At 32.0% G+C, this 60,948-nt stretch overlaps 3 protein-coding genes and 1 pseudogene across 3 annotated transcripts; 2 read left to right on the top strand and 2 right to left on the bottom strand.

Moving 5' to 3' along the window:
* The first annotated feature begins 9,295 nt into the window (after window positions 1–9,295).
* LOC132724726 (G-protein coupled receptor 157-like) lies at window positions 9,296–16,881 on the top strand. Its single transcript, XM_060709672.1, has 4 exons — window positions 9,296–10,626; window positions 15,250–15,455; window positions 16,314–16,402; window positions 16,497–16,881. Exons 1-4 carry the CDS (start codon window positions 10,143–10,145, stop codon window positions 16,669–16,671), a joined length of 954 nt encoding a protein of 317 aa, XP_060565655.1. The 5' UTR covers window positions 9,296–10,142; the 3' UTR covers window positions 16,672–16,881.
* A 4,566-nt stretch (window positions 16,882–21,447) lies between these two features.
* LOC132724870 (28S rRNA (cytosine-C(5))-methyltransferase-like) lies at window positions 21,448–31,126 on the bottom strand. Its single transcript, XM_060709831.1, has 8 exons — window positions 30,994–31,126; window positions 29,189–29,365; window positions 28,338–28,455; window positions 27,726–27,828; window positions 26,925–27,066; window positions 25,775–25,890; window positions 23,222–23,400; window positions 21,448–22,142 (listed from the first exon to the last, which is right to left on the bottom strand). The coding sequence occupies exons 1-8, from the start codon at window positions 31,078–31,080 to the stop codon at window positions 21,535–21,537; spliced, it is 1,530 nt and encodes a 509-aa protein (XP_060565814.1). The 5' UTR covers window positions 31,081–31,126; the 3' UTR covers window positions 21,448–21,534.
* A 1,361-nt stretch (window positions 31,127–32,487) lies between these two features.
* LOC132724860 (cytochrome P450 4F12-like) lies at window positions 32,488–39,501 on the top strand (annotated as a pseudogene).
* Window positions 39,502–40,908: 1,407 nt separating this feature from the next.
* Window positions 40,909–46,628, bottom strand: LOC132724717 (uncharacterized). Its single transcript, XM_060709660.1, has 8 exons — window positions 46,399–46,628; window positions 45,492–45,619; window positions 45,079–45,184; window positions 43,055–43,177; window positions 42,256–42,333; window positions 41,841–41,901; window positions 41,451–41,566; window positions 40,909–41,067 (listed from the first exon to the last, which is right to left on the bottom strand). Exons 2-8 carry the CDS (start codon window positions 45,602–45,604, stop codon window positions 40,909–40,911), a joined length of 756 nt encoding a protein of 251 aa, XP_060565643.1. The 5' UTR covers window positions 45,605–45,619; window positions 46,399–46,628.
* Between the last annotated feature and the right edge of the window lie 14,320 nt (window positions 46,629–60,948).

Here is a 60,948-nt window from a genome sequence, read left to right as displayed (position 1 = left end):
CCATGTTATTTCTAGTCGACAAATATATTAACGTATGAAAGTCGGGATACCGTATCGCGACATGATGACATATATTTTGTCAAAATGACATGGTATATGTAAACTTGTCGTCGTAATTTTGACGACTTGTTGTTTTCTATAAGTCGAGGGAGACGACTTCATGTCTTCATAGCGGGGGTACATACAAGCTTCCGTAATAACATGTGCAAACAACATGCTAACTTGTCCAAGTATCATGATGACTTGTGAAAGCAACATGTTAACTTGTCAAAATTTCATGATGACATGTGCGAACAGCATGTTAACTTGTCAAGGTATCGTGATGACTTGTGCAAACTACATTCTAACTTGTCAATGTATCATGATGACTTGTGCAAATGCCATGTTAACTTGTCAATATATCATGATGACTTGTGCAGACAACATGTTAATTTGTCAAAGAATCGTAATGACTTGTGCAAAACACATGTTAACTTGTTAAGGTATTATGAGCATGTCATCACGATAATTCGACAAGTTAACATGCTGTTTGCACATGTCATCATGAAGTCTTGACAAGTTAGCATGTCGTTTGCACAAGTCATCATGATATTTTGACAAGTTAACATGTCGTTTGCACAAGTCATCATGATACTTTGACAAGTTAACATGTTGTCTGCACATGTCATAATGATTATTTGACAAGTTAACATGCTGTTTTAACAAGTCAGCATTGTCTTTAGACAAGATATGATGTAAATTGCACATGTTTATATGCTTAAATGACAAAATAATATCATCATTTCACAAGATAGCAAAAACATTGATAGCATAAGACAGTCACGGCGTTCCATAGAGGTACATCAAACGATTTGCTGTAATCTTTGTTTAATGAATCTCATAGCATTACATAATAAATATTATTTGTGTTCCTTCATTTGACAAATACTCACTTACAGAAAAGATTTAGATATAGTACTTGTATATTGTCCTGGTGAAGTATTAGTTATGTTGCTTTTTAAAACATGATTTTGATTTCTTTTGTCGAACACGTGCTTTTGTTGGCCTGTGATTTTTACTTTCATGTAGGCATTCATGTATATGTATAAAGTTGTTCAGGGATCATTTAATTTATTGAAATACCATTCTCTTTTATACCAAGACGCCTTGTTATCAAGTGACTTTGTTTATTCAGGTAATAAAGATATTTTTGAAATAGTAGGCATTTAAAATGGGGCAATTCATAAAATGGAGACCTTTTTATAAGATATTTAATTTTCCATCTGTCATTGCATCAGTATTTAGATATATATAAAATCAGCATTAGGGATATAAAACGAGAGTGAACTATATTCAGATATAACCCTTTGTAAAGTAATTAAACAGCATTTTTCCCATATCAATATATTTGTTTAAATATATCATACAAACATTGCATATCAATTTTTTTTGCTTTTAAGAAGGAATATGGAAGAAACGCATATATTTACTTTTGCTGCTGATCTATATAAGTAATGAGTACATTTTTTGTGTATGTTAGTTCGAAATATGTACACTAAGTGCAGAACACGAACAGTTAGTGCATAATATGTACAGTTAGTGCAGAACACGCACAGTTAGTGCAGAATATGTACAGTTAGTGCAGAACACGGACAGTTAGTGCAGAAAATGTATAGTTAGTGCAGAATATGAACAGTTAGTGCAGAATATTTACAGTTAGTGTAAAACACGTACAGTTAGTGCAGAATATGTACAGTTAGTGCAGAATATGTACAGTTAGTGCGGAATATGCATAGTTAGTGCAAATATGTACAGTTAGTGCAGAACACGTCTAGTTAGTGCAAAACACGTACAGTTAGTGCAGAATATGTACAGTTAGTGCAGAATATACATAGTTAGTGCAGAATATGTACAGTTAGTGCAAAACACGTATAGTTAGTGCAGAACACGTACAGTTAGTGCAGAACACGTACAGTTAGTGCAGAACACGTAAAGTTAGTGCAGAACATATGCAGTTAGTACAGAACACGTACAGTAAGTACAGAACACGTACAGTTAGTGCAGAACACGTACAGTTAGTGCAGAATATGTACAGTTGGTACAGGTTGGTGCAGAACATCTACAGTTAGTGCAGAATATTTATAGTTAGTGCAGAACACGTATAGTTAGTGCAGAATATGTACAGTTAGTGCAGAATTGGTACATATAGTGCAAAACACATACCGTTAGTGCGAATATGACATTAGTCAGAATACTAAGTTTGTGTAAATATGTAGGTTAGTGAGAACACGCACTTTTGTGCAGAAAATGAAAATGCAAAACCCTCAATTGTGCAGAACAGTACGTTAGTGCATAAACACGTAAAAGTTAGAGCAGAATATATACAGTAAGTGCAGACTTTGTACATATAGTGCAAAACAGATACAGTTAGTGCAGAATATGTACATATAGTGCAGAATACATACAGTTAGTGAGGAATATGTAAAGTTAGAGCAGAACACGTACAGTTAGTGCAGAATACATACCGTTAGTGTAAAATATGTACAGTTAGTGCAGAACACGTACATAAAGTGCAGAATTTGTACATATAGTGCAGAACACGTACAGTTAGTGCAGAATTTGTACATATAGTGCATTACACGTACAGATAGTGCAGAATACATACCGTTAGTGTAGAACATGTACAGTTAGTGCAGAACACGTACAGTTAGTGCAGAATTTGTACATATAGTGTAGAACACGTACAGTTAGTGCAGAATACATACCGTTAGTGTAGAATATGTATATATAGTGCAGAACACGTACAGTTAGTGCAGAATTTGTACATATAGTGCAAAACACGTACAGTTAATGCAGAACACGTACAGTTAGTGCAGAATATATACCGTTAGTATAGAACATGTACAGTTAGTGCAGAACACGTACAGTAAGAGCAGAATTTGTACATATAGTGAAGAACACGTACAGTTAGTGCAGAACACGTACAGTTAGTACAGAATACATACCGTTAGTGCAGAATATGTACAGTTAGTGCAGATCACGTACAGTTTGTCCAGAATATGTACAGTTAGTGCAAAACACGTACAGTTAGTGCAGAACACGTACAGTTAGTGCAGAATACATACCGTTAGTGTAGACTATGTACAGTTAGTGCAGAACACGTACAATTAGTGCAGAATTTGTACATATAGTGCAGAACACGTACAGTTAGTGCAAAATTTGTACATATAGTGCAGAACACGTACAGTTAGTGCATAATTTGTACATATAGTGCAGAACACGTACAGTTAGTGCATAATTTGTACATATAGTGCAGAACACGTACAGTTAGAGCAGAATATGTACAGATGTGAAAGATGTGTAGTTAGTGCAGAACATGTCCAGTCATGATGGAACATGTCCAGTCAGTGCGAAGCCTATCCAATTACAGCAAACATGTTCAGTTAGTACGGACCATTTGTTGAAGAGCTGAACATGCCAATTAAAGTTTCTTATATAAAAATGCTTTATTAGTCATCATTCCATTTCTTTCATTCCATATGCTGTATTTTGTTGTTTGTTGTTGCTTTATTGTAAACTACTTTAAATTAAAATACACATCACCTCAATTATAATTATAATACCTCAATTTATTAATGGTAATTATTTAAAAAAAAAAAAACGAATGGCAATGACTGTGTTTAAAGTGTATGTTAAAAAGTGTTCCCTTTCGATGAAATTAAAACCTCTAATATTTGGAATTTCTCTTTCTGATTTTTTCAAATCATGTTGTGTTTATTGCAAAAGGCTACCTCGTTTAATTAGATCGATACATTAAGGCACATTGATCTAAAAAGTTAAATAATGGCGTTCTCTTTTTTTTTATGATTTAATTCACGACTTACCAAACACCATTTTGTAAAAAATAATTTAAAAAATCAGTTGTTTGTGTAATTTTTACTATAAAAGAAGTAAAACAATGTTGCTGTCTGTTGTAAATGTCTTCAAGGACGCCCTGTTTACATCTTGTAAAATTGTGTTTGGTCAATATCCTACATAAATGAATATACGAATTTTTTAAAATGTATAATCTACAAACTTTGTTGTTTTCATAATTGAAGGAAAAGTTATTTAAAGGAGAATATCACGATTATATACATACAGACTTATAGCAGAATGAACTTTACTTAATATGATTCATTTAAATAATGCTTGAATTTAGAATGTGATAACAGAAACATTTTAAGTGATACAAAGGAGGTCACCACCCTCGTTTTGTTTTCGAGAAAAATGTCATATTTTTCTCCTTTAAGTGTTTCTGTATTTTATTTACTAGTGTTTATTTATTTATTTTTAGCTCATCTGTCACAAAGTGACAGGGTGAGCTTTTGTGATCGCTTTTCGTCCGGCGTCCGTCCGTCCGTCCGTCGTCCGTCGTTCGTCCGTTAACTTTTGCTTTAAATGACATCTCCTCATAAACCACTGAGCCAATTTCATCCAAACTTCACAGGAATGTTCCTTTGGTGGTCACCTTTGAAAATTGTTCAAAGAATTTAATTCCATGCAGAACTCTGGTTGCCATGGCAACCGAAAGAAAAATCTTTAAATATCTTCTTTTAAACAACCCTAAGAGCTAGAGCTTAGATATTTGGCATGAAACATCTTCTAATGAGTGTCTACCAAGTTTGTTCAAATAAAAGCCCTGGGGTCGAAATTGGCCCCGCCCCAGGGGGTCATTGATTTTCCCTATATGCATATAGTAAAAACTTAAAAAATCTTCTTTTAAAGAACTGTAAGAGCTAGAGCTTAGATATTTGGCATGAAACATCTTCTAGTGAATGTCTACCAAGTTTGTTCAAATAAAAGCCCTGGGGTCAAATTGGCCCCGCCCGAGGGGGTCATTGATTTTCCCTATATGCATATAGTAAAAACTTAAGAAATCTTCTTTTAAAGAACCCAAAGAGCTAGAGCTAAGATATTTAGCATGAAACATCTTCTAATGAGTGTCTACCAAGTTTGTTCAAATAAAAGCCCTGGGGTCAAAATTGGCCCCGCCCCGGGGGGTCATTGATTTTCCCTATATGCATATAGTAAAAACTTAAAAAATCTTCTTTTAAAGAACCGTAAGAGCTAGAGCTTAGATATTTGGCATGAAACATCTTCTGGTGAATGTCTACCAAGTTTGTTCAAATAAAAGCCCTGGGGTCAAAATTGGCCCCGCCCCGGGGGGTCATTGATTTTCCCTATATGCATATAGTAAAAACTTAAAAAAATCTTCTTTTAAAGAACCCAAAGAGCTAGAGCTAAGATATTTAGCATGAGACATGTTCTAATGGGTGTCTACCAAGTATGTTCAAATAAAAGCCCTGGGGTCAAAACTGGCCCCGCCCCGGGGGGTCATTGATTTTCCTTATATGTGTATAGCAAAAACTTCAAAATCTTCTTTGAAAAAACCCAAATAGCGAGAGTTTAGATATTAAGCATGAAACATCATTAAGGAAATATCTACAAAGTTTGTTCAAATAAAAGCCCTGGGGTCAAAACTGGCCCTGTCCCAGGGGTGTCATTGTTTTTAACTATATGTGTATAGTAAAAACTTAAAAAATCTTCTTTTAAAAAACCCAATGAGCTAGAACTTAGATGTTTAGCATGAAACATCTTCTTATGGGTGTCTACCTAGTCGTCTGTTCAAATAAACAAATAAAAGCCCTTGGGTAAAAATTGGCACGGGGGGGGGAGCTATATACAGGTGAGCGACCTCAGGGTTATCATGGCCCTCTTGTTTATTATTGCGTCGTGAATTACCTCTAATTTGAAGATTGTGATGTTAAAGTTATTTCCATGTTATAAATCGATTTCTAAAATAGATAAGTGTTTATAAATTTCTTTGTAACTTGAGAAATAAAAGTTTTACCGAAGCCCTTAAGTTTGTTTATTTTAAACATTTTTATATTTCCCTTTAATCAAGTTTTTTTCGCTTTTATGTCCAAATCGCGAAAAATAACGCTAAACTATTTCATGTTTGGAAGATGAAAGTTTATTTATAATTCATATCGTCCTTATGTGTTTCGGATGATGCACTGGTTGGATAAATTAATTGAAAAAAAATGATTGTACGTCTATAATAATATGTGTGTGTGCGTGCGTGCGTGCGTGTGTATTTGGATTTTAGTTTTAGGGTGTTTCGGGTGCTATACTCCAAGTTCAGGGCTGGGAATCAAAACTGCGTCGTATCCTACAAAATGTAAACAAACGCCGCCATCTTGGAACGAAAAACGTATGTTTTTGTTTATAACTTTTTTTGTTGGAAATGACTGAAAACCAGATATATGTATTAACACGCTACACTATTTTCCGCTTCGTTCGGTATATGTTGCTTGCACAACTATTTTGTAAAACAAAAGTTATAGCGAACTTGCATCTCGAAGCGGGGCAGAATTTTTATGAAAATGTGTGGATACGACGCAGTTCATATTGCTTTATCTATCGTTTTTTCCCTCAAATCAATTATATATTTGTTTCAGAGTTCACCATAAACTTCGAAATATAATTTTGCATCATTTACTAAAATTTCATTAAAAAGAGATGTTTATTTTCCAAGAAAATAATGATTTTTACGAAATGATACGACGCAGTTGAAAATAAAATATGATACGACGCAGTTGCATTTTTTTTGGCAGTCTTTTCAACAGGGATAATTTTGGCACAAAATATTTCTATTTTATGGAATAATCACTTGCGCTAGATAAAAAACCCAGATCATTTGCGGTGTATAGCAATGTTTCTGTTGCTTTTGATTATTTTGAATACATTGTGTCATGTCCAATATTACATTTAATTTGAAAGTTTACATGTACATTGCGGAAGCTACTTTTCAGTTAAACATGTTACCTAATTGTTCATAATATCTGAAATGATTTCTTATATTTTCCTGAATGCTTAATATTATCCCTATTTTTTTTCGCAAAAAAATATAGAAATCTTTTAACTTGAATTCATGTTGGCTAGCTACGCTCTAAGTTAACTGTGGTTCTGCATGTTCTGGGTAATGACTGCTTTTTTTGTGGTTTGTTTTCAAACTTTCACTCTACACATTAGCTTTACTAGGGGCGAGGACCTCAGGTACGCCTTTGTGCATTATTTCAGGCTAAACGGTGCACCTGCAGAGAACCATCCACATTTTGAAACTAGCTTGATAGGTTTTCCACACGAAAGAATAAAAAGTCCCTGGTGGTTTTCGAATTCATTGCAGTTCAGTTCAAGTGATTGAATTCAGTAAACATAAACAGCTCCGCCACGGTCGGACACACCTGTCTGATTTGTTTTTTCAACAAAATTTGTTAACGTCAGCTGTACAAATAAGCAGCTTTTTTATTAACTTCGGGCATGAAGTTATAAGATTATAAATATTTGAATTATTTTAAAGAGAATAACATTTAAATTTCTTATTTCGGTATGACTAGCAGAGAAATTTTCAATGTAAACAGGGGGTAATCCTCTGTGAAGTCATTTTTCTGAAAACCTTTGTTTAAGTTTTCAGGCAATTCATTATCAAATAATCACACTTTAGTATGAAGGTATGTTAAGATGCCATGTCTCTAGTCTGTTGAAAATTCGATGCGATAATCTGACCTTAATTTTCTGTTCAATCACAGGAGCTTGAAATTCTATCAATAATTGCCCTAAAGTCAAATTCACCAAAAAAAAATCCATACCTATATATAAAAAAGTGTTTTTTTATATATAGGTATGGATTTTTTGGGGAATTTGACTTAAGGGCAATTATTGATAGAATTTCAAGCTCCTGTGGTTCAATATTGTGAAAACTTCTTCAATATTGTTGAAAGATCATGTCTGCCTATATCTGTATCAAATTTATCGGTGCACAGCGTAAAATACCTTTGCAAAACGGACACCTTCTTTACAAAATAATCTGAAGTTGTATGATATGTAACTCGATTTTGAAAATATAAAGTGTTTTTTTTAATGGAGAAGAATGATACTTAAGTGCAAATATAGAAAATACATTCCGTAGACCTTTCCTCATCGGCGATAAAGAAATGCAATACGACAACATCAGAGGTAAAGTTCCGCGGCGCTGAACATAAAATGACTAAACGGAATGCATAACCTACTTGCAAAAATATATTGTAGCTTAACCATTTAAAATATAATTTTAAAAAATTTAATGTTCAGTTTCAAAATAATAAAGCTTGTTGTTCTCACCGATTATTAAGAAAATGAAATACAATAAAATTGGCACGTAAAAGACATAAAGTAATAACGGAATTGACGGAAATTATTGCTAATTTACAAGTAACAAAGGTAGGCATGCAATTTGCGCATAGCTCTTTTCCGATAGCAAGAGACATTTTCAAAAAATTTGTAATTTCTTTCTCTCTTTTTTTTAAAAAAAATGTCATTTCTGATTAATACTAGTACAGGGTTTCAGGAGAGGTTACACTGGAATATTGAATTTTGTATCAAAAATAGTAATCACTCCATTTTGAACTCACGGAACAATTTTAGAAAGCATGCTAAGGCAAACACTGGAACACGTTGTCATATGGTTGTGCGATCACGTGTTTATTTGCACAATGTATATTGCATTTAATACAGTTTTTCGGAAATTTGTAGAAGCTCAATATGATAGGAACTTAAATGCGACCGAAAAAAATGCAGCCTTAATAGAATTGTATTACATTTCCATTTTTATGGAAACCAATGAGTGACCTCTGCTTTTGACTTAAGTTTTAAACAAGAAAATGTTGTTGGACGTTATTAGCCATACCTAGCACATAATTGTAAATAGTTTAAAAACCAATATGCAGCCTGCAATGAAAATACAACTGCGTCGTATCATATTTTATTTTCAACTGCGTCGTATCATTTTTTCGTAAAAATCATTATTTTCATGGAAAATAAACATCTCTTTTTAATGAAAATTTAGTAAATGATGCAAAATTATGTTTTTGAAGTTTATGGTGAACTCTGAAAACGAGTATATAATTGATTTGAAGAAGAAACGATAGATAAAGCAATATGAACTGCGTCGTATCCACACAATTTCATAAAAATTCTGCTCCGCTTCGAGTTGCAAGTTCGCTATAACTTTTGTTTTACAAAATAGTTGTCTAAGCAACATATACCGAACGAAGCGGAAAATAGTGTAGCGTTGTTAATACATATTATCTGGTTTTCAGTCATTTCCAACAAAAAAAGTTATAAACAAAAACATACGTTTTTCGTTCCAAGATGGCGGCGTTTGTTTACATTTTGTAGGATACGACGCAGTTTTGATTCCCAGCCCTGAAGTTGCTGTGTAGCAACAGTTAAAGCCGTGTATCTGTTTATTACAGAATTTAATAATTTAATAAAATTGCTATGCATTTTATGTAGTTCGCTTACACACTACGCCTTCTGTAGTTATTATAAACACATGTCTCCATTATAATGTGAAACCGCGTTTTATCAATTATGTTTCCGAAATATGATATTTTCGATGTCCTCGCTGTGTTTTATGACAAAATTTAAATAACTTTGTTGCGCCGTACTTACACACTACCTTTATCTTAAAGAATCGATCAAGTAACGCGTGTATGTCATAATTATGTAGGCGTTTTAAAGTTATTATTATTCAGTTTGTGGATATTTTGCGAAATAGATACCAGACATGGACTTAGACTTTAATTAAACGATATATGTTTGGAAAATATTAACTGTGTTTAGTTGTTAAGTAATTTTGTAAAGTGTTAAGCAATCGGTACTTAAGTAATCCGCGCGCTTTTAACACACTTCTATTTATAAACCATTATAGTTATATTCAAGTTGACGGGCGGTTGAACTTTGTGTAATTGAGTTTATTTGTAAAGTAAAACTGAGAATTGAAATTGATGTTATATGAGCGGATGACTAACTATGATTTACTCCTTGTGAATACTTGTATATGTGATAAACTTACACATAACATGTGTGTTTTCAAACGACAGGATGTTGATTGAAGGATATAAAAAACTTCCAAGTGATTTCCGGATTATAAATGTTATAATTAATAAGATGTTGCTTTGAGTGTATGTCAATGCATGTTACGAGGAATCCCGAATTTGTGTTTTCGTCGGTTTAGAGTGAATATATAGAAGTCTGATGATAAACGAGTGCTTAGATTGAATTTATTTGCTGTCAAAATGAATACAACACTAACTACGTTATATCCGAACATTACAACAGCCGCTAACACGACCCATGCGATATGTCGAACTATGGTGCCGACCTATACAATATTATTTACTCTTTTAAGTTGCTTTCTCTCCATATTTGGATCATTTGTGATCATAATCACGTATATAAATCTTCCAGTGATACAGAATTTTGCAAGAAAGCTTCTACTGAGTCTGACTGTGGCTGATTTACTCACCGCGTTCGGGAATACTATTGGCAGTATACGGTACTTAGTGTTGAAGTCAAAGGGCGGGGATTGCGATTTACTGTTGGCATCAGACAGCGTATGTGTTGTACAAAGTTTCATCACAACCTATTCCAGCATGGCATCGTTCTTCTGGACTTCCATTATCGCTTTCCATATATACATGCAAATCATTCATAGGTCATCGGGCATGCGCACGGGACTTATGTTGATAGGTTACCAGGTTCTGTGCTGGGCAGTTCCAGGTAAATAGATTTTTTAGATTACAATAAAAACAACCACCATAATACAAGTAAAGAAAACAAAAAACGAAGATTCTTCGGAAGCAATGTAGAAAAACCAACAAAACATGTATGAAAAAAAGCCGTGTCATGTTCGTGCGTCCGTCTGTCTGTCTGTCCATTCAGTTTTCTTAAAGCGATACGTACACCCCATATGAGAAAGAAAAATCTTTGAAAAAAAAAACATACTTAAGAATAGTATATTTGTATTAAGTTTTAGAATTATTTCAATATTTACAATGTGGATAAAACTAAAAATGTTTCCTCCAAAAAAATGACAAAATTCAATATCTTCATAACCAAAATAACAATAATAATAACACAAATCAGGGATTTTCTACTCTCCTAACCATATCATATACATGTTTACTTTCTACGACATTTAAACTTTTAACACTGTATGTGTACATTCATTTTAAGGATAAAGTTACAAAAAGGAAGTGAAATCGGTACGTGGAGAACAAAACACAATTGATGCAAACACAATATATTGTTCTTATTTGTATATTGTAATTTTCTTTATTGATTGTATATAGTAATTGGGAGCTCAATGTTCTTTTACTGTATTCGGTTCACATATTAAGTAAGTATCTGGCTTGATGTCTGCTATGGCTGTCATTGAATATCGCGATATCGATACACCATCCGATACAATATCGATACACATTTTCAAATATCAATACAAGCTAAAATTTATTTATTTCTGTTAGTAAATATATACTTCTCAATTTATGCCTAATAAGAGAAGTCACTTTTTTTCCAGTTTTCTAGGCTAACTTGAACTTTAAAATCTATTTTCAAATGTCAGTGACAAAAATAACAGAAAAAGGAAACTTTGTTAGTTTGTAGTATTTGTAGTCTAATACAAGCATGCATAAGACCATGATCCCAATTTATAACACACATTTAAATGTTTTTCATTCTATCTACTGTTAAAGTCGATATATCAATATATCGTCGATATTTTTCTCTCGATATATCGATACAAAATTGTCCATCAATGGCAGCCCTAAATTGTCTGCACATATGTTTGATACATGTATAAGGGAGGTGAACGACATTGATATTTAGTGATTGAAATATTTAACGTGAGCAGGGGAGGCGTACTGGTTGTTATCTTGACATATCGGATGCTCCCAGTTCTTGTGTCAGTGTTTTTGTATAATGAAATATAGTATTTACAAATCACATCCTTACATACATTGATGTAAAGATACATGGTAGTTGCCGGATATCGAGCTTTTCGTTTGCGTTACCATAATGTACTAACTCTGTGATTTGACCTCCGTTCAAAAGCTTCATAAATAATGTGTCCATCCATCTTTGTAATATGTGGCTTAATGTTTATTAATCACCCAAAATCAAGCTTTATCAATTGACACCACCTTACTTAAATAAACCATAAATAAAATGTCCTAATAATCCATAAACTAAATGTCCTAAACTCTTTATTCATTGATAAACCAAGCAAAGTGCTTAACTAAATCGTAAATTAAATGTCGCAATAAACCCAATAAATCAAAAGGTTCAGAGTAATTTAAAATCGTTCCAAAAAAATTTATTCTCAACTTCAAGATCGACTTAAGTTCAGCTACAGAAGGCTAAAAATTTGATTTTTACATTCATGATTCGTTTGGTAAATTATTATAACGCGATTTTTATATTCATTCTCAAATAATGAATAACTTAACCCGCGGTCCTGCTGGAGACCACTGACCAGTGCAGAAGAAGATTGTGGCCGTCTGGCCATTGGTCTGGCATGGTTAAAAACTATTGAATATTTCTCCTATTTCTGACATTTCATTTGAATATTTGAATAGACTTAACCACAAAACATTTGACATGTGCTGTTATGTTTATGAAATATGTTTGGTGAAATTTGTACTGTATCCACTAATCTAATAATTTAGAATTAGACAGGTCTGTGGATGGTATGCATTGAGACCGGTAAAACAGATTTTAAAAATTTTCCCTTTTAAATTTAGCCCAAATTTAACATTGATTTTCTTATTGCTTTCCAGAAACTTACGTTTAAATTGGAACTTTCAAAAAATTTTCAAAACCCAAAGGGTTCCCCTGTTAAACTTTAAAGTTGCTAAAAATACAAATTTCTTGGTATAATTTTTTTAAATTGCCCAAATTGCGCTTTCCCTTCTTTTTGCACAAAGTTTAACCCCCAACTTTACGGAAGTTTTTAATTTAAAACAACAGCAATTTGCGCGCTAGGCTGAAAAAAAATTTTCCCTTTAATTTGGTTTTATGGTTTGAAAATTCTTTTAAAAAATATTTTTTTTTCATTTTAATTAAAGCATTCGTCAGTTGGGGCCATATAAAAAATAATGCCGATTTATTTTGGGGGCCGAAAAAAAATCCCGGGGTTTTTTCGGGCGAGCTCGGCCCTACCATGTCAAACTTCTCCATAAAAGCTTTAACTGGCAACCATTGAATAAAGTTATGGTGATATATTTAGCCTTTATAATGGATAAATTATTAAACAAAAAATAAACTTAATAAAATCTACCTAACTTTTTCTTACTGTGGCCCTAAACACGGATTTATTTGTTTTATCTCTCATTTTACATGGGGTTTCGTTTTATTTAATCTTCAATACCAACTGATTTAAAAACAATTTTATTCCGTCTTCGAACCAATGTTCATTCAAATCGTTGCAAGTGGTTGTTAAATTATGGTCGATAAGCTACAAGTGGCAATGTTTATTTTATGCTTTTTATTGAATTATACAAATTTATTAGTGAATTAAAATTCATAATTCGTTGTTAATTACCTTTTTGTCATTTTTTCACTGCTTTACGGAACTACTTTTTTCAATTTATTAATTTTCTTTAATATTCATTAAAAAGCTAAAAAATAATAATAATATGTGATATAAATTGATACATTCAAAATTGTTAGAATTAGAAATCCTAGTTAGTTGTAACTGGGGATAACAAAGTTCTAATTAGGGTTTTTATTTCCCCCAATTTAGGAGTAATAAAGTCCAATTAGGTTCATAATTACAAACGACAAAGTCCTTATTTGGCCCAGTTTTGCCAAATTACGCATTTAATACTTGTAAAAGAAAGGGTAATATGAAGGCTGCAAGAAAATATAGATTAAACTTGAGTAGCCCATCAGTTGTATCACTCACTGTTCAATTCATAGACATTGAGTTATTTTTAGCTTCCGAAGAAAAAAAAAGTAGAAGAATTGTTACAATCATAGGACCATTAAGCCGTTGCTGACCTTGAGATTATAGTGTATTGCCTCCATACTTGACCTCATCAACCATTGGGGCAGACCAGATTAAACTTGACCTTCATTCATAAATGACCATCAAGGTCAAATGTCTGAATTGTCCTAGATTTTTGCTGGTTTTGCTATTAGTTAACTTTGTTATTTCTAAACGGATTGTCTTCAAACTTGAACTGTACAGCAATCTTTTATGATAGACCTTCAAAATAACTAAACAGACCTTGTTATTTCTCCATATAATGTAAAATCTTATTGATTTATTGACTTCGTTTGATTTTAAATTGTACTTAAACTGTGTGTCATTAAAATTATGTTTACATATCGCATTGGTAAATATCCATCTTGAGAAAATTTTACAAATGAAAGTTATACGTTTTATTGACTTCGTTTGATTTTAAATTACTTAAACTGTGTGTCATTAAAATTATCTTTACATATCGCATTGGTAAATATCAGTCTTGAGAAAGTTTTACAAATGAAAGTTATACGTTTTATTCTACAGTAATACGGAATGAAAGATTGTCAATGCGACAGGGGCATCGGATGTTTGTATATTTGTTTTGCTCAAGTTTTTTGTAAATCATACACACTGTAAATGTTATTTAAAATCAAATGCATTCCATCATTTCAATGCAATTTGTACGTGACACGGAAATATAAAGTGTAACTCTATGTATATGAACTCAACAATGAGTGACGCTTACTTACATATATAGGGAAATAAAAGTTTTCATATTAATTGATCTATTTAAAGCAATCCTGCAAATATGTGTCATTGAAGCTTTTTCAATGCACAAACCGCATTAATATATTTTCTGTCCTGTGAAAAAAAATATTATACCAAATATATTTTCAAGTCTCAATTGTGGATAAAGGTAAGGGTCGAAAAAAAAAATGAATAAACGAGTGATCATGACTTTATGTCAGAATGTAAGCCACTTTCAGAGCTTTTCTGTCATGATCGGTAACCTCTGCCTTTTTTCACCGATCGAACGGGCTAGTCCGGACGACTGTAACATTCTTAAGAAAAGACACACTGTGTGCGTGGTCCAAACACGTAATCACTTCTTTTATGTCAAACTAGAGATATTTTGAACAAAAGAAAAACCAACAATTTGCACGGGTTTTTCCGGAACTGTCAGTTTTAACCCGCTCAAAATGTTTTTATGATAATGGGGGAAAACTTAAACAAAGATTTACTGTATTTAGTATCGGTTTAGTCCATGGGCAGTAAGTCAATAGCAATGAAATTGACCTTTTTGCGGTAAAAACAATATACCAAACAAGTTTATTACTATCAATGCATTAAAATAATTTCATGTATTTCATTCACAGGAATCATAACGATCACAGCTTCCGGTTTAGATGTACTTGGGAACGATAAATCTGTTGGTACCGGAAGTTGGTGTTGGATCAAAACTCAGCTTGCTGACCATGTGCAGATTGCTTGGATGATTATTGCTGGAAAGGGCTGGGAAATACTGTGTTATATTGTTACAGCTGGGCTTTATATGATGTCCAAAATAGCCATGTGGTCACAGGTTAGAATCATTTACGCATATTCCGCCTTTTTTACGTAACTTGCCGCAGACTATCTAAAGGAAGTTAATGTTTTGTTTTAGAACACATCAATACTCAGTATTCCATTTTCTACCAATTAACATGTAACGTTTTGAATATATCAAAAAACAGCTATACATATATAGCTTTTAATAAATCATAAAAATGAGGGGGGGAAATGAGAGCACTTGCTATAAACGGTGTACATGTTCTTTTTTTTTATTATACATGTAAGTGTTTTCCGTTTTTGTTATTCAAGGTTCCGTTTTTTTGTTATTCAAGGAAGTTAAAAGAACTGTACTCGATTGACTTCATACACTTTTATTTTAATTTTGTGTTTCACTGTCTTTGCTTGTGTAATGACGGGTAGGTATTTTGCGATTTATCTCGTCAAAATCAGTTTTGTCATAGTAAAGGTATTAGGAAGAGCTCAAAGTACAATATTCGTTACATTGTTACATTGTTTGGCGGCACATATTGTAACAATAAACGGGTATACGTGTATGAATGAAATATAAATAATATCTAATGGTGTATGTGTGGTGCGTGCATGCGTGTCTTTATATTAAAAGGAAAGTCACTTCATTGCAGATCAAGTGTTGTTGTTGTTCGTTTTTTGTTTTGTTTTGTTTTTTTTTGTCTACCAGAAATTTGGTGCTTAAATGGGTATTTGACTATTTGTTGTATTTTTTTTGTTCTTCTGCGAGTAAATTCAGCAAGGTTGAGAAAATATTAGCATCTTCTAGATTTTCACCTCTTGATGATACTCATTTTCTAATATATTTTGTTGCATGAGAAAATATTTTTGTTTTATTTCTTCCAATATTTAATAATTTCAGAGACGCGAAAATACACGGCGGCGATTTGGTATGCAAGATATAGATGGCATGCGCAGTGAGGATGGAAATTTCCTTTATGTAACCCCTGAGTTTTAATATGTTAGTCAGAAAGGTATGGGGTACTTGCACGGTTTTTTCCTCGCAATATCTAAACCACAATGTGAATAATAACATTACACCAAGAGCGCAGAAGTTGCTGTTATTTTTCCAAAGCATTGGCGACAGTTCGCAAGCTTTCTTTAACTGTATTTTGTTCTGCTTTTGTGATGCAACTGTAAGACATTATTTGTATAGAGTGTTGTCACGGCAACAGAGGGTGCTTGATGAAGATGACGAGAGAACTCCAATACAAACATAACAATCACCATGTGTTGTTTGTTTTTATTTATTTTTGTGACGCAATTAGTTAAAGCATTTTGTTATCGTGCAATCAGCCGCAATCGACGCAAGAATACATGTTCAATTTATTTTTTTCTTACTGATTTTGTCATTCTGATTTTGTCAGGAAACAAGTCAAAATTATTTTTGTGTATATTGTATATTTTAAAATAAATAGCATGAAACAATGTTTTAATGAATATTTCTATATACCATTGCATTGCATAGACAAAGTTGATTTAGCAGAATTGACTATTAATAAAAATTAAAATATAAAAATGCACATTCGTTAATTCCGTAAACGTTTCTTTTACTATGTCGCCCATATTTCATTTATATATATATATATTTGCACAATACCTATATTGAATTTGACTGCAATACATAAAAGTTTGAACATATAAGAATGCATGATATAAATATTTACTTAACAGTTCGAACAGATACAGAGTTTAGAATAGTAGGCTATTTTTTTTAAAAAATGGGAAAACGGCTTTTTGAAATCCAAAAAGAAATTTCAATATAGTTTTTTGTTTTTTTTGTAATATGCAAAAAAGGGGTATTTTATATTTAATAAAAATTTAAAAATTTGCTTTTATTTCTAAAATTGTTTGTACTGTATTTATATATTTTAAACTCCCGGGTATCGTGTTCATTTTCATTAATTTCAATTATTATTTTAAGTTTTTTTGTAGATTATAATTTCACGTACTTTTGATTATATTTAAAGCGGGTTAAATTTTTCACGGACACTTGTCCCTAAAGGCTTTGGGTTTCCCAGCTTTTTCCCGGTGAAGGGGATCTCAGCTGGTTTCCCCCTTCGAGCATTATATCAGGCCGGGGGGCCCCGGGGAAACCCGGGGAAAACCCCCGACTTTCTGTTTACGCTGACTAAAAGGCAATAGCTAGTATATTAAAGCCATATCACAAAGCAAAGGATAATGCAGCATGCTTCCAGATTCCTGCACATTTTTAAGAAAGTTTTGAAAATGTATCTTAAAGAAATATTGTGAAGTGAACAGAGAAAGTAATTTTCACATTGCCAACGACAATTACAACCCACGTAAATTACTTAAAAGGAGACAAAATATGCAAAAATAGTTCATATTGCGTTAGTCACGCAGTAGAAATATGGTGAGATATATCGCAAAATCATTCACTCATCGCACTTATTATATGATCTAAATATAGCTGCAATCTCATTGGTCCTAACAGTAGTGAAAAGACCTTTTTTGAAGAATCATATTATTATATTCACTGGCTTAATTGAATTTTCCCAGTCTAAAATAGATTGCGACTCATATTCAATGATTATATATCGTAAACTGTTTAATTACGCGATGTTATTTTAAAACATAATTGTTGCGTTTTGTTCTTTATAGCAAATTTCTCGATTGAAATGTCATTACTTTACTATTATAGTTAAAGATTACATAATGATGAGTATAAACTTGGATAACTTTTGTATTCCCAGCATTCGCGTAGTTGTTCCATGCCTGACACGTGCGTCTTTTTTCCGCAATCAACGAAACGGGTTGTACTCTCTGTAATCTTTTCTTAAAACCTTTCTTTAATACATTTTTCTCATCTGGAGGTTTACAGTTTTAACTAATTCTGTTCTTGTGCCCAATGATCGTGGGCGTGCAAATATTTTTTCGTGAAATCATATGCATGTACGAGTATATGCATGCGTTATGCAAACATAATGTCAGGCTAAATGTTAGCGTTGTCGTATTTGCGCATCAATAAAATAAAGATTATTTTTATACCGTGAACTGTTCTTATTTTGAGTATGCAATAAATAGAAATATTATATCCGAATAGCTTTAGTTATAAACTTATTCAACTAGTTAAATAAATATAATGCTGGGGGAGGGGCGCTCAAGAATGATAACATACCCTGTATTATTTTTCAGTTATTGCCCTTTGTTATTTTCAGCCATCAGTATTCACATAGGTTTCAAGTCTGTAATCACTTCAGCCATCAGTTTTCATTACCAAAAGACCTCTTAAAATTGAATTATTCTGCTCTACTACACATTCTTCCAATGAGCAAACACATTTGGCGGGGGATGGCGATGTTAATATGGCTCCTGATTGAATTTTAGATGGTCTCAACATGTTACGCCATTGGAATAGTTTGTATTGTTACAGTATTCCATGCATATTTCTCTTTTAAGTCGATATCTGTAAATGCAAACTCGGACGCAGTTGTCGCCACAAAAGCGCAAGCGTATCAGGATGATGTCGCATCAATCAGAACGCCTCGATGATAATTCATAATATCCATAGACCAAACAGTTGCGTTTGATGTCGCGGTTTAGTCATTCAGTTATGCTTTTCCGCAAAAAATCTTACATCGGCCAATATCGTAAACAAGAGGGCCATGATGGCCCTAGATCGAACTCATCCCAACAATTACCTAGACAAGCATTTTGACCAAGTTTCATGACAGGTGAGTCAAACATATGACCACTAGAGTTAACTAGGATTATCCATATTTGAGCAAAGCGACCTAGTTTTTTACCCAGGTGACCCATATTCGAACTTGACCTAGAAATCATCAAAACAAACTTTCAGACCAATTTCCAGGATTCTTGGATCAAAACAGTAGCCACTAGTGTTAACAAGATTTTTCTATTTTTAGCTCCGGTGACCTAGTTTTCATGCGAGATGACCCATCTTCAAACTCATTCAAGCAATGAACTAGACAAGCATCCTGACCAAGTTTGATGATAATTGAGTCAAAAATGTGACCACTAGAGTGTTAACCCATTACGCGATATACACGCCTTTTTCACCCCCCCCCCCTTTTATTGTCTCAAATGCTGAAAAAATGCCTTATTTAGGCCCCCCACCACTTGTTTTTGTTTGAGAAATGTTGTAAAAAAAGTGACCACTTTTTCGGCGCGGCCCATCAACCAAAAGATACATCATGGGGTTGCCAGAAGGGGGATGTGCTCCCTTCTGAAGGGGGGCGGAGTCCCCCTCATCGCCAAGAAAATTTTGGACTTGTGAGAGGCTATAAATGACCCCAGATTGATCATAAGGTAACGTGTAACCAACGCTGAAAAGCATTTCACTCTATCTCAATCCATTGAGAAGTTGCAACACTTTGAAATCAATTTTGATGGAAAAAATCAACGCAAAATAGTGATTTTTGGCAATTTTGAGACGTCCCCTCATTGCCATGGTAACAGAAAATTTAAGTCTGAGCATGTTGTTGCAAGGGCAATGGTCCAGTCAACATTTGTGCCAAGTTTGATTAGTGTTGAAGCAGTTTTTATAGTATTATAGCAATTTGAACTTGTAACGGGAGACTTTTCAATGAAAACAGCCATTTTCACAAAATGCTCATGAAGTAATGGGTTAACAAGGTTTTTCCATATTTGGGCGGCGTGGCCTAGTTTTTCATCCGAGATGATCCATGTTCGAACTTCACCTAGAAATCATCAAAACAAACTTTCAGACCAATTTCCAGGATACTTGGATACTAGTGTTAACAAGATTTTTCTATTTTTAGCTCCGGTGACCTAGTTTTTCATCCGAGATGACCCATCTTCGAACTCATTCAAGCAATGAACTAGACAAGCATCCTGACCAAGTTTGATGATAATTGAGTCAAAAAAGTGACCACTAGAATGTTAACAAGGTTTTTCTATATTTGGGCAGTGTGACCTAGTTTTTGACCCCAGGTGACCCATATTCAAACTTGACCTAGAAATCATCAAAACAAACTTTCAGACCAATTTACAGGATATTTTTATCAAAACAGTAGCTACTAGAGTGTTAACAAGATTTTTCTATTTTTAGCTCCTGTGGCCTAGTTTTTCATCCAAGATGACCCATGATCGAACTTATCCCAGCAATTACCTAGACAAGCATCCTGACCAAGTTTGATGACAATTGAGTCAAAAATGTGACCACTAGAGTATTAATAAGATTTTTCTATTTTTAGCTCCTGTGACCTAGTTTTTCATCCCAGATGACCCATGTTCAAACTCATCCGTGAAAAAGAAATTTTACTAAACTGTTTAGTAGAACCGAAGTTTGCAATATCAAGGTTCAAAGGCTGGATTTTTGGCAACAAATAGCCCCCATAATCTCAAAGTGGCTTATGTTTTTTATGCAATAAGGGATTACTTTGTCTTACTTCCTTATTGCATATATATATAAAGTATCTAAGAGTTTAAATTCTTTTCTGCAACATAGGCAAAATTATATTAAATGATTAATCACAGTGATGTCATAAAAGTGCAAAAAGATATCATTGTCTCTTTGTAACAATATCAGATCTACTTTAAGTATATAATAATGTCCATGAAACAAGACATGCTAAAGTAATATATTAAAGTTAAATCAATTTCAAATGCATTTTCTCTTCCTTCTTGTTAAAAAAAATTGCACAGTCATGCAAGCTAGAACAAACTGCATCATTTAAACCTCATTGGTTTTTTTTAACTGATACCATATTATCTGCTGCTAAAACTTTTATTTTACATATATTTAATTTAAGTTAAATGTATACAACTGTTGGAGAGAAAATGAATGGAAACTGAAAATTTCTCCTTTTTTTCAAAGTTAAAGGGGAATAACTCTACCAAAACTCATCAAACCATGACCAAATTCAACTTGACCTGTGTATTCCTTTGACTTACTCAAATGTAAAATTTGAGTAAATATAAAATAATCTTTATAATGTACATGATAAATAAATCTTATAAGAGATATAACCACCAAACAACAAGAGAATACCCCTATTTTAATCTACCATTATTTTATTCAATTGTATCAATATACATTGCACAAGAAAGAATTTAGAATTAAGAACCAGATAATTAAATTAAACACCCTGTTTTATCACAGTCCATGTAGACGTTGCTTTTAACAACATTTTATTTTTCTTGGCTACAGAAAGTTTTTTCTCACCATTACTTTTACATACACCATAAACCTTCTTGTTATTTTTCTTCATTTTCTTTTTCCTAGAACCAAAATCTTTAGTTCTTACACATAAATGATCTTCGCTATTATCCAGTCTTTTAAGTTCATCACTAGTTTCAGATTTAACCTTATCCAATTGTTCGATATCAGACGGTTCGGTATTTTTGCTAATGAAACTTCCTACAAAGAATCCGTTTGTCTGGCAATCCTCGTAAGACATTCTTAAACAGCAAGCACCGTGTTCATATATCTCCTTCCCTCTATATCTCCATTCTGGCATTATATTTTCTATATTAAACCTGTCACTACATTGTGAATAAACTTCTTCAACAACTTGTTCGTTTTCTTCATCATGAACTGAACAAGTTGAATAGACTACTTTTTTAACATGTGGGAAACTAAGGGCATGTTTGAGGATAGAGATTTGGAACTTGGATAATTGTTGTAATCTCTCTGTGGTACCAGAATCTTCCTCATCCGTAAACTGTTGTTGTCTGTTTACCATACCTGTATACAAGAAACAAATGTTAACCATACAAGAATAAATATTTGAACCATACCTGTATACAAGAAAAAATATTTGTATCATACTTGTATACTAGAAATACATATAAACCATAGCTGTATACAAGAAACAAAGGTTTACATTACCTATATACAAGAAACACATGTTGACCATACCTGTATGGCAAGAAAACTATGTAAACCATACCTGTATACAAGAAAGAAATGTAAACCATACCTGTATACAAGACAAAATATTTAAACCATACTTGTATACAAGAAAAATAATGTTAACCATACCTGTATACAAGAAAGGCATATAAAAATCTGGAAACAGTGATCCCTCGGAAGCATTAATCACAACAAAATTACATAAGAATTGCAGACTCGGTTTGATTGAGTCTGTACATGAGTGATAATGAATAAGTGCAACATCTCTCACGCCCCCTAGCACCGGCTTGAGCGGTTCTCAATTCTCAACACTTACTAGTGCTGGTACCAATATGACCATATCAATTACCATCTGATAAGCATTCAAAAAGAAGTTTTTAACACAGTTTTAACCATACAAACAAAAAATTAGGTAATATAGAAAAAAAGTACATGTACACCAGAAAAGAGTTACTAGTATGTCTAGCACTGTTTTTAGACAGTTTTTGAATTTGAGGCAGTCATTTTTGATTATATCACATACAACAAATAGAATTGCCGCCAAAATGCATCTGAGACAGACATTTTGACAGTCACATCCTAATGACAACCCTGAAAACATGATATACATGTACATGTTTGTTTGGTTGGTTGGTTTTGCAACACACCAACACAGAATAAGTCACATGACACCGGAACAGGAAAGATGATTTTGGTAAACCTAGGGTGTTACAAACTTCAAAGCAATACTAGGGGTCAAAGGCACCTCACCTGCTGGAGCCAGCATATGCATAGACTCTAGTTATCCAAACCTATTTAGGTGCCTTTTACTATCATGCAGGGATAAACAGTGGCTGCATTAGTGCAATTCTTATGCCTCAACCATTAAACCAATATGGATGAGAACATGATATATATGATTAATAATTTACCTGAACCACTACATGATGGATCTACTAATATATACTCCACATTTCTATACATGTCATCATGTGGCTTCACTGATAGGAAATCTTTACATTCAGCATGTACACAAGTTGCTCCAGCTTTACTAACCAGCTTTTTCAACGTTGACAATCTCTTGGCGTCCTTGTCAAAGGCCAACACTTTCCTGGAGAAAACAAATGGTAGACAATGATTTCTCAACCTGACAATCACTTAAAAAATAACAATTTTGCTTTTCATGTTTTGTCTGGGATTTAAAATATACAATATTATTTATAAGTCCCAGGTTTTCTAGACCTACAGATTATGGTTGTCTGAGAACTATAAAACACAGTAAGGCCTGCAAGTTACTGGGATAAAGTCTGGGTTACTGTAACATTGACTGTTATACATTTTTCTATAATTAAGTGGGAAACTGTGTTAGTTTACCATGGCCTTGACTCATATTTGATAGAATCCAAAATTAAAATACAGTCTAACTTGCCCATGCGATCATGTGTATTAAGCGACTTTTGTCTTAACCGACCACTTTAAATTCCCCCGATCATTTTCTCTCTATATCTTTAATGTATTAAGCGACTTTTGCTCAACGCGACCAGCGAACGCTTATTAGTCACCTAATTGAGATCAAGCTTTTCAATAAACGACCACTTTTACCTGTCAAGTAATTGTGTTTTTACAGAACGCCGCCTTGTAATGTGACAAGTGTCAACAATCAAAACACAACAAATAAACATGTGAAAAACTCTATTTCCCAAACCGTTTTAGCGTATGCAAATGAAGTTAAGTATACGTGTGAAGTGAATTATCCAATAATATCGGATAAACAATGCAACGCTCCTACCCTACTGAGATGGTGTATACCCTTCGCTTGTTGACATTTAGACTGCATTGAATTGACCTTGAACTTGATCAGCAATTAAATTTATCGTAACAATTAGATGTAATTTGTTTATTTCAAATGAAAAAATGCACAACAGAAAACATCTTCACTAATAGGCTTTTCGTGTTGGAGACAAGGAAAACAACGAAGAAGTTAACAAATTCTGGAAAAAATGTCAAACATGTACGGAATGGATCAAAACTGTTTTGCACCCTGTTTGTCAATAAATATCTGAAAGTTATTTTTTACATTTGCACCCATTTAGATTATCGGAGCGTACTAATTATTCAAGATTTATATAAAAATGAAGTTGAAAAAACATTCCCACCGCATAAGAAAGATGTCATGTATAAATTTTGACATTTATATCATGCTGACTGTCTTAAGAGACCGTTTCATTAAGTGACCGTTTTGGGTGTTTCCCTTGTGCAGTCGCTTAATACACGTTTGACTATAGGAGTCTTCTGATGGCCTTTAGGAAATAATGGAATTAAGTTTTACAAAATATTTAAACCATAATTTCTTGATATATTTGGTAGAGGTGACCTTGACCTACTAATCCTTCTGTCCAAATAATAGACTGAAGCAGAGATGGGAGTTGGAAAATCTGAAAATGATGCTGGGTGGGGGTCATGTGGCCTACAAGCCCTTGGTGAACACTTCTGAGAAATATTCCAATTAGCAAAGCAAGTTATACAAAGGAACTACTGCTAAATAAAGTCAATAAACTTACACATTCTCTACTGATCTAATCAAGCCCTGAATAAAAAACATACAGTAGAACTTCTATGAGTCGAACTTCGATTAGTCGATTTTCTCAATGTGTCGAAGTAAAATGAAAGTCTCGATTTTTTTCCTTATATATTCCTTATAAAAACCTACTTATGAGTCGAGATTTTATGTGTCGAATTTTTCGATGTGTCGAAGTTTTTTCGTGGTCCGTATAGAATAAATCTAGAACAATTTACCACAAATAAGCCGAAGTACTTCGATCATTTCGACACCTTCGATCTCGAGACATTTTTCACACCTTTTCTGGCCGCGAAGACGATTTCCGATCAACTTTAGTGACAGGTGTTAATTACACAGCTGATTGTTCAAACAGCCTTTGTATGCGTTTAAATGTGTGAAAAAAATGCTTTAATCGTTACTATTTTAATTGCATTAGCGGTATTTAACAGTAAGAACTATCATTTGAGTACTTCCGTGACTCGGTGTCGCGTGATAATCACAAGCGAAATCATTACTATAAGCTGGTTTAGTTATTGCCCTTTCGTATTGTTACGCCTTTTGTAACTTTATTGTATACGTAAATCAATTTAGCCGTGAAAAATTACTTAATGTGTCATATTTATTATTGTATAATGTAACATATCAGATTAATAAATGAAAGAAAAACATGAAATAGGTTGAGTTATAGATCTTATAAATAGGGCTAGTCACAGGGTTGAAATTTGGTCATGAAACTCAGACCGATTCATGAGTCGAAGTCCCGATGTGTCGAAGTTTTTACACAAGTCCCTTCAACTTCGACTTACCGAAGTTCTACTGTATTTATGTAATAAGATTAAAAATCTATGCATAAAACTGATAAAGTTTTCAGATAAATGAGATATTTTGTAATAAACATGTTAAAGTATATTAAAGCAATATATACCCCTGATTGCCCATGATTGCTGCTAGATGACTTGTTTTGTTTCCAGGGGCAGCACAGCAATCTATCACTGTAGAACCACTTGGAGGATTCAAAATAAATGCTGGGAAACAACTTGCCTGAAAATATAATCAATTAAAAATTTCATAGAAATAATAACTGAAAGATGTTCTTTGACAGTGTATCCAAATATATTTCAAATACACGTTGTATTACAAATCTGTTAAATCACGAAACAGGTAGTTTACGGAATTTGGATGGTTCTACTCAGGTGCCAGTTAATGCCTGAAATGATGCACCCTAGGCACTTGAGGTCTTCCTCCACCAGTAAAGCAGGAAAGTTGCCATAAACCCGACCCTAAAAAAAGTCATGAGACAGAACTTACAATTGAAGTAGTTAAAAGGACTCTTAAGGGCTTCAAGGCTTCATGAAATTCAAAAATCTTAATATGAGAACATTTGCGTAAGTAAGTAAGTACTACCTTCAGGCGCTTTACATTACATAACTTGTCAAAAGATAAAAACCCAACTAATATGGTGAGGTGGCATATTTTTGTTTGTTTGTTCAGTTTTAATGCCAAAATCTTGGTCATATCTTAACCCCCTGTTAGTGGCTTGGTAATAAATGTTCTGTGGCTCAAGACTTGGGCATTTGAAACCTTCATGGGTAATGGCAAATTGGCAATGTTACCTAATAAAGTATGGGTGCTGCAAAATCGCTTGAAAAAACTTGGGGGAAAGAATAAAATAAACTTTATGTTTCTGACATAATCCTGCTCATATACACCTGTTTTAATTAAGATTAAACATACAGATTATGAAATGATGAAAAAATCAGGCACCTTAAAACAAGTAAAGCACAGTGAAAATTACATGAAAGTCAACAGAAAAGAATTGAGCCGCGTCACGACATAACCAACATAATGGGTTTGCGACCAGCATGGATCCAGACCAGCCTGCGCATCCGCAGTCTGATCAGGATCCATGCTGTTCGCTATCAGGTTCTCTACTTGTTATAGGGTCTGTAAGCGAACAGCATGGATCCTGATCAGACTGCGCGGATGCGCAGGCTCGTCTGGATCCATGCTGGTCGCAAAACCATTATGTTGGTTTTGTCGTGACGCAGCTCAATTAATTAGAACATTAAACTGACCTTGTCTTGAATAATGATCTTCCCAGATAAGTACAGCGGGTGATTGTGTAATTGTACAGAAGTCGGAAACCTCAACAGATTAGGTACATGTACATCTTCTATGAACCAATTTCCAGTATCATCAAGTAAAATGTCATCTGTCCTGGAAGAAAACAAGATGTAACAGTGAGTAGATATTTTGAAAACGTAAAGGTAATTAATGTTTCAGAAAGAAATAGTGAAATGTGATCATGTGATATTTAAGTAAAATGAAAGATAAATATGTAAAGCTTAAAGTAAGATAAAAGAATTACATTTTAAAAATTAATGAAGCTGGAGTAGTGGTGTAAAAACTGTATAGACTTAATAACACTTTGGAAGCTAGACTACAGGAACATCATACCAGAGATCGAATATTCAACCGCTTGTACTTACAAGTAGAACTTAAGTGAATTTGATACAGGACAAGTAGAAAAATGTTGCCTACACATTGGATTTAGAAACTACTCATCCTGCAGGACGAGTGACTCTGAAAATATTTTTCAATGCCTGAATCCCTACAATATGTTTGATTTGGTTGGTTGGTTTTAATGCCAATTCACAGATTACAACACATTTATGCTGATATCTCAGTGATTGTTCAACATGATTACTGAATCTGAGGTGACAGACAAATGACTATTACGGTCAATGTCTGAGATCAAATTACATGGAGAAATTTCAACTAGCTTAATGATTGAACCAGCTACCCCTAGATCACAACTGTTTCACTCCCTAATGAGCTTAGTAAAAAAGAGCTTAGTAAAAAAGATCAAGATTTACCTGGAATTTTCTCTCAGCTGAAACTGTTTCCGTAGTTGTGTTATTACATGTTCTTTCTTATCCAATATTGTGTTGATCCTTACATATTTAGGCAATTGTCTATCTATAATAACATGTTCAAAAGTAGTGGTTCAGTAAAAGTACAGTAAATTACTCTGATCGCAGGATTATTATGTACACAATAAGTGTAAAGTGTTTGCATGCTCATTGTTTATTGAATCAATCAATCAACATGCTCATTGTTTATTGAATCAATCAATCAACCAATCAATCAAGCAATCAATCAACCTACCTATGGTATCCCACTCCAACTTAACTCACTCACACAACAACCTTTTCACCTACTAACAGGTGTCTTTCAATGATTTTTTTTTTTCAAATGGATGAAACAAACATTTCCATGAATCCAAGAATTTCTTTGAATAAAATCTAAAGCAACTTCTTATGTAAAGTCTTCTCCAATAGTTATTAATCAATAGTTTTTAATCAAATTTAAATAAACTTGCAAATGTATGGTCGGTATTCTTCTTCCTTTAATATGAAATTTCAAAATCTTTACCATCAAGGCTTGTAACTTTCTCAAAATTGCCAAAAACATAAATGTAACAGTACCTGATGCATTGAATGGTAACAATTTCTGTAAAGCTTGACGAAGATCTGTCATTCCACAGTCTATTTTTATTCTCTCACATTTACTGTGAATAGAGTTTTTATACTTGTGTAGTATAACCTGTAATTGAAAGAATTAAAATCATTGTTTAAGCCTTCAATGGCCTATTAGCTACAACTGAACATACCAATGGAGACCATTATCAGCTGGCTGTCCATGCCATATGTTCTTGGTCTATATTGTTTCTACTCAGACAGTACATACTTTAAAATTTTCCCTAAAAATGTAGAATGGTTTTGTCCAGATTGCAAGATGGTCAGTCCATTTTATATAATAAGTGTGATAGGGTCTTTGCCAAATTTTTAGACTAATAGTATGCAGCTAACTGTATAGAGTATTTTCAACTGCTCTGGTCTGCTGTTAAACAATAATAATAAACAGAAATTTTATTTAATTAAAGGCTTCACTTCTGTGCTAAACATGTGGATATGATTGTTCTGAATACAGTGTGACCTTTGCAGAGTACGATTACCTCTTTACAACAAAAGTTCAAATTCTTCTAAAAGTAAAACTTCATAATAAATTAAACATCTCTACAGCAACACCACTCACCAACTGCCAAAACATGTGTCTTCCAAAGGCTATTGCTCTACAAAGTTTGTCCTGTACATTCCAAAGATAGGACTTTCCAGTTTAAATAAGACTCAATATCTATGCAAGTTAAAATCAACACAGAAATTATGTAACACTGATCAGATTGTGATAAAATCAAATGAAAAAAAAATATGAAGTTAAAGAAAAAAAACATTAAACCATCTCAAGACAGTGAAAATAGATGGTGAAACAATCCTACCTTAAATCTTCCTAGAGCTCCTTTCCCAAGTAAATGTTCATACATGAGAACAGCAACTAAATTATCATCATTTTTTAATCTCTTATCCTTTAACACACCACAGTCAGCTGCTATATCCAACAAAGGTTTTCTGTATCTCAAAGTCTCGCATGTCAAAGCATATAAAGCTTTCGTATTCTGGAATATAAATAAGAACACAGTAAAATTATTCAAAAGATTTAATGCACTCTAATATGCCAGCTTGTTTGTTATTAAAACTTACAGTAAATTAATTAATAATAAAAACATAATCATTAACAGTATAAAAAGTCAATAATTTAAGAAACTTTCCAAGGACCATCACAAAACTGTTGAACTGTGGGACAAATTTTACATACTCGTTATATTTTCTACATAATTTACTGTGACATTTGGAGCCCATCATGGGATCATGATGGTACATAGCTCCAAAGTCATTGCACAGTGTTGTCTGTACTCATAAAGTATTTGAGAACAAATTTCAATAAAGGCCCAGATACAACTGGCTCTGAGAACAGAGCTGAGGTTAAATACAATATCAACAAGCTGAATGATTGTGCTAAATCTATCAAGTTCCCAATAATAATCAACCACTTGCAGGGGCATAGACAATGCCATGAAAAGCATAAAAAATCACAAGACTATAGTGTTGTTTTACTATTTCAGTTTTAGAGAGAAAAAAATAAATGTTAAAATCAGGGGTTTGAAAAAAAAACAACCTTAAAGGTGAGACATTTCAATGCTAGATATAACTGCCTTACACTGCTCTGGGGTGGGAAGGACTGGAAATTTTTCAAAAAAATGTACTTTTTATGCAGGGCAAGTGGATGTAAAAATCCACTTGTCCTGCAATAGAACTTACTTGTCCTGTACTCAAACATTGGGTAACTTAATTTGGATAGTTTTTGCCTAAATACTTATAAACACAAACAACATGATAATAATAACTTTCCTTGTGTTTCTTTTAATCTTTATGACTATGTTAAAGTGTTTTCATATAAAACAGGGAAGTCAAAGGCCAGGGCTGCCAAGCCGGCTCGATTGTTGTTGTTTATTACATTCAGTGATTTTTCTCACTTAATTGGGAAGAGGCCTAAGCCTCTTGATTTTGGGAAAAATTATCGCTAAAATTGCTAATTTGGGAAGTAAAAAAGCAGGTTTATGTTCAAATTTTGGGAAAACTGCATGATTTTAAAGAAAATTTCAATTGGGAAGAGGCCCTTTTTCGGAGTCTGTTATATAAGCAGAAAAATCACTGGTCATTATACAAACTGAGTGTTATTGTTAATAAAATTGAAATACTAAAGAAAAGAATAAACAATAGGTTTAAATTTTCAATATCTTGTCTTTAATTGCATGAAAACGTGTGATAAACTATGCCCATTATACAATAGATATTGTTCGCACTTTATAAATTAAGTTCGCCGAAACCACAACCTTTTTTATTATATAAGATCAGTTCGCCGAAACCACTCTCACCCGTAAAACATAGCTTCAAATCCGCGGTTACGTCTAAATATTTGGACAGGGAGGGGGGGGGGGGGCTTAGTAGCCACAGGCGCCGATCCTCTCGTAAGCTTAACTTTCAGGAAAAATAATCCTGGATACAGTATCTTACTTCTTATATAAATACAAAGTAAGATTCTGTATCAAGGGTTTTATTTCTTTTAAGTTAATCTTACGTGCAGATCCACGGTGTAATTTCGCATCGCGAAAACTCATTACATTCTATCTCACAGGCAATTTAATTACTCAAGTGAAATTGGCAAATTATGCAATAGTAAGACCTTGAATTTTGATGAAAATACTAAATTTTTCAAAGATCCCTTTCTCTTTAAAACGTCGCCAACAATTCTTGTTGCTTCTGGAATCATTATTTCGCCAAACGCTTGAAAATGCGGAAGAGAGCTTTCAGAGGACTGACAGGTCAGATGGAACTATTGATTTTAGGTCAGATAAAACTATTGATTTTCAAAAAAATATCTAAAATATAACTAGCCAGTTGAACAAAAAGTTTTTGAGTTTTTTTTCCTTTATCCATATTAATTAAGGCATTTACATAGAAATGCTGAATTACAGTTGACAATATGCTTCAGAAATCCATTTTAGAAATGTCAAACATGTGTTTAATAACGTTTTAATAACGATTTAGATCATAATACATATGTGGATGTTTAAAACAACTAAAGAAAGAAGCGCTGATTATGCAGTAATGTGTCATAAAGGGAGCAAAATGTAAACACAGTAGTATTTTGACTTCATAATTATACCAAATGCCAAAGAGCATAAGAATTAAAAGATACTTCATCTTTTTCTTTCTTTCTTTTGCATCTGTAAATTATAAATTTAATGTGTATTCACATTTACGAGCTGATACACACTAAAACTGTAAAACTACATTAACGTATTTAAATGCGTGGCATTCAGCAAAATAAAAGCTTTTGCACATTAATTGTGAGAGCATTTGTATACATTCTTATTTTTTATGTGTTATTCTTTCTTTCTTACGCATTACCTAGATAAGTATAATTATATGTTTCCAACTATGTTTTTCTTGATTATTTTAGCAAAGAAATCATTTATGTTCATTTTACAGATATGGAGACATTTTACGATGAATGTATGTACCAGGACAAAATCATCAATAAATAAAATGGAAGGAAGGAAGGAAAAGGAAGGAAGGAAGGTGGGAAGGAAGGAAGGAAGGAAGGAAGGAAGGAAGGAAGGAAGGAAGGAAGGAAGGAAGGAAGGAAGGGGGAAGGAAGGAATGAAGGAAGGAAGGAAGGAAGGAAGGAAGGAAGGAAGGAAGGAAGGAAGGAAGGAAGGAAGGAAGGAAGGAAGGAAGGAAGGAAGTGGACCTACAATCAATCGAATAAATCAAGATTTCCCAGTCACCAAACGGTATCGCAAGATATCCACTAAGTTTGTATCATTGTAAAAAACTGGAGCAGTATTTTGGTTATGTGTCCGAAATCGGGGCCATTTAAAATTACATTTGATATGGAGATAGCACGGTTTACATCACGTGTATACACATTTTAATTATGTTAAAGGCGACTTTGTTTGAGTCCATAAAATGATACGAAAATGAGAAACTGATAGATATATTGGGTTCATATTTATCTGTTGTTTAAAAGCATGGAATTATTATACTTTGAACTGAGTTGTTTCATTTCGACAACAGCAAGTAAACGGTTACCAAATTGTAAACGTGACGACTTTTCTGATTAGATAATGTAAATATACTTAAACATTTCGATAAGGACTTGCCCATTTAATCGCTGATAACTAATCGGTGATGAAATAGATACATATTACTTGGCTTAAATATAACACACTTCTTAAATATTAAAAATTTTGAATGCCTAATTTTAACAGCGGGAAGTTAATATTAATTCATGTTTAAGATTTATTTCCAATTCAATAGCTACTGTGAAAAAGGGACAAGGGGCAATGTTTGAACGAGTTTCAAATCTTGTTCCTTCTTTTTGGAATGGTACAGGATCTGCGATATTGACCAGCTTTATTGTCTTTGCGGTTACAGTTATAATTTATAAGGTAGCGGCATTTATAAATCAAGTGAGGATATTAAAGCGGTGGTTTAAGAATGCACCAGGACCGACAGACAGACATTGGTTCTATGGTCACCTTCATCTGGTAAATGTTTGATGTTAATAATTATAGTTGTTTTATATTTATAATTTTACAGAGAATTCTGTTTGAATTTTCATGTATGCGGTTGTTGAGGAAGAAAGGGGATTTTAGATGTTGGTGATTTAGCGAAAGAATGGCCAACAATAAGTCTTACGTACTTACTTAGAATGGTACTCGGACACTGCTATGGTGTGTTATCATTGGAGAATGTGATATATCACAAGTATATATAGACTTGATCAGTTTGTAGACACGGACTACAAATTCCGTGTAAGTCAGGACTTATGTTTTTATTTTTATTTGATCCCATTTTAACTCGGAAAACTTATGAACGAAACGATCATTTACATGTACTGATAGTAATAAAATTAAAGTGGTTAGTACTGACTGGTTAGAGAATGACTGACCATTTAATAGTGTACAATAACAATGTCTGATATTTTAAAGGAAATGATTGATTATAGATTTATATTTGTTAATTTCAGTTTCCTAAGTTGCCCTCGGAAAGAATCAAATTTATCATTGGACTAGGATCAAAATTTCGCCGATATTTTTGTCTTTGGGTTGGTCCAGCCCGAGTGACCATCGTTGTGAACCATCCATCTACAGTTAAGGCCGTCATGAAAACATCAGGTACAGAACATCAGTATTTCTACATCTGACTTATATTTGATTCATCTGTATATTATAAAGTACGTTGATATGTTTTTTCTTTTAATTTTCTACAGTAAACATGTATATCCCAACTCTACAAATGAAACACTTTTGCTGAAAATACTCTTATTTGAACAAGACTGCGGAAACAGGTCAAGCTAGCTGCACGAACCAGTTCTTGTGCCATTACAACAAAGTAAAGCTCGGACCCATTATTCCTATTCTATGAACAAAACACCTTTACTATTGTCATTTTGTATGTGTATTTACATTTTGTAACATTTGTAGCTATGTGTTAAATTGTAAATCTTTATATATTGTAGCTATGTGTTAAATTGTAAATCTTTATATATCATCCATAGAGCCCAAACCTACTGGATTTGGCGGCATGTATAGATTCGGACTGCCATGGTTGGGTCGAGGACTACTGATTGCTGATGGATCAAGATGGGCACGATCCAGACGACTTTTGACGCCAGCTTTTCACTTTGATATTTTGAAACCATATGTGGATATTTATAATGAAGCTGCAGAAAAACTCATGGTAACTTATGATATTATAAACTCTATATACATAATACTCAAACGCGCAAAACAAAAACAACTTGATCATGGCTTTTTTTATCATTGGTATTTTTACCAAAAAAAAATAATGTAATAATAATTTTAATGTGTTCATAGTGAATAACTGGGAACTTTATTCTTTTCTTTCAAAAATAAACCAAAAATATTGTCTTAATGATTTTTTGTTTAAAAAAAAAATAAACTGTATTTATTTGATTTTTATTATTTGTTGAGCATCCACGATTTCTTCGACATCCTTCTATTAGTGTTTCTTTCTAATCAAAGGAAGATCGTTATATGTTTAATCTCTTTTCACTTGACCAAGAAAGTTTCGCTGTACTAAAAGCTTTCAGTTAAAGACATATCAAATTTTGAGTGATGTTTTATTTTTTCAAGGATAACTTATCTAGCTATGCGGACAAAGGAGAAGATTTCGAGGTGTTTAAAAATATAAGTCGCTGTACATTGGATGTTATATTACGGTGTGCTTTTTCCTATGAAACAGATTGTCAGATCGCAGGGTATGTAATTCTATTATATGAATTAATGAATGAATGAAGAATTAAGAGAAAAAATGCATGAAGGAAAAAGAAGGAATGCAGGAAGCAACAAACAAATGAATGAATGAACATGTATCTAAGCTTTATAGAAAAAATACCTGTATATATATCAGAATGCATTATACGTATAACTACTACCATGGCAGTTTATGCAACATTTTCGCACCTTTTGTGAACCTCTGCAGAAGTACGAGGACGCATTTATAGTAATCTAGACCTGCGGACTCGGGTTATAAGAAGTCCAGGACAAAAAAGGTCCTTTCCATGTTTTCTTCTTTGTTTATGTATACCTGCGTGTCCATGACGTAAATTCATTTAAGGTTTGAGGTGTTACTAGTATTTCAAACTCACCGTTATATGATGATGATAATGGTGGTGATGATGATGATGATGATGATGATAATGATGATTATGATGATATTATGATGATGATATAAATTTCGAGTACTTTTTGTTCTTAACAGAAAAACTCACCCGTATTTGACTGCAGTAAATGATTTGTCTGAGATATGGTGGATGAGAGAAAAGTAAGTGTTCTTTATCAAAAGACTGGTTTGATTATTTTGTATGATAAATTACTGTTTTACCAAGTACCCGTTTTAAAGCACTTTAAATTATGGTGAATGATTTGGTACACTTTGCGATATGCGTTGTCGATAACGTTGTCAATAGCGACAGCACAACCTATATCGTTACCGTCTTTTCGTCTTGTCGCTAGCGAAATGCGCCAAACGGCGCGTTGTCGCACTGTCGTCCTATCGTCCTGTCGCTAATGATGCACGCCAAACAGCGCGTTGTCGTACGGCGTGTTGTCGCGATGTCACATTGTCCCTCGGCTCAAATCGGAGGCTGATTTAATACACTTTGCGTGTTCCGTTGTCGATAGCGACAACAAAACCTATATAGTAATCCCCTTTTAGTCTCTGTCGTCTTGTCGCTAGCGAAATGCGCCAAACGGCGCGTTGTCGCACTGTCGTCCTGTCTCTGGCGAGGCACGCCAAACGGTGCGTTGTCGTGCGGCGCGTTGTCGCGATGTTCCTTGGTCCTGTCGCAAATCATTCGATTTTAGCCGGGTGACAATGTGACATCGCGACAACACGCCGCACGACAACGCGCCGTTTAGCGTGCATCGTTAACGACAGGACGACGCAAACCAAATGGTGGGTTGTCGTGCGGTGTGTTGTCGCGATGTCACATTGTCGCTCGGCTTAAAACAAAGGATTGGCTATTTGTATATATATATAAGCCAAGCGACAGGGCGACAGCTCGCCGCAGGACAACGCGCTGTTTGGCGTGCTTTGCTAGCGACAGGACGACAAGTTGACAGTGCGACAACACGCCATTTGGCGCATTTCGCTAGCGACTATAGACGAAAAGGCGATAACGATATAGGTTGTGTATCGCTATCGACAACGCAACGCGCAAAGTGTACACTTCAATTGCATATATTTTACTAAAATTAAAAAAAATTTTCCATCAAAACACTCTTTCATGTTTTTTTTGTGTTTTCAGGCGCCCCACTGACCCAGTTTTTATTTTTTCCCTACACCAAGGGGTCCCGTTTTAAGAAAAAATGCGATTTTTACAAAATTTTCAAAAATTTCAAAAAAAATTTTTTATTAAAAATTTTTTTGAAATAAACATATATTATTAAGTCGAAAATAAGTTCGAATTTGGCTTTTTACAACATTCGGAATTTGGTGTTTGTCGATTTATTTAAATAGAGGTGAACCTATTTTTTATTTGTTGGCGCACCCCACAGTAAAAATCTTTTTTTGATTTCCACTTTATTGGGGTGAAGGGAAACCTAGTAGAACCCCGACTTTCCCTTATACTAGCTGGATAACTTCCCTATTTGACAGAATTTAAAGTCCCTGGCTGGATTTGAAGCCAGAACGGTGAAGGGCAAGTGGTTTGAAACCACTCAGACATAGAGGCCCAATACCTGTCAATAATGATTTATAGCGGGTGTGATGAAACAAATGTATTTATAAAAAAACTCTGTCTGTATGTACATATAATAAATACAAATACATATATTTTTGATGTTTAGGAAAGTTCTAACGAAAGAACCTCTACAGAACTACCTAGTACCGGAAATAGGAAATATCTAGATTTTTTGGACATACTTCTGACAGCAAGGGACGAGGAGGGAAATGGAATGTCTTTATTAGATATCAGAAACGAAGTGGATACTTTCATGTTTGAAGGCAAGTAAATGAAACAGTGTCAGTTTTATTCGGACAAAGGTCAATGTCACGCCAATCGTTAGCGATAGGGTATTTGTATGTATTTTCTTTGTCCAGTTACTATCATATGCATGGTATGCTTTTTGAGGGCAGCGATTTTAAAGCATAACTTTTATTTCTTAGTTTTGGGTGTTTGAAAATTTGTTTTTGATTTTTAGGCATGCACTTCTAGTTAACTACTTTGTAATAAAAGCTCATTTCATTTCTCTATATTTATGAAGGTCACGATACGACTGCCAGCTCGCTATCATGGACACTGTATGCACTGGCCAAACATCCAGAATATCAGAAAAAAGTTCATGCTGAAATAGATGAGTTATATAAGTCTAAAGACACGGAACAAATTAGAATGGTAGAAAACCCCTTTAAAATGTCAATTCATTGGTCTAGGAAAATGAATACTTTGATCCAAAAAATGTCATTAATGATCCAGTAAAAATGTCATCATGATATAGTTAATGTCAAAATAATTATTTTTTATACGAGAAGAAAGCCGCCAAAATTTTTGTAAACTTTGACAAAGAATGAAAAAAGCGTTGGGTGACTTGTACACTTTCGCTGAAATCGATCGGACTTTATGAATTGATATCTATTATATCTATTTCAAAATCCTATATCTATATTAAGTTTTTGATAAATCATGCGTTTCTGAATTATGATAACGATTCCCTTCAACTTAACCTACCGATTTTGAATTTGCAATCCTTGAATTTTAATCATTCCATTCAAAATTCAAATGGATTTATCGATATCAAAAACCCAAAACAAACCCAGTGCAAAGTTACTTTCGCTATCAACATTTTAGCATCTAAGGTTTTCATCCACGACCGATTCCACTTCATGCAACTAATGTCATATGAGGAAACACGGTCGTAACCCGATTAGGGCTCGAACACACAATCTCTGTATTGAGAGGCCGACACGATAAACCATTAAGCCATTGTTCTAATATTCCAGGAAGGACCTTAATAAGCTGGAATACCTCACAATGTGTTTGAAAGAGAGCCTGAGAAACTACAGTCCAGTGCCATTCATCCAGCGAGAGTTCACACATGATTTTGAAGTAGAAGGCCGTAAATTCCCTGCGGGAACTCCCGTCACTGTACATATATACGGCGTCCACCACAATAAAGATGTTTGGGAAGATCCCATGGCTTACAGACCAGAACGATTCTCGAAGGAAAATGTAGCAAAAATGGATTCTTACCAGTTTGTTCCATTCTCGGCTGGGCCTAGGTGAATTATTTTAAATATTTGATATATTTAATGCCGAATAAGTTCTTAATTAATTTCCAAATTACTAATTTTCTTTGAAAAGTTTCAAAACAAGAATTTTAATTATCAATTATATCAATCAATAATGATGAATTATTTGAAATCGATTAAAACATATTGACAATTGCAGATAAGTGTCATCTATGTACATGCTGAAGATAATGTACATACTTTCAGTTTTGTATTATTTTGTAAATATACATGTATGTGCTAGGATTAATAACTTATATTTTATTTATGTTTAGAAACTGTATAGGTCAACATTTCGCTCTTAATGAAGAGAAGGTGATTCTAGCTAGGATTCTCAGAAGGTATTTGTTAAAATAGTCTCCAAAAAATAAATGTATCTGTAGATATTCCCAAATGTGTGAGAAGACAGAAAAGAATAACTTAATCATAGTCCACTTTTTAACCTCTATATCTAGCCTGAGCTCTTTTAAAACAGTTTTCTTTATTCCTTTATAGCTTTGTTTGTTCAATCGCTTCTGAAATGTTAAATCTTTCCTTTAAAGATACGGAACATCGTTGGTTCTACACTGGTGCTCGTTCGTGCCTGAAATAATTTCAAAAGGGCATTCTCGGGGTCTTTTTCACCCGAACGGCAAAAGGCCCACTGTTGTTTTACATATTAAAACTTATTTTTACAATAGCTCTATGTTCTAAACATACGTAGGAAAAGGACACAGTTATAATATTGATTCATGATGTAAGTGATATTTTCATTTTCTGTTCTTTTCTTCAGATTTTCGTTCCATCTCGACCCCAGTCACGTGGTCCAAATGAAGATAGCAGCCACCTTGAGAACTCAAACTGGAATTCTTATGTACTGCACAAAGCGATTTTAAACAATTTTCTTTAAAAGTATGGAAAGCATAGTGAGCAAACTTTACCCGGCTAAGAAATAAAAATCAGTATAAAATATGATATAAAATTGTATTTGGATGGTATCGTATAAGCTAAATATTGAATGGGGAATGAAATCCATGATTACCAAAGTTGTATGATCCAGTCCAAATACATATGTTGCCTGAAAAATTAACTTGGATGAAAGAATTGTTACTGAGGTACTGAACATCTATCAAATGCTATTAAGGGACATATGTTTTATAGTTATTTACTTGGCAACAGTATTTATCAAATTAATCAAGCATTGGAATATCATAGTGTTAAATTTATGGGTTTATGTTGCTTGTAAAATAACAGCTACCAGTATTTTTGAAAAGTTTGTTTTATTGATATATAGTACCACGTGACATATATATGCTGTTTGGACGGTGAACAAAAACTTTTCACCGGTTATATATTTACATGTATTATAGTCTTCTTCAAATGTATCTCATATGAACATGTACTCGTATATGATAACAATGCTTGCTATTTTATATTCTGGTATGAATAAAATAAATATACATGTAGATTAGTAATGTTGATTGTTTTAATTTTTAAATAGCTATTAATACATCGAAGAAAACACGATGTAATCTATAAAAAAAAAACATAGTTGAAAAATTGAGGAAATATTCGATATGACATCATCGTGGCTGGAGAAAAAGAGTAACGTGTAAATCTCGATTCCTTAAAACGAAATCATATGTAGATCAGACTGAAGTTTGTGATCACGTGACTTCAAGTGAACTCTTCGAAACTTGCAAATTTTTTACTTTCTCTGACCTAACCCAAACTCTTTGGGAAATAGTTTTGGGTTTTGGGGGTTGGGCGTTTTGCGGGTTTTCTGGGGAGTGGTTTTTAGCAAATGATGTAAAGTTTCAAAAAGAAGCGGGGTAAAAATCTGACCGGGAAACGAATAAAAATCGTGTAAACCCGTCGTTTGGCCAAAGCGTCCAAAACTGCGCCTGAAAAGTAAAACATATTTTTTAATTTTTAATTAAAACATCTTTTCAATTTTTACAAACAAAATTGACACAATAGGTCCGCCCCTTTACTCAATTTGGATTAAAATCGGGTTAGTATCCCGGGGTAACTGGGTTCATCTCGGAAAGAGGGGTAATCCTTTACAAAGATCTTGGGGCATTATTCTAATATCACATCTGATTCAAAATTCATGTGAGTGGAATTAGTAGTCGGTCACTTGCTGAGAACTTATTAATTGTTATACTGGTTAACATAGTTATACAGGAAAGCCGTTTAGTTGGATCGATCAATGAGTTGTGACTAAAAATGTGTTGAAATTGGCATAAAAACAGAAAAAAAGCAATCACAAATAAACAAACAGATGAATAAAAATGTTTGCTAACTTAATAATAATATCCATTCAATAAGCTATTTTTGTAACCGGAAAAAATCATATCCTGTGAAAAGCTGGTTCAATTAATGTCCGGTTTGTTTATACAATTGTACCATTATTATTCGTCTCAAATAAGTGCGTTTTATTGAAACTTAGGACGCTATGTCACACTTTATATTCAATTTTAATTAAATTTATTGCTCATTTGAGCCGCGTCACGACAAAACCAACATAATGTGTTTGCGACCGGCAAGTAAAGAAACTGATAGCGAATAGCATGGATCCTGATCAGACTGCGCGGATGCGCTGGCTGGTCTGGATCCATGCTGGTCGCAAACCCATTATGTTGGTTTTGTCGTGACGCGTCTCATTTGTTTACTAGCGTCGAGGCAAACAAGATCTTTAACGCTTATATGATAGGAAATCGTCCCTATAGTTACTTGCATGAAACAACTATTGGAACAAGATATAAATATGAACAGTCATTTCGTTGAACTCAATTTACAAATTGATAGGCTTACAGCCAACAAAGCAAAATAAAAGTTTACCACAAAGCGTTGCCGTGGAGACGGAGTAGAAGAGGAATCTTGTGTATAAGTTTACTATCATAACGGGACTGGAATTCTCCCGAGGATCAGATACAAATTTCCATGACTTCGGCTGAAATATAAAATTGCATGAAATGTTATTTTTAACCATATATATATTTTACTACTATATATAGTCAAACCTTTGAACAAGTCCATTCAAGTGAGGACACAACTTAATAGACAAATGGTCTATATTTGGAGATTACATTTTTCTTTATAATCAAATAAGGGTTGCTGGGGAATGTCCGATATTAACAGAATGGCCTTTATTCACATGTGTGACTTATATACAAAAAAAGTGTATTATCATTTTTAAAATTACATTTTGTTGCCATCGAGGACAGTAGCAAAGAACATAAACAAATAAACACAAATAATTGAAAAGTTCATTCTGAGACTGGACATGAGATAGTAAAGTTAGAAAAAAACGGGTAAATATAGAAAAATACTCACAGCCATTCTGTACGAGGCGGTGTAAATGCCCGAAAATAAAAGTACGGTAGCTATGTAGGACTGCGCTAGTAGAATTCTAGTGACCTCCCTTTTCTGAATTTGACTGAGCAACTGTACTGTAACAGAAATAACAAAAATATTTTTTTTCAGGCATTTTCAAGTTAAACTATTGTTGTAACGTTAGACACTGAAAAATGAGCACTGCATGCACAGATCGGCTTCAATTGAGTGCTACAAAAAGTGACAACAAGAATTCTGGATATATTATTTACTATTGCAACTAATTCGTGTCATTTAATTTGTTTGGTGTTGTCATTTAATTTGTTTGGTGTGGCAGCAGGGCGAAAAAAACGACAAGAAGTGAAAATTAGCACACAATTGTAAACTTACCTGAGATTAGAATAACAACAACCAGGTTTATCGTCTGCAATAACAACATGGCGATGGACCCCTGAAATTGTTGCCAAAATCTAGTCATTTTGATAAGCTTAACAGCTATGTTACCCTAAATCAATGAATATGTTCATATAAAAGTTATGTCATTCAAACATTTTAATTTTTATGTTACAATGAAAATATGTTTAGAGGATTTCACTTATTCTGTGACATTTGTAGGTAGAACTATGCGGTTAAAACGGGACGAAGGGAATTGTTTTCAATGATTTAGTATCATGTTAAGTGACCTACTGCTCTGATCATTATTTTAAAAAATATATATGATAGTGAAGACAAACGTATAAAATTACTTTCAATTCACGCAATTCACGTGGTTTCCATCGGTTACAAAGTTGTAATTTTTACTCACGTATTGTAATGCCATTTGTTTGTCATCGTCATTTTTCGGCAAAGTGTCAACTAGTGTAAGCATAATCAGGCAGACCAACTGTAAATAAACACAATTATTTTTATTTTTTTTTCTTAAATCGCGCTTTGAAGAAAAGGGAGCATTACAATCTCGGCAGATATCTACCATTGTGAAACAAAGATTTTGGTTATTTCTGAGAGGTATTGCCGTAGAATTGTTAAATGTCTTTTAGAAAAATTGATACTGTTGTTGTGAAGAGATTATTGCTCTTCAGGGGGCCGCTTTGCAGTTGTTATACTGTAGTTTGAACATACTTAATGGAAGTTATTAATACACAGAATTTGATTTAAACAAAAGCTTTTTTACACTTTCTAATGGCAAGAAAATATGTTCTTCGGTGACATTATTATACAGTCTACTGAAGGATTTTGAAACTAAAACAGAAATAACTCCATTCTAAAGAAACACTGTTTTTTCTGTTGCAAGGTGGAAAGCACTATCACACCTAACCTCGGTATTGAAAGGACCTTAAGCAATTTAGATTGGGCTAACACACACCATGGTTGATCACTGGATTTTTAGTCAGACAGTATTTCCATTGAATGCATACATCTGCACCAACTATAAGTATACATGTGTTATTTACGCTATTCTCGCAACAGTATTAATTTTTATTCATAAGTGTTGCTGCTTGTTGAAAATGCAATTAATCCCAAAGTTCAGTCAGGATGCCTCTTAAAGAGCGCTAATATGCAAGTCCGGTTTATGACTAAATTAGAGTTATGGCCCTTTAACGTACCTGTAAAATAACTGTCGCAGATATTCCTTTAGATCCTGTAAACTTACTCACTATCCTTGAAAATATTGACTTCAGTCTTGTACATCGGCGGTTTTGTAACGTTGGTGATTTATTTTGCATCTCCTGTAGATGAAGAAATATTAATTATAATTTGCAGTAATTAGTTCATTTTACAGGTGACATGTTAACCCTTTAATTTAATGATTATTGTTATGAAGACTTGACCATGCTTTCTGCATAGAGCCAGACCAGTGTCAGTCTTCAGTTATGGCAGTCTGACTAGGTTTGATCCTGTAGGGAGCTTAAATAAAAAAAAATGATATTAAAAAGCCCCAAGTTCTGGACTCGGCACAAGATTAGCCTATGAAACAAAAATGTGTAAGGTTAAATTATGTATATGTTTTCTGATTACCGTCTTGTTTGGCGATGTAGATTGTTGTTTTCTCAATTTCTGTACAAAGGTCACATGCAGGGACATGTTGGCTTTCAATAAACTTTTTTTTATATCATTGTATATCTAGAATAATTAATAATAATTAATGATTAATATTTAATTAATCTGTCAGAGAATAAACTAAACTAAACTAGAATGAAAATGCAACGTAGCAGGTAGACTAAAGCGTTATCATACATTCGAACGTTGTATATATTGTTTGGTTTTGCGGCACACCAACACAACATGGCGATGAACTAGACAAAATGATTTTGGTTAGTAACCTCGGATATTACAAACTTAAAGCAACACCAGAGGTCAAAACCACCTCACCTACTGAAGCTAAGAGATGTATACTGGGATCCTACATATTTACCGGACAATCAGTTTACCGGACAAACTTAAGCTATTACTGCTGAAAAGTGCTTTATTTTTTGCTTCGATTAAAAAATCATACAGTCTGAATCGTACACACATTTTCTATTTCAAAGTAAATAACAACAAAACCACTCTCAGATAAATATTGTTGATTCAATTCTTTATCTACTTACTTGCCCTTTTGTTTACTAGTTATTTCATGACCTGGTCATGCGGGGGAATAAACTGTTCTGCGCAGGCCCGAATATTGAGACCCTTAATGGTGGTTTTTAGATAAGTTTTACTCTTTTTTTTTCAACGTTACCTCAAGAGACAATTGTAACATAATTTAATGATAAAAAGTAATTTTAAATTTAGTCAAAACAGTATCTCGTTTTTGTGTTTTACAAAGAAGTGCAAATTAAAAAAAACATATAAGGAAACGGGTTATGCCCATGGGAGGAAATTTTACATGAAATGTAAATAAAATAGATTTTATGGCTTTTGTAACATGCTACATGATGACCAAAAAGAAACTGTATGACAAAGAACAAATTTTCACTTGAATATTAAAATGTTTCATGGGTTAAAGGATCATGAATAATCACTACGTTAATTGATTTAATAGTGTTAATAGTGCTAATTTCAATTACACCCTATATGTTTGCCTCTTCATAACAGGCATGGCTGCCGTGTATATTTCTAGTGACATACTGTGTTTTTCAAATATCTTAACCTTGTCATTCAATAGTCGTAGTTTCCTTGCTGATTATTTAAATAAATTTCAATTCACGACAAAAATTTTTTAAACACAATGTCCGGTAAATTGAGTTGTTTACACGATTTTTTCCCTCTTATAATGCCCTACTTTAAAGACACATTTCTACAGTCAAATGTTTAACTTCATGTTTGATAAAGGAATGTTTACGTGCATTAAGAACCCAAAATTAATTTGGGATAAAATTCAATTCTTTTTTATTATCTTAAATAAAAGTTACAGATAAAAAACTTCATATTTTGTCCGGTAATATGTAGGATCCCAGTAGACTCCAGTAATTCTAACCCATTTAGACGCCTTTTACGATTACGCAGGGATAAACGGCGACTGCATTTCTGATGTCTCAACAGTTAATGGCAACCCCTCAGTTCGAAACATAATCAAGGGAGGTAACGTAAATACAGGGGAGGTAAATACAATCCCGTTTTTGGTTGAGATGAGATTCTATAAGTTTACCATGTAATGCAGTTCATCTACACGGGTAGATAAGAGATCAGATGCGTCGTTGAGGTAGGTTATTAACTTCTCTGCTTCTCTCATAGACATTTCAACACGTGTATCTCTGAAACAGAATCATTTCGTAACACCGGAACATCTGATTACTAGTATGTCAACTACTACATTGATATACAATGATAGGCCTAACCTTTATTTATGAAATATATTTTACCTTCTTTAAATATTTTCATGCAAATTATACATGTTTAATTAAAATTTGAAACTGAGCTTGCAGGGTTACAAAAAGTATTTTCACAAGACGATAAGTCGCGTGCTAAGCCCGACCAGCCATACTACCCTTGCAGAGGTACAAAAAGTAGTGCATCAAGATTTACCGAAAGATATATTGAGACAATCACATTCGAACTTACTTTTTCTTATCGTTGGGTGCTGACTCAGCCAACAAGCAAACATCGTCGTCTGCAGCGTTTAAACTTCCGGGGCACGTGTTTTCTACTACGATCTCTACTTCAGCAGACGGCATTTTGTTGCTTGATTACTGAAATATCCAATCAATGTCACTGCAAGTTTAAATGGAATTAAGTCAGTTTTATCATTTAATCAAACCATATTTTTCGAAGCGATTCGGCGATTAATCGATATAAAAGTTATAGTATGCTTTCCGGAAATATATACAACCGTATGGCCAAAATCCTCTTCCGTACTCAGTAAACTACGGAGGACGCATGGGGCAATCTAAAAGTTGACTATGCAATGAAGGTCGGGCTATATGGCATGAAATGAGAAAATGGTACGGTAACTGCATTTAGCTTTAACGATATATTTTCATGTAAAAATGAAATTTGCATAACCCATACCGAATAAAACCGCTCAAGAACGTTTAGTTCGTTATTTATTTGTCATTTCAACTTACTCATTCGATCCTAAATGAATTCCAGATAAGGAAAATGGCGGAGATAGTCCAAATTATCCGATGTAAGGTACAAGTAATATTGTACTTAAAAATAACTCGCAAAAAGGATTAATTCGGTGTAATATTGAATATTGCAGAACATTATTTTGTATTTAAATTGTTGTTTGTCAAGTGGCCCTTTCGAGCTACCATAGAACATTTAAGAAAGCGACCGGAACCTATGTATTTTATTAAACTTCCTCGATACAATGAGTGGATAATATTTTAAACTTAAAAGAAAAACAATACACCTTTAGAATACTCAGATTTACATTATAAAAACAAAAAAAATCAAAATAGTAGTAAAATATAACCAATAAAGTTAAACACTTAGCCAGTAATGTTAAAAAAAGTAAGTTACATACATGTTATAGTTACAAATCCACTTATTTTAGTTCTTTCATCGTAACTGTCTCTGCGTGAAGCGTAAAATAATCAAAACAATATAAATGTTGTTACTACACATATAGGAAATAATCGGTATGTGTGTACTTTAAAATGTGTATTTATTCGTTTTATCTTAAAGTATTAGCATATCTGTAAAATCATATGATTTACATATATCGACAAGATATTATCAATTGTTTGTATACCAACTTCCCGCGCCGCTATCTATGGAACGCCAGAGTGACAAAGGTAACTAAATACGTTGTGAAATAATAGCTCAAATATTGAATGCTATCTTTCATAAATACGGGTTGACAGCATAATAATGACGTATTAATAATAGCTGTACGATTCAGATATGTTAGAAACATGCCTCAAGTTACTTGAGGCATGTTTCTAACATATCTGAATCGTACAGAAGAAGTGAGACACCTAAAATATACAAAAAACTTTGGCATTCCATACACATGTAAGTACAAAATGGTCAGCAACAAACAATACTGTAGCACCGGATGTTTTTTTTTACTTTTTGAATTTAATATTTATGTAATAATATTTTTTACAATTTTATATCCATATAATATTGAATGTTGTCGATTATTATACATGTAGTGTGAAATGGGGCGTCGGTAGCCGAACGGTTAAGGTTATCAGCTTTAAGCCACTTTCGCCTCATCGCTTTGGGTTCGAACCCCGCCCAAGGGCTTTTGGGTTCTTTTTCCTCCGGGAAGCAAACCAGCAAGCTTAAAACCCTTTTTTTAATTCTTTGCCCGTTCGTCCCCCTTTAAAAAATTGCACGGGGGGACGTTTAATTTTCCCCAACCAGAAAAGCTAAAATGTCGCATCGACTTTTAGGGTGTTTCCCATTATATAATTTAAAAGGGAATATATTTTTAAAGTTTAATACCGGAGTGTTCTTGATCTGCAAAAACATTCCTTACTTTTGCAATTGGATAGAAAAAAGGGTATTGTACTTTTCTTTTAAAACAAAATTTTTTTAACTTCTTTGTTTAAAAACAGATTTAAATTTAACACACTGGGCAAACAAATGTAAAGATGAAATAAAAAGGTTAAACCCCAATTTTAGCCCTGTTTAAATGCTTTGCAAAATAAATTCCCTTTATGTCCCCAATTAACAAAACGGGAGGGGGGTTTTAAAACCCCCAAACCCAGATCTCATAATTTGATTTGTCAAAACGGGCTTTAAAATGTAAATGACCCAATGAATTCTTGAGGCTGGGACCCCTCAAAAAAAGAGTTTTAAAAACCTTCAGCCCCATTTCAGTCGTCATTTTATTTAAAGCTGGTGCCTTTTCTTGCAAATGTAAAATTGCCTTTGACTAGTTTTTGTATTTGTTTATATGTTAAAAGGGGAAAGTTGGGTTCAATTTTTTATAAAACTTTTAAAAACGGGTTTAAATTGTTTTAAAAAAACCCAGATAAAAATATTTTGACATTTTTTGAAAATTCGGGATCAGAACTATTGAAGGGGTTGTTTAGGGAAGAAACAAAATCCTTTGGACACAATTTTTTGGTTTAATTCAATTAAATTTTAAATTCAAAAAAAAAATGAAATGTTTTTTAAAAAGGGCCAAAAGCTCTTGAAGTACCGGGTTTAGGCCACGAAAATGGGTTCAAAAAACTATTTTAAGTTTTTTTTAAATAAATAAAAGTTTTCCTGCACAAAAGAAAAAGCAGGGTTTCATTTGGCCCTTAAAAGGGGGAAAACATTAATTAAATAAGCCCAATTATTAACATGAGCTTTTTAAAATTCAAAAAATCAAGAAGGGAAACTGTTATATATAAAAAAATTTTTAGTTTTGGTCTTTTAAAGGGACCAGCTTTTTGTTTCCATGGTGTTCAAAATTTAAAGTCTAAATTTGATTAAAATCAGTTTAAAAATGAAGCATTTTGTGAAAAAATTGGGGCGGGTCTTTTAAAAGGGCCTTTTAATTTGCCCTTTAAAAGACCCTTAAGAGCTCTTTTAAATATACCCAAACAGATTCAAAAAGTCTTTTTGAAATAAAACCTAAACTAACCCTTAAAACAAATAACATTGAGCTAAATATTATGTATATGACAGTTAAATTACTAGCATGGAATTAAATCTAATAGAAAATTTCATAGGAGTATTTACTTGTAAAAAATCTTATCCAATCAAAAGAAACAACAAACTATTAGTTTTCTTTTTTTATATTTAATTAATCAAATACATCAAAATAAATATAAATATATAGCTTTCTACAAAATCAAAAAAAGAAATAGAACTATTTGCTGTAGCATGTACTATTCTCAAATAATATCTCTATATGTTAGCATGAATTCTTTTTACACTTGAAAGTATTTCGAAGTGTTTTAAACAAGTCAAAATTATGTGTAATTCATTTTTCGGTTGTTTTTTTTTTTTTATTGGAGTTTGTTGTTTTCTAAAGATTTCTCTTTAATTGTAAGACTCCTTTTCTACATGACCATTAGTGTCTTAATTTCTATTAAATAACAGTAATTTATTTTCATTTATTTCAGTTAAATATCCCTTTTTCTGTCCTACCATCACAAAATTGATGCCATTTGTGATTGAATATTTTTTTTTAATATCAACTGCTCATCCTTAAAGAAAAACTGCCTTTCATCTAAGTACCCCAAACCCTTCTTGTAAAAAATATCAAATCTCTCGGATGGGATATGTATTTTCACATATTTTCTCTACCATCATTAAATTGTTATAAGTTCAAACAATTTTCACAATCTACCACTTTTCTCCCACACTCTGTTATGTTTATATAAATCAAATGCTCTCGAATGTGACGCAGTAGACAGTTGTTCCGAAGGGGCAGAAATTCCTGGCAGTGACAATGTTACACTCTCCTTCTGACGTTCACTTGAGAAAAACTCCATTAAATCTGGCTCTTTGAGGTCCTATAAAAAGAAACAATTAAAAAATTCTATAAATACATAAGAAAGAATGATAACTCTATAAAAAGACTTACTCTGGTATTAAGAAAATTTTGGGATTTCCCAGATCATCAGGGGAGTACATAACAGAAAAGTTAAATTTAAAAAAGGTTTTAAAGTGAACAGGTTGACAAAAATTAAATTGTGGGGGGAAATGCACTTGAGTTATAGGGTTAAACTGCATGCCCCCAAAGATGCCCCCAAAATATTTCAAAGGAAAAGAAACGGGGAAAAAAATACAAAAACTTTGAGAAAAAGTTAAAAAATTTAAAAAATTAAATTGTATAATTTTATCTTATGTGAAATTTAAATGATTTATTTTTAGTATTTATGACCAATTTTCTACAAAATTTACAAAAAGCATGGGGCAATTTATAATTTTGCCCTCTTTTTGGGAAAAATTAAAGGGGTTTTTAAATTTCCATTTTAAAATGTGACCATTCAATCTTTTTTTTCTTTTCCAAAAATTTTTTATTTTTAAAAAACTTTTTAAAAATTTTTCTTTTAAAATTTAAAGGAAAATCTGGGTGTGGCTTTAAAATTTGTTTTTCTTTTCCAGTATTTTTAACTTCAAACCCCCCCCCCCCCCCAAAAAAAATAACAGGATCGGTAAGAAAAGAAAGGGAACAATTCTACAAGTATAAATAGAAAAATAAAATTTTAAAAATTTTATATATAATAATGAAAAAAATTTAAATTAATGTAAATTTTTTTAATAGTGTAACATTTTTATAACGCCATTTTATATATTTTAATGCCCCAACAATCTAAATTTGTATAATTTTTTCTTTTGGGATTTTAAAACCCCCATAAAATTTGGGGGACTAAAAATAAAATAGTCCCAAATTAAACTTATTTTTTGGGCTTTTTAATTTTTTTAAAGTTTGGCAGATTTTCATCCCAAGTTTTTTACCCCACTCTTCTGCGGAAAATTTGACGACAAGCCCACAAAATCGGGTCCCTTCTGTTTTACCAAACTTCTGCCTAAAATTTTTATCAAAAAAATCCTTATTCAAAAAACCCAAAACTAGGGCCCTAAGAAAGGAATTGTATTTAAATAAAAAAGTGTTTGTTTAAACTTTCAATATGTCCCCAAAAAAAAAATTGTTTTTGAATTATTTTTAAATCAAATTTAATCTGTTGAATTTTAATTTGGGCTCCCCTTTTTAAATTTAGGGAAACAGCCCAATTAAATTTCGGGGATTTCCCAATATAAAATCCCAAAAATACTCCCAAACCCATTAAAAGAGCCGGGTCGATTTCTCAAAATGTCCGGCGGGCCTGGCTTTAAAACTGGAAAAGGTAGTCCATTTGGGCCCCACAGAAAAAAGGCAAAACCTTTTTTTTAAACAAGCAACTTTATGAAAAATTTTCAAACATCAAAAAAAAAAATAGGTTATAGATGAAAAACCCTTAAATAAAACCCTGAGTCTTTAACTTTTTTAACTTTTGGGTTTTAAATTTTAAAAATGTAAACTACAAAAGGGGTTTGAGGAAAAAAAAATTTGTCGGGAAATTTTTTCTTGAAAACTTAAACTTTACAATTCTGAGATAAAAAAAATGTTTTAAAAAAAGTATTTTTTGGAAACTTTTTTTTTTAAATTTTTAATTTAACTTTTAAAGGGAAATTTTGGTTTTTTTTGATTTAAAAAATTAAGAAAAAAATGTATTTGTTGAAGTTTAAAAATGAAATTAATTAAAAGTTGCAGGATAATTACAAGCTCTATTTTTGTGCATTTTGTAAAGGTGAAAAAAATTTCTAAAAAATTTGGGGTTTCCCAAAAAATAAAAATTCAAAAACATACAAAAAAAACATTCCCGGGGAAAAGGGGACAGACCAAGAAAGCAGAGTCTTTTAAACCCTTCAAAATTCCCCCTGGGGGCTTTATGGGGGGCCCATGTCTTTTAATTATCCCAAGAAAAAAAAAGGACCTTTGGGAAATGATTTCCAATCATGTGTCATTTAAAATTTTCTCAGAAACATATTTATAAATTTTAAAAAATTGGGAAAAATATGTTTTCATAAATTGTTTTTCAAAATGTTTTCTTTGTTCCCAAAATTATTTTTTTTTTCCCAATTTACCCAAGGTGCCCAAAGGGTTACTGGTTTAAAGGCAGCTTTCAAAATTAAAATTTTTACAAAATAATTTTAATAGGGGAAAATTCCAATTTTAGTTTTTACCAATAAAAAATGTTTAAAAAACAAAAACTTTCAAACCCTTTTCATTGATATTGCTTTTGTAGCTGTGAAACTTTCTTTTTTTTGAAAATTCTGGTTTTGGGGGTAACTGAGCTTCCTTAGTTTTTTTGCCCTAACTTCACCCTTAACTATTTTTTCCCAAAAGGTCGTGAAAAAATATGCTTTCACCACAGAAGTCTTTTAATTTGGGTTTTTTAAAAAAAATTAAAAACACCCCATCAATAAAATTACTGTCCATGTCAAATTAATTAAAATTTTTTTTTCTCCTGGTTTTTGTATCCAAAACTTTTTAAAGATTATTTTTTTTTTTCAGTTTACTGGGGAAAAGATTTTTTAAAAGGGGACCCTTCCCCTTTCAAAATTTTATATTAAAATTTAAATGTTAAAATTAAAAAGGGTTTTTATCAACAAAAAAAAAGGTTTAAAAAACCTCTATGATTAAAAAAATTCTCATTTAACTTATGTCAGGGTTTTATTTCATTCAAATAATTATTTTAAAATCCTGCATTTGTTAAACATAAAAGCATGAACTTAAAACAAAAAAGGGAATGGGAAATTTTAGGGAAAAAAAATTTAAATGCTAGGGGGAAAAATTTAAAGATTTTTTTTAAAAAAATTTGTAAAATTTACAAAAAAAACCTTTAAAAAGGGTTTTTTGCTTTCGTTTCCACTGGGTATTTAAATTAAATCTGAAGTTTCATTTCCTCTTTGCCCGGGGTTTTTCCCTTTCCCCTACACAGCTATGGGAATTTTCCCCTTCCCCCCCTGGAAATTGGGGGTATTAAACTTGGGGTTTTTGAAATAAAAATTTTTCCCCTTTTAAAACCCTTTTAAAAAACTTTTTTGGCCCAACAGTTTGTGTTTTTGGGAATTCTTGTTTCCCTTTTTTTTATCACTTTTATCTACTTAAAATTTGTTTTATACTTTACGGGAAAAAACTTTTGTTTTGATTAGTGCAAGTTTTTTTAAAGGTCAAACAGCGGGCTTTAAGTTTTCTACTTTTCCCCTTTAAAATTCTAGATTTTCAGATCTTTCACCAAAAAAATTTGCCCCCTTCAGGATATATCAAATTAATCCCAACCCATTTCATTAAAAAGTTCTGGTTTAAATTGTTTACAGGAGATGATTTTTTTGGAAATATTCTTCACTTTTGGAAATTTTTTCATCCAATCAAATTTAAACTCTGGGTTTTTTACCTTTATTTTAATTTTTTTTCAGATCTTCTTTAGAAGTTTTCCGGGGTTTTATGGGGGGAGTTTTAAATCGGGATCGGTTTTTGGGAAATTCCCTGTTTTTTTAAAAAATTTCATCATAAATCGCAAATATTGGTGTGGGGAACTCGATTTTTGGGGTGTTTCAAAAATCTACAAAAATAAATTGGGGTTTTTAACCGGTTTGGGGGGGTTTAAATGCAGAAAGGGAAGAAACCCCCTCAGATAATAAAAAAACCCCCAGCCGGAGGGAAAAAGAGTATGTGGTTAGTACTTTTTTTGTGATGGCTTCATACTGGGACACTGCCCCAGTTTCAAAACCCGTTACCCCCAACTGAAATGTTGTGAAAAAAAAGGCTCGGGTACTTTAAATGAAATGTTTCCCATCTTTTTGGTTTGTATAAAGGGCATTCTTTGCTTTTTAAAAGGGTTTTAAGTTGAATCACTGAAAGGGTAAAAAAAAAATTAAAAATGGATAAAAAACGAAGGGGGAAATAAAAAAAAAAAAAGTATTTTTCAAGAAAACATCAAATTAAAAGGGAAAAGCTGGGTTAACCCTTTACCTTTCCACTTTTTTTAAGGGTCAAAACATTGCAGTAAAGAATACTAATTTCCTATTAGAAAAATTTTTTGGGCAAATTATAATTAAAAATTTAAAACTGACCTAGAAATTTCAAGGAATTAAAGTTTTGAATTTAAATCTCACATTTTTTTTCAAAAAGGGATTTTTTTAAGTCTAAAATTTAAACTTTAAAATTGATAAAAAATTTAAATAGTTTTCCAACTTCCCTTGACAAAAAGGGAAAAAAAGGTTTAAAAAAATTTTTAAAACATATTTTTTTTTGTCCAATAAAATGTATTTATAATTTTTTAAAGGACTTTGTCAGAGCCCAATTTTTTTTTGATACATTTCTTTGGAAATCTGGATTCAATTTTTTCCCATTAAAATTGGAGAAAATTTTGGCCTTGGTTTGGTTTTTTAAACAGAAAGAATGTTTTTTTGTCCAGAAAATATCTAAATGGGAAATAAAAAGAAGTTTTTTTTGGGCCAAAAAAATAATTAAAAGGCCCTTTTAAAAATTTTCACAGTTAAAAATAAAAAACATCCAAAAAAGGTTTTATTTAATAATGCTTGGGAATTTATTTTTTGGGAAAAAGCCTAAAAATTTTTAAAATTTTTTCGAATGGCTAAAGAAATCGTTTTTAAAGCAAATAATAAAATTTCCCCAAAGAAAAAAAAAAATTTTCTCAAAGCAATGTAAAAATTTTAAGGATAGTCAAAAAACTTAAATTTATTATTTACAAAGTGATGAAAGATTTGATTTCATGAAAAACAAACTTTTTTGTTTGGGAATCTTTAAATATAAAAAGTTTCCCGGGGAAAGTAGAAAAACTATATTAATTTCTTAAATTTTACAGATTTTTCCTTCCCTTCCAGTTTCCCCCCCCTGCCCGGTTTCCCCCCCCTGATTTCCCTCCCCCAAAATTTAAAAAATTTGCAAATATTTTTTAAATTAAAAACTCTAAATTTTAAAATTTAAATTTTTCTTTTCCTTAATTTAAAATCAAAATAATAAACTTACCCTTTTTTTTAATCTTCAAAAATAATGTAATAAAAAAAATGTGAGGAACTTTTTGTTATTTCCCAAATATGCAAAAATTTTTCCCCTCCAAAATGGGAGGAAACCCGGAAAAAAGGAAATGAAAAAAAAAAGTCTGATTCTGCCCAACCAAATTTAAAATTTTCCAACAAAATTTTAAAACCTTTTTTTTGAAAAGGGGAAAGGGAACCCTAAAATTCTAAAAAAAACAAAAAAAAAAAAACGTTTTAAAAAAACCCCAAAACCATAAACCAAAAAACAAAAAGGAAAGGGAAACAAAATTTCCCCCACCCCCATTTCCCGGGATTTTTGAAAAAAACCCCGGAAATTTTACTTCCGAAAGAACTAAATAAAATAAAGAAATTTAAAATCTATCAAAAAAACTTATTTTTATCAATACCCAAACTTTAGGGCAATTAAATAATTTTCATCTTTTTCTCCAAGGGGTTTTTCCTTGCCAGTAAAACAAAAAAAACCTAATACCGTTTTTTAAACCGTCTTGAGATCCCAAAACTACCAAAAAAAAAAAGAAAACATTTAAGAAAACCCCCATAAAAATCACTTTTATATTAGGGGTTTTTTAAAATTTTAAAATTTGTTTTTTATTTTTTGGGTAGAATTTCGGTTTCTAAAAGAGGGCCAATAAGGGCAAAGGGAAGATTTTTTTTTAAAAAGGGGAAAAAAAAAAACCGACGTTTGGAGAAAAAGGCAGTAAAAATTTTTTCATTGGAAAAAAAAAGGGGGTAGTTGAAAAAAAGAAATTGTGTTTCTAAATGGGTTTTTAATGATGCTTTATTGTTTTAAGTTGCTGGGAAAAAATTCCAGGCTTTAAAAGGATTCCCGGGGTAAATGTGGGGGGGGGGAAATTTTTTTTTTAGTTTTTTTAAAAGTGTATTTTTGGGGATTTTTTTTTTAAAATGGGTTATTTTTTTTTTTGTATTTTTTTCGGGTTCCCTGTGTTTTAGAGGGAAAAAATTTCGAGTCCGGCGGCAGTCTTTTTTTCCCAATTTAAAAATTCTTTAAAACAGAAAACCCTTTGAAACTCCCAATCCTTAAAAAAAAAAATTTTAAAAAACCACCAAATTTCCCATAACCCCCCAAAAAAATCCAAAATTTTTCCCTTGCCCAATTTGGGAAAATTCCAAAATTAGAAAAATTTCAACCCAAGATATAAAATTAAAGGGTTATTTTAATTATTGAAATATTTTAAAATCCCCTTTTTAAAATGAATTTTTTTTAAAACAAATATAAACCCCCAAAAAATAATCATATACTATAATTTTTTTTGTTTTTTAAAAAAAAATAAAACTATTTTCTTTTCCCCCAAAATTTGAAAAACTTTGAGGTAAAAACCAAAAACGTTTTAATAGCAAAATTAAAAAGTTAAATAGGGGAAAAAGGATTTTCCAAAAAAAAGGTTTTCTCTTTTTTTTAAAAAATTGGGTTTAAACAAAATTAATATGAACACAATGGGGGGAAAAATAAAAAAGGAAATTTTATTTGGGCTAAAGAATCTTAAACATTTTAATTATAAAATGAAATTGAAATTTGAAAAATATATGAAAGAAAAAACCCCGAATTTTTGGAATACCAGTCATGTTCATTAAAAATATGCCATACGAATCAAATTTAAATTTAAAGTTTAATTATTTTTTAACACATCAGGGTTTTATTTTACATGAATTTAAAATCCTAACACTTTCTTTTGTTTTAGGGTTTGGTTTTTTTGGGAAAAAAGGGGAAACCCCCTAAAACTCGGCCCCGGGCCCAATTTCGGCACGGTCAACTCCCCCCCTTTTAAAAAAATATATATAATTTAAAAATTTGCATGTTTTTAAAGGTAAATAAAATTATAAAAAATTCTTATTTTTTAAAAAATTTTAAAACATTTTTTCTTTTTGGAAAAAATTTATTTTAAAAATTTATTTAGTTGAGTTTAAAAAAAAAAAAAAAAATAAAAAAAAATCTAATTTTAAAAATAAAAATTGTTTGAAAAAAGTTAATTTTTAAAAAAAATATGAAAAAAACGTTTTACTTAAATAATAAGCTTCAAATTTAAAATTCTTCCTTTTAAAGCGCATTGATTGTCCCGAAATTCTTTTTCAGTGCCCATTTTTTTTTTTTCTTCTAAAGATAAAAAGCCCTTTTCTGTGCTTTATCAAGAAAATTTAAAAGAACAAAAAATTAAAAGTGAAGTAAGAAAAATCGTTTTTTGAATGTTTTTTCAGCATTTAAAAAAATAAAAGGGGTTTTTTCCCAAACATTCCCTTTAGAAAAAAAACTCCCCAAAATTTTTAAAATACTTTAAAATTTGTTTGGCCCAATTTTTAAAAAATAAATTTTAAAATTAGAAAAAAATTAAAAGGTTTTAACAATGTTTAAAGCCATATGTAATCAACTGTATTAGATGATGTTTAAATTTTTGAATAAAAATCTTTCAAAAATAAAAATCTTTTACGAAATTTTTAGGATGTTTAATGATGCCAAAAATTTTATAAAAAATTAAAAAAGCAAATTTAATTTGAAAAAAAGGGTCCCCTCGCTCGAGTCACGACGGTCCCCCCTGCCCAAAAAATTTTAGGTCCCCCCCGTAAAAACATACGGTCCCCTTGACGTCCGCCCTTCACCCCGTTTTAATAAAATTTTCAGTAAATTAAAAATTTTCCAAAAAACAAAAAATTTAAATTTTAATTTTAAAATTAATATTTTTAAATTAAAATGTTTAAATAAAAAATTTAAAAAAAATAAACACTCAAAAAGAATTTTTTTTTAATTCTGAAAATTTCACTTTTTTTGGGAAATTATGTTATTTAAAAGGGGGGAAAAGGAATTTCGGAAAAATGGATTTTTCGCCCAAAAATTTTTGGGCCCAGATTTGGAAAAACTTGGGCCCAATTTTTAAAGGGAAAATTTCCCGGGAACCAATTTTGGACATTTAAAATTTTGCTTTGGGAACACTTTGGCCATTGCTTTACATTTGGGCCCAAATTTTTTAAAAACATTTCCCCCAAATTATTTTGGACTTTTGGCCAGAATAAATATTTAAAATTTTAAATAAAAAATTTAATTATTTAAAATTTTAAACAAAAGTGAAACTTTAAAAAAAAAATGAGACCCCCATGGAACAAAATTTTAAACCCCCTACCCCCGTTTTAAAAATTAAAAAAATTTTTTTGGGAAACTTTTTAAAATGAAAAAATTTTAAAAAAAAAAAACAAAAAAAAAAATTTTTTAAAATGACACGTTTGAAAAAAAATAATTATAAAGTATAAAAAAAAGACATTTTTTAAAATGCATCGGGAATAATTTTTTAAAAATTTTAAAATTTATTTTTAAAATTTTAAAATTAAAACTGAACTTTAATTGAAATTCAAAAAATCAATAATTTAAAAATTTTTGTAAATTTAGGTAAAAATTTGGATGCAAAATTTTTTTAAAGTAAAAATAAGGGAAAAATTCAAATTAGGAATTTAAAAACCGTGTGAAAAATTGAAAAAGAAAAAAAAGGATGTGTTGTTCCCTTTAATTTAATTGTAAAAAGTTTTAATTTTTTTAAAAATTGATTTTAAATAGGTAAAAAATTTCGGGGGATGTTTTTATTAATTATTTATATAAATTTATAAAATATTGTTTAAAAAGTTAAGAAATAATTATAATTTTTTTTGATAAATTAAAACATAGGTTTTAATTATCTCAATTTTTTGTATGAGGACTTCGATAAATTTTCCTTTGCTTACCAATATATTCAAAAAAGGTTTTTTCTTTAATGTTTTTTTTAATTAATATTAAAAAAATTTGGGAAGAAATTTAAAGTTTTCAGAAAATTTGAAAATCTGGGTCGGACGGTCATTACTGAAATGCTTTTGAAAAACAAAAAATTAAAAAGTAAAAAATTTTTTGATTTATTATTAGAAAAATTTTAAATACATCCTAAAATAAAAAATAATTACATAAAAAAAAGGGAAATTATAGGGTGGTCCGTTTCCCCAAATCGGGGCCCAAAAATGAAAATAATTTGGCCCAAAATTCCCAAAAAATTGGTCCAAATGAAAAAAAAATTGGTCCGAATGCTGCCCAAAATGTCCGTTTTTTAAATGCCCGAAATTTCCCCCTTAAGGTTGATTTTAAAAAAATTATAAATAAATTTCAAAAAAAAAATTAAATTAAAAAATTTATTGGGAAAAATTTGTTTTTAACGTAACGGGGAGAGGAAAGAAAAAAGGGGCAGAAATAAAAAAACTAAACAACTTCGCCCAGTTTTTAAAAACCCGCAGTCGTTTATTAAAGCTGACCAGTAAAATTTATTTTTTTAAAAGGGTAGGGGGTAATCGGGGAAATTTGAAATAGGTTAAAAAAATTTTTTAACTTAAAGGGAATAAAGCATAAATTCGTTGTAAAACCTTTGTAATGTTTTCCCATTTTTAAAGGGTAAAATTCCCCTAAAAAAAAAACCCCAAAAAATTATTTTTTGTTTGTGGCTTATTTGTTTGCTTTTTTGGGCATTATAATGAATGTCATTTTTTTTTTTTTTTAAAATTATGAACCCTATATTTTAGTTTGAAAAAAGGGTAAAAACCACCAAAATTTGGTTTGTTGTGTAAAAAAACTTACTAAACAAAGGCATAACGTTGATTGATCCCAAGTTTTAAATTTTCAGTTTTTAAAATAAAAAAATTTATAAAAGGGAAAAAAGGCCCCTTAAAACTTGAATTTAAAATAAAAATTCAGTATGAAAAATAAATTTTGGGAAACTTTTAAAATACAACATTTTTAAAAGTGGCTAGCCGTACACCCAAAAAATTCAGCTTAGTGACCCAGGTACACTGAACGACCAAGCAGAAAACACTTTATTGGAAAACCGAAACCCCTTTTAAAAAAATTGGGGCCTTAAATGAAAAGCCAAAGTTGTTTTATGTTTTTAAGGGGAGGTTTTTAAACAAAATTTGGGTTTCGTATGTTTATTTTTTAAGGATTAATCGCCTTGTTGGCTACGTAAAAAAAAGTACGAAATAAAATTTTTTTTTCATTTTAAAAGACGTCAAAGAAAAATTTTTTGGTTGCAGATTTTAAAAAACACAATTAAAATAGTTTAAAAAATTTTTAATAACCCTTTTTTTTGTCTCTTTAAATTGTTTTAATTTAAAATTTGAAAAAAAAACCCCCGAAAAATTAATTTTGTTGGGCTTTTGAAAATTCTTTAAATTCCCGACGGTAAAAAAAAATTTTCCCTTTAAAATAAAAAAGGAAATTTTGGGCATTTTCCCGGAAAGGGTTTCTAAAATTTTTTTGTCAGCCCCAAGGGGTTTTTTAAAAATTAAAGGGCTATAATTGTTTGGGTTTTTTTATTTTTCGATATTTACTACTGATTTTAAAATTTTTTAAATTTTTTTTGCTTTTCTCTTTTTTTTTTCAGTATTTTTTTTTAATTATTTTTTTTTTTCCTTTTTTCCCCCCAAATTCCCTTTTATTCGACCCATTGTTTAATTAAAAAAAAATGAAAAAACCAATTTCATCTTTCATACAAAAAAAACAACAAATAAAACATGAAAATATGTCCCCTTATAACAATAAAGGGAAAAACTTTGCCCTTTTAAATAAAAATTTAGTTTAAAAAAGGGTTTGGGTTCGAAATTTATTTTTTACAAAAAGGGCCCAAAGCACTTTTTTTAAAGTGAAAACCCCAGGAAAAAATCAAATTTTGTTTAAAACCCATTTTAAAGCACAAAATAAACATTTATTTTGACTTCCATAAAATTTTTTAAAACCCGTAGCACCCAAAAGTGTTTGGCAGTCGTACGTGATCCGTAAGGTAAAACTTTTGGCCGGGCCCCCTTTTGCTACCCAAATTTCCCTACATTTTTTGGGAATGGTTTTTACTTTTTTTAAATATTTTATACCCTTTATGTTAATATAAAAAGAAAAGAAATGCTCAAAGGGGGAGCATTGAAAAATTAAATTATAAAAATTAAAATTTTAAAAAAGCCATTGGGGGGAAACCACTTTTTATTTTTAAAAAACATTTAAAAACAGAAAAATTTTTGGGCTTAAAATTTTCCCAAAAACCCAATATTTTCCCAATTTCCTTTTTAAAAAAACCTACTTTTCATATTTTATGCACTGTTTCCATTTAATTTGTTCCCTGTCCACTTGTAAAAATTCCCCAAACAAAGTTGCAGGAACCAGTCTAGCTTTTCCTTTTTCAATAAAATTTCCCGGCTTTTTTTGATATCTTGAAATTCCAAAAGGTTTTTGGGTAAATTCCCCAAATTTTGGGTGTTTCCCTGTGAAATTTTAAAAAACCCAAATAATCCTAGGGGGGTATTCTTTTACCGGAAAAAAAAGCTGTTTTCGGGCCACTTTTCAAACCCCAAAAAAAAAATTTAATTTTTAATTTTACAATATGATTTCCATTGCATAGTCATGTTTTACTGAGAATTTTTCCTTTGAATTCCTTCTTCCCTTGTTTTTAAAATCTTTAAATTTTTAACTTTTTAGGGTAAATTAAATATAAAAAAAGGCACTCTTAATGTAAAATTTATATTTAGAATTTTTATGTTGTAAACA

The sequence above is a fragment of the Ruditapes philippinarum genome, unplaced genomic scaffold (assembly GCF_026571515.1).
Source record: "Ruditapes philippinarum isolate M1 unplaced genomic scaffold, ASM2657151v2 ctg502_1_1_1_1, whole genome shotgun sequence".
Taxonomy (NCBI): Eukaryota; Metazoa; Mollusca; class Bivalvia; order Venerida; family Veneridae; genus Ruditapes; species Ruditapes philippinarum.
Note: the sequence above shows the minus strand (reverse complement) of the source record. Positions and strands in the feature narration are given on the sequence as shown.

Excerpts from the sequence above, each read along its gene's own strand:
- LOC132724870 (XM_060709831.1), bottom strand. The coding sequence starts at position 31,080 with ATGATTCCAGAAGCAACAAGAATTGTTGGCGACGTTTTAAAGAGAAAG. Across the intron at positions 27,829-28,337 it reads GTTACCATTCAATGCATCAG|ATAGACAATTGCCTAAATAT; the intron begins GTACTGTTACAT and ends ATGTTATTATAG. Across the intron at positions 25,891-26,924 it reads AGATCATTATTCAAGACAAG|GCAAGTTGTTTCCCAGCATT; the intron begins GTCAGTTTAATG and ends TTATATTTTCAG.
- LOC132724726 (XM_060709672.1), top strand. The coding sequence starts at position 10,143 with ATGAATACAACACTAACTACGTTATATCCGAACATTACAACAGCCGCT. Across the intron at positions 15,456-16,313 it reads AAATAGCCATGTGGTCACAG|AGACGCGAAAATACACGGCG; the intron begins GTTAGAATCATT and ends TAATAATTTCAG. Across the intron at positions 16,403-16,496 it reads TTCCTTTATGTAACCCCTGA|AGCGCAGAAGTTGCTGTTAT; the intron begins GTTTTAATATGT and ends CATTACACCAAG.
- LOC132724717 (XM_060709660.1), bottom strand. The coding sequence starts at position 45,604 with ATGCCGTCTGCTGAAGTAGAGATCGTAGTAGAAAACACGTGCCCCGGA. Across the intron at positions 41,567-41,840 it reads TGTTGTTATTCTAATCTCAG|TACAGTTGCTCAGTCAAATT; the intron begins GTAAGTTTACAA and ends TTTCTGTTACAG. Across the intron at positions 41,068-41,450 it reads CCGCCTCGTACAGAATGGCT|CCGAAGTCATGGAAATTTGT; the intron begins GTGAGTATTTTT and ends TTTATATTTCAG.